This window comes from Dipodomys spectabilis, unplaced genomic scaffold, assembly GCF_019054845.1.
Source record: "Dipodomys spectabilis isolate Male_0828 unplaced genomic scaffold, ASM1905484v1 ptg000359l, whole genome shotgun sequence".
NCBI lineage: Eukaryota > Metazoa > Chordata > Mammalia > Rodentia > Heteromyidae > Dipodomys > Dipodomys spectabilis.
The window spans coordinates 1,545,433-1,617,521 of record NW_024871036.1 but is presented as its reverse complement, the minus strand read 5'-3'; the positions used below and the strand labels follow the sequence as shown (position 1 = coordinate 1,617,521).

General features: G+C 37.0%; 1 pseudogene; it reads right to left on the bottom strand.

Moving 5' to 3' along the window:
- Positions 1–49,587: 49,587 nt before the first annotated feature.
- Positions 49,588–49,700, bottom strand: LOC122095534 (annotated as a pseudogene).
- Between the last annotated feature and the right edge of the window lie 22,389 nt (positions 49,701–72,089).

Below are 72,089 nucleotides of genomic sequence, written 5' to 3'. Positions count from 1 at the left end.
AAATTTCAGCCTGAGCCAAGGAGACCCAGAGTTTCTCCTATTCCATCCTGTAATGTTTTCAGAGTGTCTACTTTGAGTTCAAGGTCTTTGATCCATTTGGAGTTGATTCTGGTGCAGGGTGATATTTAAGGATCTAGCTTTAGTTTTCTACATGTAAAATCTTGAAAAAGGAAATCAACACAGAACTTAAAAAATGGCAAAACCTCCCATGCTCCTGGATTGGAAAGATTAACATCGTGAAAATGGCAATACTTCCCAAGGCTATCTACAAATTCAATGCAATACCTATCAAAATTCCACCCTCATTCTTCAAGGAAATAGAATAGGCAATCCAAAAATTCATATGGAACAATAAAAGACCCCGAATAGCAAAAACGCTCCTCAACGGAAAGAACACTGCTGGAGGAATATCAATACCAAATTTCAAACTCTACTATAAAGCCATAGTAATCAAAACAGCTTGGTATTGGCATAAGAACAGACCTCAGGACCAATAAAATAGAATTGAAAACCCAGAAATGAACCTACAGACCTATAGCCATCTAATCTTCGATAAGGGAGCTAAAACAATAGAATGGAAGACAGACAGCCTCTTCAGTAAATGGTGCTGGCAAAGCTGGTTAACTACATGTAAATTTCTTAGTTTTATGGTCAATAGATTTTGAAGAGGATGCCACGACTTTTTGAAATAAAAATAGAATCTTAATTGGGTGTATTGGCACTATTGCCTCTCTAGATTTAAATTGATCTTAGACTACTACCTCAAACCTTATACAAAAATTTAAAATAAAAAATGATTATCAAACTAAATGTGAGATGTAAAAACCTATAAACATAAATGTACAAATTCATCACATTGGATCAGTAAAGTTTTCTAAAAATTTGACATGTAAAGCATTAGAGGTTAAAGATAATCAAGAATTAACTGGTTAATATCAACTGATAACCTTTCATAATTTTATGAAAGTAATGAAAACATATACAACAGACAGAGGACACATATTTGTTAATGCTACAATGTTAATGCTACAACAATCCTGAGTCTTAAGTACATTCAAATCTTCTAATTCTATATAAAATTTTTCCTGAACAGGATATTTCTTAAAGAACATATGTGAATTAGTAGTTAATAGGAGGAGCATATGAAATAAGCTCCTCTTTAGTATCTAAGAAAAAAGAAAAAGAAAACTCACTAGTATGACCATAATTAAAAAGATGACATAAAATATACTAATGTATTTGTGGAGAAATTGATATACTCCACATAGCACAATGATTTGTATAATACTGCAATCATTTTAGCAAGCAAGTTTTCAAGTCTTGATAAGGTTAAAGAGAATTGTATGTTATTCAGCCATTACACTTCTATGTATGTATTAAAGAGAAGTAAAAAAAAATTGGACAGGGAATGTAGTCCATTGACAGTGCACTGGAATAATATGTGTGAGACCCTGGAAATAATTCCCCAAAACAAATTTGAAAAGACACACTATAGAGGATATATGCTGGACAAATTCCTGTAACTGAATTTTATATCTATTTTAATGACTGTTCTAAAATTTACAGCATTTCTATTTGAAAAAATGTAAGTTTGTGAAACTTAGGCTTGGAAAACCTATGATTGTACAATTCACTTCCAAAGCACTTAAATGTATACAATAAAAGGAGATAATATATTGCATGTGAATTTCATGTCGGCAAAAAAATTGTTAATAATACTTCACACAAATTGCAGAATACCTGAAAAGATGTTTTCGGTGTTGGCTAAAAATTCTTTGTGAACTACAGCTTTTAAAATGAAGATATGATTTTTGTTTATTTTGAGTTTTTTTGGTCCTTTTTTGAGTTTATGCAGAGATAACTCAATCAAAAAGTGTATGTGATAATTGGAATATCTAGGAATTGTGCATCACTCATAAGTAATTGATAACCTTTTCTGGAAGAAACTTATAGCAAATGACAAAAGACCCAAATCTATGCATCTGTATTTTATGAAACCTATATGCTACTTGCTCAATCCAAATGCTTTTCTCTACTTTGCTTGGAAAAAAGTATTCTCAAGATAAGAGCGAACAGCAGTGAAAAGAAACAAAATACACAATCATGTTGATTTATTTGTGAAAATAACAAATGAAATAAAACAATTCCACTTAAGCAACTCCAATATTAGTATCTCTGAAGATGTTCCTGAATGCCAACATCCATTGATTTTTTTGGAGTTTTAATTTCTACGAACATATGAAAACTAGAACACAAAAACAAATATAGTCTTAGAGCAAACCAGCCTTGGAATAATTTTCTTAATTGTTTTGAAATTACAAAAGAATTGATACCATTGAGGAAATGATCCTTTCCTATGGAAATCATTTAAAAATGTTTATCATTTATTATAATTCAAATACCAAATAAGAGTAATTTTATATAATCGTTACAAATATCATTTTATTACTACCATAAAGTAGAATAAAAGACCAGTCCAAATATATTATCATTATTCTTAATTTCTATTCATTACCTAGAAATCTCAATCTAAATAGTCATGTCTTTAACATAGACGTAAATATTCTATAATTTTTACTTAACATTTTTCAGGGGCATGTATTCATGTTTCTAAGAAATGTTCACAGCAGTTAAAAGATGCTTTTGTGAAATTAATGTGATATATTTTGTTGTTGTTTGCAAGGTCTGAGCATTGTCTCTAAGCCTTTTTATGCTCAAAGCCAGCACTATACAACTTGAGGCACAGAGCTAATTCATGTTTTTAGTGGTTAATTGGAGATAGGAATGTAACAAGTACTTTTCTGTCGGGGCTAGTTTCGAACACAATTCTAAGATCTAATTACAAAGAATAGCTCGAATTATAAGCTTGATTCACTGGCACTTGGTTTGATGTATTTATTTAATTTTAATTATGTCTTAAGATTTTTGTTTCACTATAATGTACATCGTTCTACACAAAAATTTAGATATATGTATATATTTCTGATGACAATCTCCAAAAATGTATGTCTTTCTACACATTATGTATATATATAATATATATTTCTGAAGACAGATTCCCTATACAACTTTATGCTACTATTTTTGACCTTTTTTAATTTCAAAGATATGCCGTCAATTTTCCTAAAGTTTCCTAGAATAAAATAACTAATATTTAAATAGAATATAAAGTTTATTATTTTCAAGGGAATTTTCGATATACCCATGATATTGTAGTAGCATTTACAGTATATTGATAGAAATAATTCTGGTCAAACTCTTAAATATTTGTGTGTAGTGATGAGGAGAGAGGAAATTAATTCATACTGGTTAGGAATTTGCAATACTTCAAAAATCTATTCTACAATTTTTTATAAGCATATAGTCAAGCTACCTGTTATGGTTTAGTGTTTTTATTTCTTTATTTGTTCTAAATTTTAATATGGATGCATGAACAGTGGTAACATTAAAATCATTAATCAACAGACAAATAATTGCAAAATCATAGATACATATCAGACTTTCAATAGTTAGCACTTACTATGTTATTAATAATTTTGGTGAAGATGATGATGACCACAGTGTACCCTGATAATTACAATGTTGTGATTGAAAAGGAAAAAACTTTACACATTTTTGAAGCTAGATTTCCCACATTGAATACATGGTAATAAACAGCGTTGGATTACATACAGTAAGAATAACAAGAAGAGAGTTCCTATATCAAGAAATACAACCACATTAAACAGGTAGAGACAATAAAAACCCTAATGTTATTCCTGCAGTCTCTCTAATGTATACTCGCTTTTCTTGGTGGTATTATTTTCCTATAAATAAAATCGTTAATTTCCACATTTTGTTGCACTAAGATGTAGTTTTCAACTTAGTGTGATTAGTTCAAAGAACATTCTCATATAGATACTATACAATCACCCTGTTTTCCAATGATATATTAAGAGTATGTTCTTCAATACAGCTGTAAACACATGACACAATTTACATAATACCACTTACATATCTGTAGTTACCTTAAAAAGACATAGACCTTAGAGTCAGGAGGTGAAATTTATTTTTATTTCTGCAGGAAACAATTTGTGACTTTATACCAACAAACTGAATTTGACTCTTTCTTTATTTGTAAGGTAAGTTGGAAAATGTAAGGACTCTGGAGTTCAAGCCGCATTACCAAGAAAAGTATAAAGGGAAAAAAAGGCAGTAATGAAATATTTTAAAGCTAATGTACACAAAAATTGTCTAGAAATAAAATTATAACAGCACCTGGACTGGCAAAAAAAGATTAAAATTAAATTGCCTTCAATCAATCATTTAGACAATCTATACTAAGGGCAGGATATTGGAGCTCACATCACTAACTCGAATTTGAGAAGATGACAGTTCAGAACCAGTGTGCAAGGAACGTGATAACATTCTAATATCATCCTAAGCCTGGCATGCTGCAATGCATTTGTGATCAAGTTACTTGGCAGACAGAGGTGAGGAACTTAGCCTCTGTTCAGCCCTCAGCAAAATTGATAACCTATGAGCAAATAACTAAATTGAAAAAAGATTGTTCTAATGGTAGAATACTTGTTCAGCCAACAAAATATCTAAATTCATACTCACTTCCTAAAAGAGGAAAAAAGGGAAGAAAGAAGGAGAAAGAAGAAAAGAGAGTAGAGAAGGAGGAGGAGAGAAGGGAAGGAAGGAAGCAAGCAAGCAAGGTAGGGAGGAATGAAAGAAGGAAAGAAGGGTGGAAGAACGAATGGAAGGGAGAAAGAGAGGTATAAATAAAAACCTTAGCATGTGTTAGATCTTAATAATGACCCTAAATCATTTTAGCTATAAATGCCATCATTTAATTCCCTGGGAAGAGACATTTTATATCAAGCCCTATTGTTTGTACTTGGAATCCCCGAAAGGCCACCAGAGACCATGACCAATGCAAACAGCAAAAGAGTCGTATATTTGCAAGCTCAAGCTTGGTCCTTTGCACATCAGGTAACCGGTGACGCTAAGAGTCCCCGAGCACAAAATCAGCACAGCTTTTATAGTATTGAACAAACAAGTTTAGGGAACTTCCACACAAGCAGTTACATGATTGGTTTGAGTCCACCCTAACCACATTGCCCTTTTTCTGAACTATTGGTATGTTCTTTTCCTGGAACACTTGGGCAACTGTTCTGCTTTCTTAAGTTTGGGCAAGCTTGGTGGCAACCTGTGTTTTTTTTTCTCTCTTGGGGTTACTCTGAGGGCAGTCTAGCACAAGATGGTTGGGGGTAATCTCAAATTGGAGTTACTGTGGCTCTTCATTCTCTCCTCTTCTAGAGCATCAGGGACCAATCATGGTCCCCTAATTGGCACAGTCTTCTATATTTTTTTGATATTGGGATCTCAGAACTAATAGATGGACCGTGCTGATCTACAAGGTCTACAAGGTCTAATTGTGAGTAACAAAAATTAACAGTACCAAAGGTCATACATTTTCTTCCAGCAATCCTGACTCCCTATACCACAGCTAACTTACCTTTATACCAGTTGTACTCGTAAGCTCCAATTTTAAGACATACTTACACCATTTGCTACATACTTAAACTTTCTGAGGTTTGTCTTCTTTACAAACTTTTTAAGACAATCCTTACATTTTTAATCCTTTCTTATCTAGAGGATACCAATTTTCCCCAATTTCTTCCTAAGGCTTTCTTTTCTACACTCCTATTCTTTACAATTCCTTGAGCTCCTTTGTGGCTAGAGTTTAAAACTACACATTTTTCCTTTGATTTGTGGAACCAAGTTATCTCAGAAAGCCTCACGGCACCAGTGGGATGAAAAGCTTGTGAGATTTTAAGGCTAAGATTAGGGCTGGGTCTCATTCCTCCTCTTACCTCCATTGATTTAAAAAAATTCTCTCCTTTATCTTTAAAACACACCCAGGGGGAAGAAGATAATTACCATACCAGAGCCAAACTAGGCTGTGACCATGAAGTACCTAACGCAAGGCAGTGATTTCCTTGGCCCAAATATCCACTGTGGGAGTAGAGAGGTTACTGGATATCACCAAAAGAATGTCCCACAAGATCTTACTTTCAACCAGGAAGCATTCTCAGGTGATGGAATCAGGCAGGAGTTCAGTCTACTTTTACCAGGGTGGAGATGGTCTGGGTGATGATATAGGGTGAAGATGTAGATTTCCTCCAGGTGACTGTCAAGCTGTCGTTGAACTTTACTCATTAATGTGTGCAGCACCAGCACCAGCAGGGACTCTCTGTGGCTTCAAGGGACTGTCACACCTCGTTCTGGGCTACAAATTCCTACAAAGACTGGTTAAGGATTCATTGCATAGGCTTGGCAAGCTATGACCCAACTAGTTTTTTAAGACAATTTACAGAGTAGCCCAGGACAATTAACCAAGATGACAATTTTTTAAACTAGATCGTATTTTTAATAAGATTAGGATTTTCTAGGCAGATATAGAGGGTTCAGGCCTGTACTATTATTTCCCATGCCTTTTCCTTCTATCTATTCTGTCTATTTTGTCACATTAAAAAAAAAAAGATACTCTGGTCCCTTGTTCTTAAATGGGGATGATGGACGAAGATTCATCTTTTGTCACTTCTTCAAGCTGACTCAGGTGTGTTGATCCTACCTAACCAGGAAACTATAATCTTAGCCTATTTTACAAAGAGGTTACCAGGGTTAGATGTCATTAAGAACAACATTTTAACTTTTGACAAACGCACAGACCATTATTCTGGCTACAGCAGTGCTGCTTATTTAGCCTTCTGCTTTGCAAAAGGATCTTTCAGGATGGCTTAGGAATGTGATCTCTTGTAATCTTAACAATGTCTGAGTTACCTATGCAGGCCTTCAGACAGATAGCAATAGAAAAAAAAAACTCTCAGGTATACAAACTTTTCCTGAGCAAATAAAATTTATGTAGCTGGTGTCAGCTCAAAAGTTACTGCCAATTAGAGCTTTTGGCACATACAGGGGTTGGGATCTAAACTATCCTCCACATTTTACAACCTTAGCCTTTTAGTACTATCACAGATGACTGACAAGTTCCTGTCCCTTACAAGGTAGATAGTGATAGACATTAGGCATGCTTACAAAATATCTTTCTATGACCTCCTGGCTTTGACCAATTTTTGAAAGGCCACACACAAATGACTCTAGCTAGGATCTGACATTATTTCTGCCATCCAAGCATTGGCTTAAGGTCTCTGGATGCTCCTCCATTGCTTTCATCCAAGAGTGTCTTCTCCACACTGGGAAAAATGCCTCATTGCCATTTCCCTTAGTTGTTTGCTGGACTTGAACGCGGGGCCTGAGTGCTGTCCCTCAGCTCTACAGCTCAAGGCTAGCACTCTGCCACATTGAATCCTAAAGCAGGTCTGCTTGCTCTTTCAGCCTTCTGGTGGCTGAGTAGAGGTGACAGTCTCACACGGTCCTTTTTCTGCCCAGGCTAGATTCAAACCAGTTACAGATCAATGAGTCTCATAAAAGGACACTTTACTCCAATTAAAAGCAACAAGGTGGTCAACATAGAAGTAGTTTTAAGCATATTCTTACCTGAAACATATTAAGAGCCAAAGTTACATCTGACAAACTGACAAGAATCCTCACTCCTTTTTGTGGGCCTGATGAGAACTGTTACAAAAAAACCATGAGAGCAAACTGAAATAGGAATTAAGCAATTATTTTGGTAATCCTAATTTTTCCTTTTTGCACTTTGAGGCAAATGTTTAGAACAATTATACTTTTAAACTTTATATACAGAAGCCCATTCCTAATTTATAAGCCTCCTATTAATGTCTGTTTTAATATTCTATACATTAGTTTTTAGTTGCATTTTGAAAAAATCCCTTGAACTTTCAAACTAAGTGTGTCACTAATATCCTCTTGGCTGCTTGTTTTGAAAAAGATACACATAAAAACTTTTAAACTCAAATAACATTTTTTCTTAATGCAAAAATTACAATCACCATCACTGTACCAAGAAGCTACACTTAACACCTTTATGCCTTAAAAAACACATACACAATGGCAGAATATCATTGAGAGCAAATCACATTATACAAATAAAATTTTAAACCTCTTTTTAAGGCCTTCTTAATTTTAATTTTAACACATCCAAGGGGCAGTTTTAGCAATGCTAATAAGATCTTTACATCACTCGTTTTTACCATCATGTTTCCAGTGTCTATGTGAAGGGAAAAGGGACAGAATAAAGATGGGCCACTTGGCCCTTCCTGTGGAATGGGCGCACACACAATTTGACTCTTTAGGGTTAGATGAACTGCTATTGAGCCAGTTTGCCCTCTTTCACCATGGGTGGACTTCTCCTATGGCCTGTTCCACCATGCATGACCAGCTGAACTGCACTTCTGCCTGTTCACTGTTCACTCCTAAAGAGAGGTTTTTTTTTTGTTAGCTTCTAAGTTTCTCCTTCTTGTTAATTCAGATATCTTGAGTACAGTATAAACAGCCTTATGCATTCTAAAATACCAGATTTTCTATTTTTCAAGTTAAAGTATCCTTAAAAAGCTATTTAAAACCATGTGAAAATTCTTTAAAAATGTTTTGGTAATGTCCAAACCTCATAACCTTTTGAATTTTAAACTTAATCTCATCCACTTGTTACATCATGCTGACAATTTCTATCATGAATATGTTCACAAACACATACAAAACACAATCAGATCTTTAAGCAACCAAAAATCAAAATCAGTTGTACATACATTTTCTAAAGTTTTCAAACAAAAATTTAGGACAATATTTCTTTGAAACTAAGCAATATTGTAGAGCTTCATTTTCTCAGGGCTTTAGCAAGTCATTTCACCAATTGATCTTTTGACTCACTTCTGTTGGAGGAAGGCTCGGGGGTGGGGGGTCACCTGAAACTAAACTGTCCTGATTTTTATCCAATTTTATTTTTATTTATTTTTTCTTTTTAATGTGTTTTTAATTGTAACAGTACTGTACAGAGGGGTTAAAATTACATGGGCAAAACAATGAGTACATTTCTTATAAAGCATTGTAGCCTCCTCCTTTGATTCCCCTTACCATCCTATCCCGGCCCTCCAACCCAATCCTCCTCCCCCTCCCCCCCTTACCACCAAAGTTGTAAAGTTCGTTTTTGACATAATGACTTGTATATCTAGTTGTTGAAATAGGTCCACCTTTATCCCTATTTAAACGATTTGTTTATTCCCTTCCCCTCCACAAATTATACCGACATCAAATACAGTGAAAGCAAGGGTTATACCGTGGGGGAGGGACATACAAAGCACCAAAGAAATAATCATATAAATGTATTAGAAACAATCACATGAAAGAAAAATACATTTGAATATGTATTCAAATTATCTGAATTTTTCTGCTTGACACAGACATATACTAGTTAGTGCAAATAAGGAAACCATGGGACCTATATTCTTTTGGACCTGGCTTACTTCACTTAACAAAATTTTTTTCCAAGTCTTTCATTTTCCTAACAAATGGGGCAATGTCATTCTTTCTAATGGAGGCTTAGAATTCCATTGTGTGTATATACCACATTTTCTTGATCCATTCATCTACTGAGGGGCATCTGGGGTGGTTCCATATCTTAATAATGGTAAATAATGCTACATTAAACGTAGTTATGCTGGTAGCTTTAGTATGGTCTTGTTTGTGAACATTTGGGTAAATGCCCAAAAGTGGGATTGCTGGGTCATAGGGGAGCTCAAGCTGATTCAAAACTTTGGCAAAGTAGCAGGGTATAAAATTACCCCTCAAAACTCAATGGCTTTTCTGTATTCCAATAATAAGAAAAGTGTGGCTGAAATTAGGAAAGCAACTCCATTCGGAATAGCTCCACAAAAAAATAAAATACCTCGGAATTAACTAAACCAAGGAAGTGAAAGACCTCTATGATGAAAACTTTAAAAACCTGAAAAAGGAATTCAAAACAGAACTAAGAAAGTGGAAAAATTGCCATGTTCCTGGATTGGACAGATCAACATCCTGAAAATAGCAATACTTCCCAAGGCTATCTACAAATTCAATGCTATATCTATCAAAATTCCAACCTTATTCTTCAAGGAAATAGAAGAGGCAATCAAAAAACTTCATATGGAACAATAAAAGACTCCGAATAGCTAAAACAATTCTCAACAGAAAGAACAGTGCTGGAGGAATATCAACTTCCAAACTCTACTACAAAGCCATAGTAATTAAAACAGCTTGGTATTGTCACAAGAACAGACGTCAGGACCAATGGAATTGAACCAAAACCCAGAAATGAACCCACAGACCTATGGCCATGTAATCTTCGATAAGGTAGCTAAAAAAATAGACAGGCTTTTCAGTAAATGGTGCTGCCAAAATTGGTTAACTACTTGTAGAAAACTAAACTTAGATCTTTATATATCACCCTGCACCAGAATCAAATCCAAATGGATCAAAGACCTCGGAGTCAAAGCAGACACTCTTAAATCATTACAGGATTGAGTAGGAGAAACCCTAAGTCTCCTTGGCACAGGCCGAAATTTTCTTAATAGAGACATAGAACATAACAAATCAAAGAAAGGTTGGACACATGGGATTGCATGAAATTGCAGAGCTTCTGTATGGCAAAGGACATAGCTAGCAAGATCAATAGAAAGCCCATTGATTGGGAGAGGATCTTCACTAGCCATACAATGGACAAGGGTTTCATATCTAAAATATACCTGGAACTCAAAAAATCAAATTCCCCAACAACAAATCTTCAAAGAAACAACTTCCCAATAAATAATTGTGCTAAAGGCTTAAAGAGAAACTTCTCTGAAGAGGAAAGAAGGATGGCCAAAAGACACAGGAAGAATTGCTCAACCTCCCTAGCCATAAAAGATATGCAAATCAAAACAACATTGAGATATTGCCTCACCCCAGTAAGAATGGCTGTAATCAAGAACTCTAATAACAACAGTTGCTGGAGGGGATGTGGACAGAAGGGAACCTTATTGCATTGTTGGTGGATATGTAACCTTGTTCATCCACTTTCATCCAATTTTAGACAAGAGCACTTTCCATTGTCGGGACTCGCTGAAAAGTCAAAACAGGCACACATCCTTCCATGTGACTGAGCTCAGCTGGAGACTGGAACTTTTATTTCCCCAGAGATTTTCAAATAAATAACAAAAACACAGAAGCCCAAAACCCACATTTAAAAGTAGTACAAATTCTAAAACAGAACTAGAGAAGACAATAACCAAAGGTTGAGTTTATACCTACCAGAACTCTGTGCCGTTCTCACTCAGCAAGCTGAATCCAGAGTCTGCTGAGTGAGCCTACCACTCCCACCCAGAACTTCCCTATCTCCAGAAACATACAACAGAGAACAATCAGGTCTCAGTGAATGAGGTGACATCTCATCAACATTTGTTGACACAGGGACCTTCCAAGGGGGAAGAGAAGTTCAAGTCATTTTGGGGCTAGGGAAATCAGTCCCTCGAGGCCATCTCCTCAGACTGGCAGATTCTACCCCATACCCCGATCTCCCTGAGCCAAGGCCTAAGGCTAAGATAAACCCCAAATGACAAACAGAACACTCAACACAAAGACACAACTTACAAAGGCCCACTGCAGCTTTGTAAATTGCCAACCAAAAAGTGCCAGTCTACAGACTTAGAGTTTCCCAAAAATGTCCGTCCTAAACAGCAATCTACCCTGAGAGGTCTGGGGACGTCTACTCACAGACTCCATTGGCAGTCTTATAGCGTGTCTACTAACACAACTTGCCAACCAGAGTGTAGACCCCTCGGGAAACCAGAATTACAGATACAGAAACTGCTGGCAAGCAAATATACAGAACGGCATTGCCTTGACTTAAGAGCTGGGTTTTTTGGGATTCTGTGGTGGGGCGTCTAGAGGATCTTATGAGGGAGGTTCCAGATGAGCCCCCAGAAATGTTGTATGGACTTCGGACCCCCAAAGATCACTGGAGACCATGACCAATTCGAACAGCAAAAGAGTTGTTTATTTGCAAGCTTAAGCTTGGTCCCCCGCACACCGGGTAACTGGTGATTCTGAGTCTCCGAGCACAAAATCAGCACAACTTTTATAGAATTAAACAAATAAGTTTAAGGAATTTCCACACAAGTTACATGATTATTTTGAATCCACAATAACCGCTCTGCCCTTTTTCTGAACTATTAGTATGTTCTGTTCCTGGAACACTTGGGCAATTGCTCTGCTTTCTTAATGGTGGGCAGGGCTGGTGGGAGCCTGTGTTTTTTTTTTCTCTCTTGGGGTTACTCTGAGGGCAGCCTAGCAAAAGATAGTGGGGTTAATCTCGAATTGGAGTTACTTTAGCTCTTCAGCCTGAATAAACCATATCATACCACATACAAAGCTTGGTAAAACACAGGTCTGGTTTACACTGTTGGACCAATAGGAAGGTATGTCTAGTGCTGTTGCAGGTGTGTCTTAAGGTGTGTGGAGTTTTTCATCCTGATGATCTTGAAATGATGAAATAGACTAACTACAGAATTACCTGGGCAGATACCTGCTGAGACCTATATTAAGTCACAGCTAAACAAAGAGCAATATTTACAATGAAATATATTGAACAAGACAACGCAACCAAATTATTTTTTTCTTGAATCAGTGTATTTTTTACACTATATATTACATGTACAAGTTCCTCATTTCCTTCTGTCTCATTATGTTCTTTCTTTGTTTTGGTTTTGTTTTCAGAACCATGGTATAACAGGCCATTTCTTATATTTTTGTGTTCTAGTCTTCAGAAAGTCTGCAGTTAAATAGGCTTACGTTCCTTTTGTTAGAAAATAAAAAGCATATTGGGTGGGGTCTTCATCATAATATTGTTATGATCTCAAATACGTTTTTATTTCTGACAGTTCACCTGTATAATCTCACTTCAAACTTTTCCAAAGGGCACTTTAGTGGAAGGAGGAAATTCAAAGTGGATTCTGGTAGAAAATTTCTGTTACTAAAATCTCTGGTACAGAGTAAAGTAAGCAACTCCAAAATTATTCATTAGAGAGATGAGTTGTAACTCATCTTTTTACACACTAATACTCTTTCCTCAACGAAACCAGAGGATTTAAAATAAGTATTTTTTGAAGTTAATGGGCACAAATGTGCACGAATTTTCTAGAAATAAAATGATCACTTATGAAACCTTACTGGTACTTCAAAGAATGCTTTCCAATAAGAGGAATCACCTTCACACATGTTCACACAATATGTATCTGCCGTGTAACAGAACCCCAAACTAGACTAAGGCATCTAAGAACTATCTAATTGTTGTTGCCTTTTTGCAATACTGCTTTCTTATCATATTGATTAGTATGAATTCTATGGCCAGTATAAAATCACATATGTAAAAAAGTTACTAGATGGGACCTTCATGGATGAAGGTGGTATTGGGTTTCTGGTGGAGTCCTGGCAGGTGGACGGGTTTTCAGTGGAGGAAGGACTGGTCACTGGGGAGGAGGCTGGGGCAGAGTTTTGAGAAGAAAGAACAAGGCTACAAAGGAGGAAGTTAGTTAGAGGAGGGGTGCAGTTAGAGCACTGTGAGCCCTTGTGGGATATGTAGGGTGAGGTTTCCCATAAGGCAGGGCAGGAAATGGAGGCAAGAGGCTGAGAGAAGGTAGGGATTCTGGTGCAGGAATGCGGAGATATGAGGGTGAGGCTTTTCAGGGTGTGGCTTTGAGAGGGCAGGGTAATACTAGGAAGACATGGGATAGTAAGGGGTGGGGTTTCTGGTGGAGAATGGCAGGCCTTTGGGAAATGTATTAGGGTGGAGGTGGGGTTTCTGGTAGAGCAAAATGTAGTCACAATGTATGGAGGTGTTTTTCAGAACCATGGCTTTGTGAGAGCAGTGATAGGATCCAGTGCACTAGACTAGTTAGGATGCGGTTCCTGGTGTAGTCAGTCACCACTTCGAAAAGAACAGTAAGGTTGGGTTGGTATTTTAGTCTTGCAAGACAGGACATGGACTTTGGACAGGGTTTCAGGTATGCCAAAGCAATCTTCCGAAAGGGACTATGGAGAGACAGGGATTTACAGTTGTGCCTGGTGAGGCTCCCAGAAGGTGGCTAACTGGTGCAGTGGTTTCCAGTGGAGCAATGTGGGTGTCGAGAGATGGGACAATGTGGTGGGGGTTTTCTAGGCTTCTAGAAGGAGGCCACCTGGAGCAGTGGTTTCCAGTGGAGCAATGTGGGTGTCCAGAAATGGCATAGTGTGCTGGGGTTTATCTAGTGGGGTTTTGCAGGAACAGGGCAGGGTTTGGAGCCATTGGGTTAGTTGGAGGAGGGGCTTTGAGAATGAGTGGAAAGGCTGCAATGGTGTAGGATAATTATGGGAAGGGTATTTGGTGTAGTAGGGTGTGGATCTGAGGGAGGAGCCAATAAGGGGTGGGTTTATCTGTGGAGCAAGGCATGGCATTGAGAGAGAAGATGTGGAAGGTAGAGAGGCTTGTGTTGGAGCAGGTTGGCTTTCCAGGCAGGAGATGGGCTGTGCAAGAAGGTTCTGGCCAAGTAAGGCAGGGCTTCAAGGGCAGTTATAGGGAGGTGAAGGGTTTTTGGTATAGCAGGATAGGCTTTGTGGGAAGAGGTAGGTTCAGGGCTGTGTTTGAAAGGTTAGGCCACTTAGAAGTAGGCTAGTTATGGGCGAAGTTTCTGATGAAACCAGGAGGGGCTTGAGGGAGAAGGCTGGTTGGAGTTGGGGTATGAAAGGGATGGGAGGAGCTTGGAAGTACTAGAATATGGGAGCAATGGGACTATGAGGGACTAGACTAGTTAGGGGCAGGGTATCTGGTGGATGAGGTGGGGTTTGGGGGGAGGACCCTGATGTAGGCTGGGTTCTTGGTGCAGTAAGGCGGGACGTGGAAGGAGATATGGATGTGGCCTTGTTTTTGGTGGTTCAGAGCAGGGATTCCAGGAAAGGGTGGAGTGGAAGAGGGATTTCCCTATAGCAGAGGAGGGCTTTCAGGAAGGAGTCTGGTTGCAGTCAGGACTTTGAAAGTTTATAGCAGGTCTACCAGGGGGTATGTTACTTAAGGTTAGGCTTTTTAAGGAGGAAGCTCCCTGGAAGTGGGTTTCCAGTGGATCCAGTCAAGTTTTATGGGAAGGGAGAAAAGGAAATGGTCAATACTTAGTGAAGAGTGGGGCTTTCAAAATAAACAGTTACCACTAATAAATACCATATAAGAACACCATTTTCTGTCAGTGTAGACTTATATAGCTTTTATGTATGCGAGAGATACTGGAGAAAATAACCTAGTAATAAGTCCTTCCTAGTGAAATTTTTCTTTATTCCAGTTGAGTGAAAATAAAACCACAGGTCAAATCAAGCTCAGAGGCACAGAGTAGACTAAGACAAATGAAGGACTAGAATTGATTCCCAAGGACCAACATTAAGGACCACAAATAAAAGTTTAAAATGTCTCACTTGGTCATAATTGACAATATTGTCTTAAAATTGTGAATGAATAGAACTTTTACTTTGACAACTTTAGAAATCCTAAAACTAAGTAAATAGTAATGTTTTAGCTTTGTACAATATTGGAAAGTATACTAAAATAATTAGGAAAATATAAAATTGTACACAGAATGTTCGTCCTCCAGTATCAATTCTAATCTAAAAGAATTTAAAACCAGAAAATTGTCATGTAGTGTGTTTGCAGCATGTTTTCGTTTCTGTCATCAAAATGGTGACTTAACAATGTGTCTTTATCACTGGATGCATCGATGTTAAAACATATCTAAGAATGTGAAACACAATTATACAGACCCTGAAAAAACTCAGAAGGATATATGAAATAATGTTGGAATAAAATTAATGACTAACTACAGTAGGAATTGCTCTTCACTAGGTAGGCCTATAAATACATTCCAGAAGAAAAGGCTACATTGAAAAATAAACAGTGAAATGGAAGCAGGAAGGCAGACCATGAAGTAAATATTATCGAATGAACAACATCTATTGAAGCTTGATTGCAACCTTCTTTTACCTAAGTTAGTTACTGACCTATGTTCTTCTCTAATGCCAAATAACAAAGTCATGAAAATGCAGTAATCATTTTCAAGACATTAGACTTTACAGAAAGAATTCAGTGAATGTATTGCTAGAAAGTAAAGATAGATGTCTGAGCAAAAGAGTGAAAAAAATATCCCCAATCTCTGGACCTCTGCTGTGAGAAGGGTACAAGATGAAGCACAAGGAGAATGGACAGAAATACAGTAGTGTATAACAGTAGTTCCCAAGATGCAAACAGAGGAGAAAATCAACAAGATCATCACAGGACTTAGCATGGGAGAGTAGAGACAAGAACAGTGAAAATGCAAGGAGAATTACAAAGGATGCCCTTGCATATTTGGCAGAAGACTGCATGGCATTGAGGTCTAAACTATGTGGAGGTATTATAGGAAACTACCTGTACTCATATGGTGCCACAAGAAGTGAATAACTTATGATTTACAAAAAATTGAATAATCATAAAGGTCTTGATTCAGTAGTGTAGAGTTAAACCTTGATAAATTCTGTTTTGAAACACTTAACAAACTTTAATACCAAGACAAGAAGATTCAAATTGTATATAAGTGACTTGACTGTTTGCAACAATAGAGTTCAAAAAATCAAATCACATAATGTGGATGCAAAAGCATAACATTATTAAGGTAATCTTTAAACAACACATATTTTATGGGAATAGTCCTGATTATAAATGATTCGTTTTCCTTACAGATATTGGATGTACAAAATCAACCAAAAACAAAAACAAAACAAAGCAAAAGACAATTGAGTATACCAGTGCCTCATCCCTATTCCTAGATAGTCATGAGCCTGAGATTGGAAGATAATGGTTCACAGATGGCTGGAGTACCAATCCATGAGACATTTATGTTCAATTATTCAATCAAAGCAGAGTGAAACCTTGGTTCAAATAGAACATACTCAGTCAGTCATGAGTGAATAAACCAAGCAAGAGTTTAAGGCTCTGAGTCAACTTTAATTACTGTGTGTGCGTGCATGCACGCTCACACATGCACACACGCACACACACACAAATGGAATGAGAGAGGAAGACGGAGAGAGAAAAAAAGGAATATTAAGAGTTTAAGGACTATCCTAAGCAATATTAATTAATAAAATGAGGGAAATCATGGAACCTATGTTTCTTGGAGTCTGGCTTCCTTCACATAATATGATTGTTTTCCAAATCTTTCCATTTTTTTATGAAAGGGGCTTTGCCATTCTTTCTGATAGAAGCATAAAATTCCATTGTGTATATACACCACATTTACTTGATCTATTCATCTATGGAGGGGCATTTTGATTGGTTCTAAAAGTGCTGCCAGAAACGTAATTGTAGATTTAGTGTATTTTAGCTTGAGATCATTTCAACAAATGCCCAGGAGTGGGATTGCTGGTTCCAGAACTATGTACATTTGACCTTACAAAATGATGCTAATTGAAATGAACTCCAAGACATGGAAAAAAGTCTTTTATTTTTCAGAAGTCAACCTTGATGTCCATAAAGTAGAGCATCTAGATCTTATTTTATTTAATTTGTCTTTTGCCATTGGTTTATCCCTGGCAATCTCTGTCTTGATTCTGGTACCTTCAATTTTGTATATACATTTATCTGATTTGGAGAAAGAAAGGGAAAAATTATAGTGATGAAACAAGTACAAAGAGTGACCCATTGCACCAATGATATTCAAAAGGCACTATATCGGAAGTGAACTTTACAACTTTGGGGTGGTGGGGGAGGTGTGGGGGATGGGAAGAGAGAGGAGAAGAAAAATGGAGTGGGTATCCATATTCAATAAGGAATGTATCTTACTCATGTAACTGTAACCACTCTGTACAGTATTTTTGAAATAAAATAAAATTTAAAAATTGAACCTATCCTAGAAAAAAATATAGTTTTCAAAATAATACATCTGTCACAGTACTTGTGAGGGATTCTGAAGTCAAGCTGTTAGACTTGGAAAAGGATAGATTGGGAAGCCATCGCAAACAATAATCAAAAGGCTGAGAGCTGTGCTCTGGAAAGGTCAAACAGTTAAGGGAAGACAGGGGTATGAGTTATTATCTCAAGAGTATTTAAGTTTGAGCTGTTGGACATTAAAAGATTAAGATTTGGAGACAAGATGGATGTCTGTGTTATGGATGTAATCACTATTGCTCCCTTTTGCTCCCTAACAATAAGGCATTCAATTATCACTATGTATACAAACAATACCTCATGTTAATAATTGTAACCACAAGCTAGATTTATGCCTTAGTTTGTGGACATACCTATAGCCACTGACCACCCCCCTTGCAAGTCCCTATCTTTATCCTTGAAATTCTTCAGCCACTGGTTGTCTCATTTCTCATTGCCTATTTGGGTGGGATTTGAGACTCCTTCCTCTCTTCACCCAGCCACAAGGCCCCAGGGGCCAAACTCTGAACCTCAGAGACACTCCCAGAACCCAGCTGCCTTTGGGGCTGCTGCTTCTTTAGCCATTGGCCTACTGCCTCCTTCTTCCCTTCACCAGCCTCTGCCAGTGCCTCCCGTAATCTCCCTACTACCCCATCCCCAACCCCAGCTCGGCCTCCCCCAAGGCCTCCCCTCCTCTCCACACAGCCCAACCCCAGCAGGGCCACTACTCTGGAGAAGACAACTGTGAGCCTGGCCCAAGAGAATCAAAGGTTCCACAACATGCAGCCGGCTTAGAAATGGAGGCAGCATAGGTCTCTGCTCAGTGTCTTTCACTTCACTTACACAAGTATTAGTTGTATTCATTTGATATTTAATTTTGGTTTTTGTAACTTCTAATTAAGCCTTTGAAGAATAGCTGGTAGAAATATAGTCCCAAAATTTGAATTGTCTCTTGTTTAATTCTTTCAAGATTCAGAGATGTTTAAATAGTTATAACCATCATGAACTCTCAATTCCATAGCAGAGTCTATTCAGAAAATAATTGCTTATGCATCTGTTATCAATTATTTTCAAGACTTGAAAGTTTTAATGTTTCAAATATTACAGGAAGATCTTTGATTCATGTTGAATGGATGTGAGTAGGTTGAGCTGCTGCATACATACTTGTGTGTTTGTGTGTTGGTGTGTGTGTGTGTGTGTGTGTGTGTGTGTGTGTGTGTGTGTAGAGGGGTGTATGTGTATGTGTATCATTGAAATCAAGGATAAGGATGTTGAACCCTGGTCTGAACTTGTCTCCTTTTTATGAGATATAATTTTGGTGTTTTTGGTTGTTTGTATGATCTGATTGCTTGCCTTTGCCTGATGTGCACATTCCAGCTCAATTTTTTAATTAAAACTTCTTATTATTTATTATTGAGCATATAGGGCTCTGATATTCCTTTGTCTTTAGTCTGCCATCTAGGATCTTTTTTTCCTCTTCAAAAATTAACATTCAATATAAATTTTACCTCCTGACTGATTTTTCCTTTAATTTGCAATTTGAAATATCTATTATAAGACCTTTGATATCTGTATTCATGAAAAAAAATAATTTTGAATTCTCTGTTTAATGTAATAACACCTGGACAGATATGTTTGCACCAAGATCTTAAAATTTATTTTGTAGTTTTATTTTAAAATATCTCCTCCCTGTTTATAGTGTCGGGAGACAAACAATTCCTAGTAACAATGATAACTGTTTTATTCGTTAAAATATCTGATAATTAATAATTTTGAATATGTCTAGTTTCAAATGAATGCATTTGCGCAATAAGTTTGCTTGATAGACCCATGCACAAAAATACCAGTCCTAGGGGCTGAGGACATGGTGGATCAGTGGTAGACAGCTTATCTTGAATGCACCAGACCCTAGTATTGATTCCACAGCACCACCTAAGCAGAAAAAGCTAGATGTGGTACTGTGGCTCAAGTGGTAGAGCACTAGTCTACAGCTGAAATGCTGAAGGACAGTGACCAGGCCCAGAGTTCACCACCAACAACAAATTAAATAAATAAATGAAACTCATATTCAAGTACATTAATTTCAATGGTTGATTATCATTTTAGGTAGGGGCAGGTTGCCAAGATACAGCACCTGACAAATACTGAAAACGAAAAGTAAAACATTAGCTCTGCCAACAACATGTAGAATTGCCACTCAAAGAGAAACCGGTACTAAGAATGAAATACTTTTTATAACATTTCTTAAGAGATTATGGCTTTATGTTAATTATCAAATAAATTGACCTTCCAAAACTCCATTGGTGGGCCTGAGTCTTAAGGGAACCTACAAAAACTGGAGGAGAAAATCATCAACCTGTATTTTTAAAATTGTTATTGTTAAGGGAGTGTACATACAGATAAACATATTGTAAGTCAGGTAATGAGTTCATTTCTTGTTTGACAATCCCATCCCTCGTTTCCCTGTCCACAGTGATATAGCTCATTGTGAATACAGTATCTACAGAGTAAAATTGCTGCCTTTGTTTCCCTGTTCTCCTTGAATATCTCTGACTCCCTCAATGCCCATAAATTGATAAACAAGAACAGAAAAATCCCTCTTGTTTCCAATTCCTGGAATACATTTCAATATAAACATCAGTAGTTTTGTGAGAGTGTCAGGCTCTGTACACACATCCCAAACACCTATACTTCCTGCACCCAGTCATAATTCCCACCCACTTCTAAGGTCCACACAGTAATTCTTTTCACTTTCCACACAGGAAGAAGCTGAAATTCAGAAAGATTAAGTAAATTACTGGAAATACAGGGCTGAGCATACTGGCTCACTCTTATACCTTACCTACTCCAGAGAGTAAGATCTGAAGATCATATTCTGAAACCAACCCAGGTTGACATATCCATTACATGTTTACCTCCAGTTAATCAGAAGAAATTGAGAATTGTGTGTTACAACTCGTAGAGCTAGAACATCACCAGACTTGAATTGGAAACCTAAAGGACAGCATCAATATTATGATTTTTAAGAACCAATTTTGTCTTATACATAATCTCAGACAACACCCACCCACACACACACATCTTAAAATAGATGTTAGTACTGAAATCCAAATAGTTTCTTTTTTAATTTTATAAGTTTTATTTTTTAGCTTTAGTGAGGTTTGACTTGATAGTTTCTACTGATGAGCCACAACTTAGAACTTTGTTATAATTATACCCCTGTCGGTATTAAGAAAAACATTCTCCTAGTTAAGTCTTCCTCTTTTTCCAGCAATGATAACTTTTCTCTTCTTGGTCTAGTTTCTTCTTTTGGGACTCAATCTCTTAGACTTTTCTGTCTTGCATTGTCTGTAAGTTCATTGATCCAGTAGATCTCAGCCATCCTAATAACCTAGACAGAACTTGCCTTGGGAAAAGTGTTCCAAGCTCACCATTCAGTGGATGTTGTTAGTACTCACCCATAATCACGTTCTCTTCAGAACTGCGAAGTTGTTAGGTCCAGGAATTCAGGAAAAGCACTCACTGTGTACTATTTCATACTTTTTAATTTAATGGCAGCTTCCACCTATTGTGTACTTTAAGCATGTGTGAAGAGAAAGATTGCCCCTAAGAGACAGAAGCACTGTACTAACTGTTGCTGTCAAAACATAGAAGGAGGGAAAAAAGTTCTGAAGGAACCATAGAGCCTAGAAACTGATTTCATAGAAACCCAAACTGCATTTTATCTTACCTTCAAAATAGAAAGTCGGAGACTGAAGTTACATGTAAGCTCCATTTATATTCCTGAGCATGGGGCTCCCTTCCTCTGACCATTTACAACAGGGACAGGTGGGAAGCTGTAACAGGAACACCTAGAGTTTGGGCCTGGGATTAAAAACTCCTTTTTGTGATCATAAACATTCCACCATTTCCTGAATTGGATCTGAGGGGCAGAAGGAATTAAGGTTAGGAATTCAGAAACTTATAATTACTTCTAAGTTTGCTATCTAAACTCATCCCTTCCCACCCCTCAGAATCCTATTTCCCAACTGTGTAGACACCCTTACACTCTGTTCTCCAGGAGCGTTTGAGTGTAGGGCATCTTCTGCTTCTTATATGTACTGCTTTATAAATGGAGATTTTCTCCTAGGCTCAAAATTATTTCATTGATTGGGACATTGTGCAATATGATAAACAGAGCGTTACCTGGAAGGAAGATCCTACGAGGCAAAGCATCTACTAGGACAATGAAACCCATGGTTTGGCATGGTTAATGTTTTAACTTGTGCACTGAACTAACAGGAGAAAATGACACAATAGGAAATCTGCCAATTTTGCCAAATAAAGAGATATGGTGAAGGTCAGAGAAAGGACATTGATTTCATCATAGTCATGACAAGACAAAACCTTAGCACACTATCAGAATACTAATCCATACTCACCTACTTTTTTATTCACCCATATCATTAGGTCTGAGTTGTATGCAGGTGTCCTCAGGACTTGCAGAACAGGAAGATCTCGGGGCTAACATTGGCCTGCCATTTTGGACATAAAATACCTAGTTGATGAGAGCCCTTAGTAATATCCACATATATGTGCATTTATCCTTCTATACTTGATAAGTATTCCCTCACTATATTATCTTTGGTTTGGTCACTTGCTGACATAGCAGCTGCCTGGTAGCTCCATTGTGAATTCACTTTATTCACCAGAAATGGAGAAGGAGAGACTGACCACAACACATTTGCATTTTTCTCAATGAGCAGTGAGTGGCAGGGGAGTATTTCAGAAGCTCCCCATGTTCTCAGTTAGCTAGTACCACCTAGATTCCAGCTCAAATCTTGATAAACAGATATAGAACATACATGTAACAGCTAGAGAGGTAGATGAGAAATTGGAAGGGGTTGGTGTGAAAGCCACAGGTTGATATGAAGCAGAATTCAAAGGATGTGGAGATGAAGCGAGCTATGTGGAAGGAAAAGGAGAGGCAGCTGAAGAAGAAGAGCAACTAGAGAGAGAAGATAGAGCACGTTTGAAGCCACCTGGACATCAAGGTAACCCATCTGAGGTACAACAGTCTGGTTGTGCAGAGCCACAGAGAGAAGCTGGAAGTACATCAGCAAGTGCTCTTGACCATTTCTAGGGAGCTCCCAGAATGACAGGGGAGCTTCCCAGAGCACTGCTGTTGAGCACATCTCAGATCCCTTGCTACCATGATAATTGACATGGGAGAGGAGCAGCAAGAGTTGTATGAAGTGATTGCAACTCACTATGTGGAGGTTGTTCTGCAGAATTGTGGAGTGTGGTCTCTCAGGATGCTTAGGGAAAAGATCCTACAGCTTGTGTCAAAGAATGCAATCTACTTGGAGTAGACATTTATAGATGGCACGTGCCTGAACACAACAAGCTGATAATGAGCTGCTAGAGGTGGTTTCCCTAAAGATCTAACAGCCAAAACTGGACAGGCAAACCCAGAGCTCTGCATCACATCAGGACACCATGCCAATTGTTTCTACCTTAGTATTGACTACCTAGTTTGCACACCCATGATCTTGTTACCCTGATTGTGCCCCACAATCCCTCACAACTTTTACTCTTTCACTTTGTCTATGTTTCCTTTTCCCTGCTAAACAGTTCTGGATGCCTGTATTAGCTACCCCAATCCGTGCAAAACTGTTGCTTATAACCAATTTCCTGACTCTGTAACTCAGCAATTATAGTCACAGTTACCCTTTACCTGGTATCCTAGTCTCTACTACTCTTTTCTGCTACCCATAATTCATAACACCATGGTTCAAGCCATCTGAAACCTGACACCCCTTTCTCTGATACCCCATTCCCAAACAAAGCAAGGAAATAGTGGGCACAGATAGTCGAGTTGGATACCTCTTTTGCAGGCACATTGGGACAACTTATTACTCAGGTATTTAACACGAGGCACTAACGTGGTGGAAAGAAAACAGCTTACTCAAAGGTGACTAAAATCCAAGGACATGACTTATAACTTATTGCTAGAAAAAGAAGGCCTTGCAGTGAAAGTTAATGAGAAAGAAAATTTTAGAAGAAATATTGGGGATGATGCAAAAGTTGAGCTTAGTCTCTTCTTCTAGTGGTCTGAATTATGTAATTACTTTGCATTTAAAAATTATATGAAGACACACATTTATGCAGTATTATATTAATTGATGGAATAGTTGCATAGTATCACGTTAATTATATTCAATATTTTATGCTCTATGATATGCTCATGAGTCTGCCTTTGGCAATATGAATTGAGCTCTCTGACAAAAATGGAATTTCATTGTCAAATACTACAAGGAGATTACAGATGCTAGTACCAAAATGAAAGGTTGAACCATAAAACTGAATAAAGCTACAAGTTTGAAGTGAGGGGGTCAGTGGTAAGGGCTATGATAAAAGAGAAATTATTCACCATGAAATCTTGGAAAAATAGAAGGTGTTTTCTTGAATTACTAGCTTTTAAAACATTCTTAGAAAGAAAAACATTGGATTTTTTTTTTTTTTTTGCTATTTGGAACCTCTTTAATGAATGTTTTAACAAAAAATTATCAAAACGACTTTGAAGATTCAATGATGTGAATTATCATATTAACATTATATTCAAAGTTGCCTTGAGATGCAGGAAGGCTGTATTCCTTCTATTAAATTAATGGAATAAGCGTCCTTTTGCATGATTGGACAGTCCATGACACTTGTTCCAAAACACAAAATATACAGGAGAGAAAAAAAGAAGGAGTACTTCTGGGAAAATGTCGGAGAAAAGCTGGAGGCTAAATAAGCTCTCGCATAGAAAGGAGTTTTAGTATTCCAGTGAACAGTCCTAGGCTGGAGAATTACAACAAGTGTGCAATCACAGTACAGAGAGTTTGGCCAGAGAGGGAAAATCCAGGCAAGGAGACAGATCTGAGCACTTGCAGGTAGCCATGTCTGTGGTGGTGGCAGCCCCCTCCATACCTATAAAACAGAGAATCCTGGACAAAGGTGCCAGACACAGCAAGCTAGCAGATTCTACTCAATACCAGCAAGAACTGACAAGGAGCAGATATCTTCATCCTTCAGATTGCAGACCAGAGACTACAAAGGAACCAAGACTCTGTTCCACGGAGGAGAAAGTCACTCAGCCCAGGCAGTGAAAATTCTGCCCCTAAAAGAGTGTCTTTCTTCACTGGGTAAACAGAGCCAGAGGCTGCCCCTTCCTATAGCAGCATAGATAATCTATTGAAATTCAGTAAACATAAACCTTGAGAATTGCTCCAGGCTGGGCACTGTGAATGTCTGAGAAGCTAGCCCCTCAGGGAAAAGCTACTGTTTGCTGAAAAGCCTCAACTCTACGGAGAACCTAGCCTCATTACAGCATCTCCAAACTAGAGGAAACAGCCATCTTCCTCTTTTGTGAAACTCAAAACAGATCTCCTCCCACTGAACTAGCCTGGGAAGAGGATCACAAAATTCTGGGTAAAGCAGAGCATTTTTCTGCCTGTCCAAACAAACTGATTTAAGAAACCAATCAAACCACAGGAAAACCAAACACCACAAGCAGACCAGAGATTCCACTAAGGGACTGGTTATGGACAAAAGGGACGTATAGGATCTTCCCGTTCACTCCCCCCCCCCAAAAAATCAAAGAACCCTATTTTTATACCTATTTTTAATTATTAATTTTTAAAAAAAATTGTATTCTATTAATGTTTTTTTCCTCTTATAATTTTTATTTTAGGTGAATATGCATGTGTATGTTCTTTTTTATTTTTATTTTATTTCTACTGAACTTTTGGTCCTTTTTCTTTCTTTCTCATTCTTTTCATTTTTTCTTCTCTTTCATTCTTTTTTTGGGTGACTTAATTGCTGTTCTGCTCATCTTCAGATATACCTGTCATCGATTATTAGACCTTATCCCTCTTTGTGTACACATATAAACCAGAAATTCATTACTTAATTCAAAACCATTTAGGCTTAAATTCCTTAATAACTGTATTATCTCTTTATTATATAATATTTTAAGTATTTTTATTTTTTAGTTTTTCATATCTCCTTTGTACTCCTCCCCTCCTCTCATCCTATCTGCGTTTTTCTCTCAATATTACTTCATTAAACTTGCATAATTTTTGTGCTTCACTTTTTAATTTAAATTTTTGTTTTTCCATTTTTTCTTCTCTTTTTTACTCTTCTCTTTCTCCTATCACTCTGTCCAATACATTTCCCTATTTAAGATTAGGACTCAGTTAATTTTACTCTCTTTTTACCTTTCCACATCTCTCTAATCCTATTTTTCCCCACATTTCTCCCTAAACCTAGTAATTTCTGGTTTGCCAAATTCTACCTTGCTGTTCTTAACCCATTAATACATAGTTGTTTGACATTCAATAGATTGTATCTGTTGAACAAGATTGTATCTGCAGACTTTTGACTGTACAATTACAGGCTTTGGTTGATGCTCGCCTTAAAATAGTGTTCTAGCAGAAAGCTGGTATTACTTTCATAATAAATAGAGGCATTCATGGAATCCATTAAAAGACAGCTGAAGGAAGTCAGGGAGACCAGAAAGGCAATGTTGAATGGAGCCAAAAGAAGGAATGGAAGTCTAAGGAAACCATAACCAGTCAACTAAGTCATTTGAGAATAAACACTGAACACCAAATTAAGGAAATAAGAAATTCATACAAGAACTAAAAGCTCCAACAAAGAATTTGAAGCTATCAAAGCCAAGCAATTAGAAGCAAAAGAACTAAAAAAACAAAAAAGAAATTCTTGACAATAGGTTAGACCATGCAGAAGATCGAAACTTGGGGATTGGAAACAGCTTAGATATTACAGAGAAAGAACATTCAACTATCCAAGACAAGTCCAAGAAATATGATAGATCTATTAAACATTTGGAAGACACCATCAGGAGGCCTAACCTGAAGATAACAGGTATAGAGGAGCACCTAGAAACAGAAGTTAATGGTCTAGGAAATTTGTTCACAGGATCCTAGAAGAAAACTTCTCAAACATTCAAAATGATAGGTCTATTCAAATACAAGAAGCTTTTAGAACCCCAAATAGACCAGACCAGAACAGGACGTCGTATCACCACCTTATAATCCCCACAGGATCAGTTCAGACCAAGGAAAAGATCTTCAAAGTTGTCAAGGAGAAAAGATCAATCACCTATAAGGGAAACCAATTAGAATCACCTCAGATTTCTCAGCAGAGACAATTAAAGCAAGAAGAGAGTGGATTGATGTAGACCATGCCCTAAAGACAAAAAACTATCAACCAAGCATACTGTACCAGCTATACTCTCCTTCATAACTGAAGGTCAAATAAAATACCTTCCATACAAAAGAAAAACTGAAACAATATATCTCTACCAAACCAGCCTTACAAAGATACTTAAAGATGTCCCACACAAAGAAAACCAACAGGACCACAATAAAGGCCATGAAACCACACCTGAATTGAGAGTCTATGAACCATAAGAAAAACCCATTTGGCGCAGCCCTCAAGAAGGTGAATTAAATGGCAGGATCTCCCAAATACCTCTCAGTCCAATCTCCCAACATTAACAGATTTAATTCTCCAATAAAGCAACATAGACTGTCTAGTTGGATTAAAAAGAAAGATCCTTCCATCTGCTCCCTTCAGGACTCACACCTTGCCTATAAAAACAAACACATTTTGAAAGTGAAAGGCTGGAACAATTCTACCAAGCAAACGGCCCCCAAAAAGAGGCAGGAGTTGCAATCTTCCTATCAGATAAAATAGATTTCAAATTAAAATTAGTGAGAAGAGATAAAGAAAGTTGCAACATACTAATTAAGGGATTTTTCCTTCAGGAGGATATTAAAATTCTAAATCTCTATTCACAAAACAATGGAGCACCCAAATTTATTCAAGAAACAATACTATGTCTCAAATCTCACCTAGATCCCAATATATTAATTGTTGGGGACGTTAACACACCACTCCCCCCCACTAGATAGATCAACTCAGCAAAAACTCAACAGAAAAACCACAGATATAAACAACTGCACAGATCACCTAGATTTAATATTTCACCCAGCAGTATCAGAGTACATGTTTTTCTCAGCAGCATATGGAACTTTTTCCAAAATAGACCACATTTTTAGGTCAAAAAGCACACTTGTCCAAATTCAAAAACATTGAAGTTATACCTTGCATTCTTTCAGACGACAAGGGAATAAAATTAGAACTCAACACCAAAACCACCAAAGAAAGTCCTGTAACACATGGAGGCTGAAGAACACACCGTTGAATCACCAGTGGGTCATGGAAGAGATCAGAAACAAAATTCAAATGTTCATAATATTCAACAAAAATTAACACACAAATTACCAGCTCCTCTGGGACACAGGAAAGGCAGTACTCAGAGGTAAGTTTATAGCTCTGAATACATACATCAACAAATTGGAGAGATCTGAAACCAACAATTTAATGAGACATCTGAGCCTCCTTGAAAAAGAGCAGCAGGATAAACCCCAATCCAGCAGATGGGAAGAAATAATTAAAATTAAATCAAAATTAAATGAATTAGAATCTATATAAACATAGAAAATATCAACAAAACAGGAGTGGTTCTTCAAAAATTAACAAATTGACAGATCTTTAGCAAATCCTGTTAGAAAGAGAAGAGAGGTGATGGAAAGGTGGCTCAGTGGTAGAGGGCTTACCTTGCATGCATGAGGCCCTGGGATTGATTCCTCAGCAGCACATAAGCAAAAAGAAAAAGCCAGAAGTGGCGCTGTGGCTCAAGTTGTAGAGAACTAGCCTTGAGCTGAAGAGCTGAAGGACAGCACCGAATCAAGTATTAGAATACCTAGCTACAGCAATAAGATAAGATGCAAATATAAAAGGGATCCAAATACGGAAAGAAGAAGTAAAACTCTTCCTCTTTGCAGGTGACATGATCTTATAATTAAAGAACCCCACAGACTCTAATCCCAAATTAGTCAAGCTGATTCAAATCTTTGGCAAAGTAGCAGGGTATAAAATTAACCCTCAAAAATCAATGGCTTTTCTGTGTGCCACCAATGAGAAAGGCATGGCTGAAATCAGGAAAGCAACAACATTCATAATAGCCCCACAAAAAATAAAATACCTAGGAACTAACTTAACCAAAGAAGTGAAGGATCTCGATGATGAAATTTTAAAAACCTGAAAAAAGAAATCAAAACAGGACTTAGAAAGTGGCAAAAACTCCCATACACCTGGATTTGAAAGATCAAAATCCTGAAAATGGCAATACTTCCCAAGGCTATCTACAAATTCAATGCAATACCTTTCAATATTCCATCCTCATTCTTCAAGGAAATAGAAAAGGCAATCCAAAAATTCATATGGAACAATAAAAGAAACCGAATAGTTCAAATGATCCTCAACAGAAAGAACAGTGCTGGAGGAATATCAATAACAGATTTCAAACTCTACTACAAAGCCATAGTAATCAAAACAGATTGGTACTGACAAAAAAACAGACCTCAGGACCAATGGAATAGAATTGAAAACCCAGAAATGATCCTACAGACATATAGCCATCTAATTTTTGATAAGGGAGCTAAAAAAGTAGAATGGAAGAAAGACAGCCTCTTCAGTAAATGGTGCTGTCAAAATTGGTCAACTACTTGCAGAAAATTAAGCTAGATCCTTTTGTATCACCATGCACCAGAATCAACTCCAAATGGATCAAAGACCTCAGAGTCAAACAGACACCCTGAAAACATTACAGGATGGAATAGGAGAATCCCTAGGACTCCTTGGCACAGGCCAAAATTCTCTTAATAGAGACCCAGAAACACAACAAAGAAATGTTGGACAAATAGGATTGCATGAAATTGCAGAGCTTCTGCATGGCAAAGGACATAGCTAGCAAGATCAATTGAAAGCCCACAGATTGGGAGAAGATCTTCACTAGCCATACAACAAACAAAGGTCTCATATCTAAAATATAACTGGAATTCAAAAATTAAATCCCACAACAACAAATCCTCAAAGAAACAACTGACCTGAAAATAAGTGAGCTAAAAACTTAAAGAGAAACTTCTCTGAAGAGGAAAGAAGGATGGCCCATAGACACATGAAGAAATCTTCAACCTCTCTAGCCATAAAAGTAGTGCAAAGCATACCAACATTGAGATACCACCTCATCCCAGTTACAATGGCTATAATCAAGAACTCTGATAACAGCAGATGATGGAGGAGATGTTGGCAGAAGGGAACTTTACTGCATTGTTGGTGGGGATGTAAAGTTGTTCAACCACTTTGGAAAGTAGTATGGAGGTTCCTCAGAAGACTCCACATAGAGCTCCCCTATAACCCAGCATTCCCACTTTTGGGCATTTATCCAAATGGTCACAAACAAGATCATAGTAAAGCTACCAGCACAACTCTGTTTATTGCAGCATTATTTACCATAGCTAAGATATCGAACCAACCCAGATGCCCCTCAGTAGTTGAATAGATCAAGTAAATGTGGTGTATATACACAATAGAATTCTATGCCTCCATCAGAAAAAAATGACATTGCCCCATTTGTTAGGAAATGGAAAGACCTGGAAAAATATTATATTAAGTGAAGTAAGCCAATCCCAAAGAAACATAGGTCCCATGGTTTCCTTTATTTGCAATAACCACTGTGTGTCTGAGACAAGCAGAAAAGATCAGACAAGTTGATGTTAGGCGAAATTAACCCCAAGATAAGAATTCAAATGATTTTTTTTCTTTATTGCGATTGTTCCTAACATATTTATAAGATGATTTCCTTGTTGCTTTGAATATCCCTCCCCCACGGTATAACCCCTGCTTTCACTGTATTTGATGTTGGTATAATTATTGGTGGGAATTGGAAAAAAAAAACAAATCGTTTAAATAGGGATACTGGTGGATGCATTGCAGCGATGAGATATACAAGTCATTATGTAGAAAAGGAACTTTCAACTTTGGCCAGTGAGAGTGGGAGGCAGGCAGGGGGGTGTCTGGAGAGCCAGGGGAGGGAGGAAGGAGAATGGATGGGAAGGGGAAAAAAAGGATGATGCACCAATGCTTGATGAGAAATGTACTCATTATCTTGCCCATGTAATTGTTACCTCTCTGAATGGTATTTTCACAATAAAATAAATAAATGGATTGCTACAGAATAGATTCTAAATGTAATATTTAATACTATTGGATTACTTGAAGACAAAGGTTTACAGAAAATTTTAAATTTCAGATAAATTTTAATATTCCAATAAACACGTTAAAGAAATATAATTTAAAAATTCACGGTTCAAGGCAAACCCTAACAGGAGAGTCTGAAAGACACTTATCTGGAAACAGGAAGGAACACTGTGGCTCAACTCGTAGGGGGCTCCTCTTGAGCTGAAGAACTCAGGAATATGTTTAAACCCAGGTCCTGAGATTAAACCTCATTACTGACAAAAAGAAAATAAAATTTAAAGAATTAAAGCATTAGGCCTGGGAAGGAGATTCAGTAGTAGAGTGCTTCTCTTGAATGCATGAGGTCCTGGGTGCAATTCCTCAGTACCACAGAAGTAGAAAAAAATTGGAAATGGTTCTGTGGCTCAAGTGGTAGAGCACTAGCCTTGAGCTGAAGAGCTCATAAGAGACAGTGCCCAGACCCAGAGTTCAGGCCCTCCAACCACCACCACCACCACCAACAAATTAAAGTATCAAACAACCTGAAGATGTTGTCTAGAATAATGAGTGTGGCATTATCCATTTACATGACTTAGTGACTTTAAACCTAGTTTACAGGGGAGGTGGTGGGCAATTTGTGTGTTCGCCAAAACCTGCAAGGAGGTTTCCCAAGGAGGAAGAAAGGAGGGAATGGGGGGGAGGAGTGAGGTGTTTGGTGAACTTGCCTTTTGGTTCAGTGGTTATTTTCTGGAGTCAAATTCAGAGAAATTCTGCTTGCAATCCTAGTTGCATGGGGAATGAGGAAGCCATGGCCTGGAAGTGGTTTTGTCCTGTCCTTGGCCTGGTTCCAACCACCATTGGATAATCCATGTCCCACTTCAGGACCAAGATGCCTTGAAGACTAATGATCCAAGGGCAGGTGGAACTAATCACAGCCAGAAAGGGCCAAAAATGCAATGCCGAGGGCAACACTGGAAATCTACACCAGGCAGAGATTTTTTAAAATATTTTGTATTGTAAAATACTATACAAAGCTTTTACAGTTACATGAGTAGGGTAATGAGTACATTTCCTATCGAGCATTGTTACCTCATCCTTTGTTTTTCCCCTACTACCCTTTCCCTCCCCAACTTTCCAACTCCTCCCTCCTTGACCCCTGCCCGACATTAAATTCATTTTCGACTCAGTGTCTTGTACATCTCATCATCATAATGAGTCAACCTGCATCCCCATTTAAGCATTCTGCTATATCCCTTCCACTCCCCAAATTACAAAATATGTATATAAGGTGCAGAACACTGGAATCAAATACAGTGAAAACATGGATTATACCATGGGGGATAAACCTACAAAAAATTACATAGTGCATTATAAGTATATTAAAAACAAAAACAAGAAAGAAAGAAAGAAAGAAAAAACTTTTGTCTCTGACTTGGGGTACATTTCGCTTAATATCATCTTATATGGTCATGTTACAAGAGCCTTTGGTCTTCTCTGCTTATCCTAGATATGTGCTAGTCCTTGCAAACAAGGGAAACCATGGGTTCTATGCTTTTAAAACTTATTTATATCTCCCACTTCTTTTTATCTCAGTGAAGGAAAATGTTAGAAAGTAGAAATTATATGTGGCACCTCTTTCTTGAAGTACCACGCAGAGGAATGGCACTTCCTATTGGGAGTCCTGGGATGAAAACCACACCAGCCCATGTAGACCCATCAGAGGTCTGTGTGGTGACTTTGAGGGGATTCAGGACACCGCCTTTCTGCTGTGCGTGTGCAGCACTTGTTGCGGCGGGCTGTAGCCAACAAGGTTCCATGAGTGACCAAACCAAGCAACCCAGCTTCAGGTGCCAAAGCCAAGAGGGAAGGCAAGGCTGACCCTAACTCCTGCCTTCCATCTGTGCAGCCTACAGTGACAAGGCCAGGGGCTGGGAAGATGGCTCAGTGGTAGAGCGCTTGCCTTGCATGCTTGAGGCCCTGGGTTTGATTCCTCAGCACCACATAAGCAAAAAAAAAAAAAAAAAAAAGACAAGGCCAGACCCATTGCCCTGCTTTGGAGCCCAATGAGGTTAGGGGATGAGCTCATTACATCCAAAAGGATCATCCCCAGAATGGCACTGAGAGCTGGGCCCATGTGGACCAGAAGGACAATGGAGGAGGCTACACAGCAAAGCCAAAGGGGCTTCGGGCCCCAAGTCCTGCAGCTGGTACACTACAAGTACAGGCTCCTCTGGCACTGAGGGTATAGCGATGGCCTTATACCCTGAGTCCACAGGGTCCACAGGGACCATAAAATGGAGGTCTGCAGAGATGCTGAAGGGGCTCCAGGTTGCTGAGCTGCTGCAGCTGTCTCAAGCCGGCGGGCAGAGCGCCAGCACATGGCTCCAGTTCCCAGGCCGTCTTACAGACTGATGAGGTGAACCAAGGCTGGGCTGCCTGGCCCCAAGTGGGCAGAGTGCACGCCCAGCCTTACTTCTCCCATGGATTGTGCAGTGCACAAACATGGTGTCCCCCCACCCCACACTCATGGGGGAAGGCAGTGACTCCAGAACAGAGTTTTCCTGGGATGGCCCACATACTCAGGACCACCACAGAATAGTACCAGCACAGCTGGAGGAGGATGGGGCAGCAGTGGTCTCAACTCCAACCCTATGCCTGCCAGCTTCTGGGTGAAATTGAGCAACAGAGACCAGGAAGTTAGGTGGGCAGGGTGGGCGGGGCTCATCCAGCAGTGCTGGAGAGCATGCAACACATCCTCACTGCACATCCACCAAGGGAAGGGGCCCCACTTCTCAACCGGTGACTTAAGGAGGCACCCATACCCACAGGGACTACAGAAATGGAGGTTCATGTTGTGATTCGAAAATTGCTCCAGGGCACAGGCTTGCTGCAGCACTGAATAATTGGCAAAAAAGAAATAAAAAGGAAAGACATCCACTAAAACTTTTCATCAATGATAACCTATTATAATTTAAAAAGAGTTACTTTCCTCTTGTCCTATATTTTTGCATAGGGCCTATGAATTAACCAGAAATCTCCAGAATTTCATCATGCACAGTAATACAAATAAATATAGCTATACAAATAAATATGTGCTACTTCCTACATTGTAGCTAGTAGGTTTTGATTATGCTTTCGGTAGCAGCCACAGTAACACTAATCCAAGGATTGCTGGGGATCAGAAGATTAAGTCCAGAAAGGAAAATCCATGAGATCTGTATCTCAAATTAACTACTAAAAAGACAGATGAAAACCTATGGCTAGGTGGTTTAGTGTCATCCTTGCACAGAATAAGCTGACAGCAGAACCCAGGCCTGAGTTGAAGACCTGTGGTTAGTTCACACACACACACACACACACACACACACACACACACACACACACATTTCCTAGTTAGAGCAAGTAGAATATCTGTTTTCCCAGTAACAAATCTGAGTAACTATCCTATATGTTTGGATATTTTTGAAAGCTGTAGCATCAACTTACCTAATTTTAATAAATGACACCCTATTCATTATTATTTAATCCTGGTTGCAAGACACATTTTCATGTAGAAAACTGTTTGTTCCTAAAATCCTGTTTTGGTTTGTAAGAATGAGATAATTGTGCCTTTAATTCATTAGTTGATAAATTAGAAAAGTAACCCTAACCCTAGAATCAATTGCATTTGGATTCAAAAAGCCACACAAATACATTAGATTTTATTCATCCTTTGTTTCAACTCATCTTTCTTAAAATAGTTCGTGCCATTTTACTCCATATAGGGCCATAACCTGAACCCTAACTGGAACTTTTAGATTAACCCTCACACTAATCATACCCTAATCTTAATATTATTAGCAGTTTCCCCTTTCATAGCCATCCTAATTCTAACTTGACTTGTTATTCGAAGATTTACTTCCAGTTTCACCCTAAATTTTCCATTTGCCTAATGCTAAAACTAAGCCCAGCTGGAACTGAAACCTAACTTTCCACCTAATGAGAGTCCAAAATTAATGTTAAAAAATACTCTAATTTTTAATTATTCTAATGAATACTCCAATTTGCGCTCTGGAAATGGGGTTCAATTTGCACTAATTCCAACAAATTTCCTGACTCTACCTCTGAAGTGATCTTGTTCCCTAATATGAACCATTATATTAATTGTCCTCTAATTCTCTTATCAGGAAAAACACTGTGGTTTCCATTGATACTACCGTTTCCTAAATCACTGTATCCTAAAACAGTTTCAGATTACCTACCATCTAGTCCATTACTTAAAGCTAACTCAAACCTAAACCTGGCTGGAAAACTCTCATTAATCATTACAAGAATGATCACTGAGAAATAAATATAATGATAATGCTATAGTTACTATTCCATCTGACATTTTTGCTTCTATTTGTTAGTGAAATCTTAATTTTATACAAAAAACTTTCGTATTTATAACACTAATTATAATTAGAACAAAATACTGACCCTGATCTTAATCCAAATTATATATAAATACTAACATTCACACAAGTACACTAGTTTTCACTCATCCTAACTTGATTCAAATAAGCCTTCCAAACATAGATTTCAATTTTTTTCCAAAATCTTAGCCATTTTCTAACCCTAAACTTAATCTTAACTGGAACATTGAGAATAAACATAAGCCTAATTGCAAGGTGATTCTAATATTAATAGCAATACTCTAGTTAACATTCATTCTAATTCTTACAAGGTTTATTCTAAAATTTATCTTCAATTTGAGCTTTATTTTTTTTAATCTTTCACTCTAACCCTAACCATGGCTGGAATCCTAACCACAACCTTGACACTAATGCTATCCCAATTCTAAATTTTATGAAAAATGCTCATTTTCTGTTATTCTAACTGAAATTCCACTTGGAATTCTTGAAATAAATTGCAGGTTTTCCAAAACCCTATAGATTTTCTCACTCTTAATCCTGAATCTATCTTGTTCCATAAGAGGAATCATCATACCCATTGACTCAAATCCTGATCTAATGAAATACATTGTACTTCCATTATCCCAGCATTTCCTGAAGTCCTAGAACCTAAAATAAGTTCATATTTACTTAACATTTATCCCATTCCTTTTTTTTTCTTTTTGTTGGTCGTGGGGCTTGATCTCTGGGCCTAGACATAATCCCTGAATTCTAGGCATGGGCATGATCCCTGAGTTCTTTAGCTCAAGGTGTGCACTTAACTACTTGAGCCACATAACCACTTTCTGGTTTTCTGGTGAATAATTGGAGATAAAATTCGCACAGACTTTCCTGCCCAGGCTGGCTTTGAATTGCATCCTCAGAAATCAGCTTCCTGCGTAGCTAGGATAATAGGTGTGAGGCACCAGTTTAATCTATTTATTTACTCTATCCTCAACCCCATTTAACATGAAACCTAATCTTAATCACAATCTGAATTAACACCAAGTGGTTAATGTAAGGAAAATTGTCTCTATTTTATTCAATCACACATTTTTTTGCTTCTACTTCTTAGTGGAAAACTAAATTTTACCCTAAAGCTTATCTGTCTTTAATCCTGACAAGAACTAAAACAGTCACTCACATTTTAAACCAAATTATATCTGAATTTTTAAAGTAACACCGACACTGGTTTTCATTCATTCTTACTTTGATGTCATTCATTCTTCTTAAAATATGTTGCAGTTTTACACAATATCTTACATCTTTTTCTCATCCTAAGCCCAACTCTAATTGCAACACCTTTCCTAATCCTATACCTACATATGACTGGATTATAATGTTAATAGCAAGCCTCTATTTCACATTTTTCCTATCTCTTGCTCAGCATGAAGGTCTAAATTTTACTTGCATTTTGAACCTAAATATTTTTATCATTATTATTTTAATTGTGAAAATACCGTACAGAGGGGTTACAATTACATGGGCAATTTAATGAGTTCATTTCTTATCAAGCATTTTTGCCTCCTCCTTTGTTTCCCCTTCCCATCCCTTCCCATCTCCACCCGCTCCCCAGCCAAAGTTGAAAAGTTCATTTTTTGATATAACGTCTTGTACATCTCATTGTTGCAATGGGTCCATTATGCAGCAAAAATATCTCTAAGAAATATATTTTTCAATAAAATGTCTCAATCCTTAAGTAAAGTGCATTATAGTTTAATATAAAGTATATCTCAAAATAGAAATTCTGCAACTAATCTAATGTATGTTTTCCTGCACAAAATGCTGTGACTTCTAGTCTTGTTATTTGATTTTAATTATATTTTTTATTTGTGACATGATCCCTACTTACATTTATTACAAACTTCTGTAATTATACAAATCATGCCTGTACACACTAATTTGCGTAATTTAATATTCAATCAAAATTATTTTTTTCCTGTCTCGCACAGGGAAGGATTTGGGGCTGAAGTATATGGAATGGAATTTTGCAACGTGAGGATGGGATCATGAGCACTTTCTACTTGGCTGAACAGGAATTCTTGTTTCTACAGTACATTCTTACCATTTAATCAGACAAGGAATGCCACAACATTTGAAGTTCATATGAAGGAATTACATTCCTAAAACATGTGGCAACCCAGCTCTAAAGTTCAATCTTATCACTAGTTTTTTGTGCTTGTGGGCTGATATCTTTCTCTCTCATATGTTTCATATTATTAAGCATATTAGTAATTCAGCTGTCAGTAGATGGCAGGAGACTCCTGAAAATCACAGCTATTCCTGTGTAATATTCAGAAGAGAGGAAAAAATTATACTGATCTCCAATTCCTCCCTTTGGCCTTCAATATATGAATTAATTGTCAAAACAATCATGTAAGATGTTAGTTCATTTTTCCCTTTTTAAATAGAGATTAAGCAAGTGTTTTTCACAGTAAAAAGTGATGACAGTTGTATCAGAGCTCTGATATGAGTACCTGCTCCCTAAGAAGTGATGCTCTATGGAATGTAAATATGGAAGCCACTCTCTCTCTCTCTCTCTCTCTCTCTCTCTCTCTGCCTCACTCCTCTCTCCTCTCTCTCTTTCTCTCTCTCTCTCTCTCTCTCTCTCTCTCTCTCTCTCTCTCTCTCTCTCTCTCTCTCTCTCTCACACACACACACACACAACACACACACACAGAGCTGCCACCCAGACACATCAGAGATCAATTCCATTCCTTTGTAATTATAGTTGATTGACTGGACCTGTATGTTTCCCTGAGATCAAGTCCCTTGTTCTTAGTATCCTGTGTTTCTTTGTAAGCTTCAGGCCGATTAACAGTAGTCTGAATACAATATCCTCAAACTTTACATTCAAGTCAAACTCCATGAATTCATACTACTGTTCCAAAATACTAAAATGTATTGGTTCTAGAAACCAAAAAAAATACACCTTGTTATTTTAGTAGGAATTGACATCATGGAAGCAGAAGAATATTGATCAGGAACTGAGGTAAGAGAATCTGAGTATGTGGGAAAATGTAGAATACTGTATGTATGTTAGAGATACAGAATCATCTTCTATAGGCTCATTTATTGAATACTTCTCATCCTTTATTGAGAGGTCAATTTATATATACAGTTTTCCAGTTACTTTGCTTACCTATCACTTCTGATCACAAATCCTTTTGTGAATGTTTATACTATCTTTGAATAATTCACACGATTTGCATGTACTTAAATCTTGAGACAGTCTGCTACTACATCTTTCATTCTATGTGACGAACCCTTATGTTTTGTTTCTCTGTTTGCTGAATAAATATATTCCTGGAAACTGGATATTCAGAGCAAATTTGAGTGTAATTTTTATTTTGTAAATTTCAAATATAATATAAACTGTTTTATTTATTTTTATTTTTTTATTTTTTGTGAACATACTGTACAGAGGGGTTACAATTACATGGGCAAGATAATAAGCACATTTCTTATCAAGCATTGTAGCCTCCTCCTTTGTTAACCCTTCACATCCCTTCCCAGCCTCCTCCCTGCCTCCCCCAACCCTCCCCCCCCTCCCCCGGCACCAAAGTTGTAAAGTTCGTTTTTGACATGACAACTTGTACTTCTCATTGTTGCAACGGGTCCACCTGTATCCTTAAACGACTTATTTTCCCCCATCTCCTCCACAAATTATACCGACTTCAAATAGAGTGAAAGCAGGGGTTATACTGTGGGGAATGGACATCAAAAGCTACAAAGAAATAATCTTATAAATGAGTTAGAAACAAATGCATGAAAGAAAAAAATTTAAATACATACTAAGGGTTCATTTTCCTAACATCACATTATCTGACCTTTTCTGTTTGACTCATACATATACTAGATATTGCAAATAAGGGGAACAATGGGACCTATGTTTCTTTGGGCTTGGCTTACTTCAATTAATATAATTTTTTCCAAGCCTTTCCATTTCCTAAGAAATGGGGCAATGTATATATCAAATATAATATAAACTTTGTATTGACTAATCATATTCTAAAAATGAGTGATATTCATGAACACAATATTTTGGTGCCTTTAAGTAAATTGATTCTTGATGTGGTGGTTCTTGTGCCTGATTCAGTTAAACATGATCTTATTCATTTATGAACATGTGCATTGCACTTTTAAATTTTTACATATAAAATAGTCCCCAAGAATTTTGTTTAAAGTGATAATCGGGAAAGTGTCTTCCTATTCCAATCTTTATGTGTACTTCAGTAAAAGTACTACAAAAACATGATGTTTACTGGAGCAATATAAAAGATGAGAGCTTATTTCTAAGGGGAATGGATTTATTGATTAAAACATAGAAAAGAGTAAAAAAAGGTTTCTTGCTTAAGACTGCATAAATTACATATGAATGTAGCTCAAGATGAGACTCAAAGATAAATTCATATTTATATTACTGAGATTTATATCACAATATAAGCAATATAGGTATTTAAGGAGTTGGTCATTGAAAGCACTAGATATTTAATGGATAAAGAATGGAATAGAAAATAGCAGAGGAAAACAATTCAACTTGCAGCTATTATGATTTTATAATGCAAATATGAATGAAATGGAGCTTTTGCTTTCCTGAAAAAGAAAGTTTAGCCAGTAATTTCAATCTAAGTCTTCAGTTGTCAAGAGTCTAAAGTCTTTTCCTCCAATATATCGAAGAGTACTATACTCATCCTCAGAAATGTAAATCAGTAATTAATTAACTTTGGTTAATATTAATTTACATGTGTAGTAAATAAGTTAAAATATTTGCTCTCTTTCCCTCAATTAACACACATTCCATACTTTACTGTCTCTTAATACAAGCCTGAAATCACTACTTCAAAGTAACACAAACAGAAAAACAAAAATAACCTGATACAACAATCAGAAATCCTAAATTATGTGAAAAAGTCCACAATATAAAAAATAAATCTGTGGAAGATAAAATAGAGATAAAATAGATATTTAGAGTCCTAGCAAGGACTCCTCTTCTAGAGGGTCACACCAAGTCAGCTATAATATAAAATTCAAAAGAAGATTTTATACTGTCTTCACAAGAAAACAGAAATCTATGAAAAGGTGCCCAGCCAGGCAGGTGACTCCTGTGACTGTGTTGGCCAACATATTCAAAAGTACATTTGCAGTGTGAAAATAAAAGGGTAACATGGAAAAAAGCAAGAACAGAAATGTACATTAAAGAAAGCCACATCCATACAGAGAGACAATTCACCATACCACTGGACAGTCCGAACTGTCACTGGAACCACAAGTATGAAAATCACAACATCTCACCACACTGGTCTCTACTCCTACACTTAATTGTCGAAACAAAAACTTAATTCCAGAAAAGCAAATCACAACAGAAGACCAAACCAACACCTCAAATCAACCAAGAACATAGAGATTCACCTATTAAGATCATAGATCCCCCAAAAAGAAAACCTCCAAATGGACAGAACCAATCAGAAAAATACAAGAAAAGTGATGTCAAGGTAGTATAATTCACACAGTAAATAACTAGGCATTAGAACAGACAATCAAGGATCTAGAAGATAGTTACCAAAATACATTACATATACGACTGAAAAATGTGATTATTGGAAAGATAGAAAACCTCTACAAGAAAATTTGTGAACAAGATGAGACCAACCAATCATTAGAAAAATAATTCACGGAGACTACAAACAGAAAGATAAATAAATTCTGAGAATACAAAGGAGTCCAGGAATAAAATGGATGCCTAGTTAAAAGATATAAGAGAATTCACAGCTAAGAAAACAGCCCTTGCAACTCCCCCAACCAAAGAAAAAATGTACAGAAAGTACATACAAGACCTAAAACAAAGCATTAATAAAGGGATAGAACCCCTAAAAATGACCAATTAGAAGACAGAGAAATAAAAAACAAAGTAGAATGTCTCTACAGTAAAAAGATGACATAGAAGATAATCTCAAAGGGTCAAAGACAGAATAGGCCTAATAGGAAAGAGGAGATAGTCATTTAGAAAAACTCCAAGAAATAAGAAATGATCTTGCCAGAACTTCAAGACTCAGTTAGTAGATCAAATTTCAGGGAAATAGGTGTCAAGAAGGAGAAGAGCAAGAAAATAAATGAATGGGAAGCATATTACAGAATTCTAGCAGAGAACATGCCAAACATTCAACGAGATAGGCTCATGCAGAGAAGAGAAGTATTTAGAAACCAAACAGATTTCTAGAACTGAACAATCCACCACCAGATCATAATCAATTAGAGGATCATTAACGATCAAGGGAAGGATTCTTAAAGCTGCCATAGAGAAAAGTTTAATTATTTATAAAGGATATACAGTCAGAATAAATACAGATTTCTTAGCTGATATGGTAAAAAGGAGAGCCTGGCATTATATATGACAAACATTAAAGGTAAACAACTACCAACCATGAATATGGTCCCAAGCCAAACTCTCCTTTACATTTAAAGGATATATAAACATATTTCATGACAAAGAAAATTTGAAACAACGTTTTTCCACCAAATCAGCAGGATTGAAGTTAATCAAATATATCCTACATAGAGAAGATCAAGAAGAAGAGGAAGAGGAACTCCTTATATAAAATGCTCCCTACTACAGAACAAGGTAACTATATTAAGAGTAGATGAGGCACAGCTCCTAACAGCAGGTGTGTATAACATAGCAGGATTTATCAGATATTTCTCAGTCTTAACTCTCAATATCAATGGACTTAAATTTCCAAATAGAAGACATAGATTAGAGATTAGTATCAAAAACAAGACGCATCCAAATAGTATCTAAAAGAGACACATTTTATTGACAAAAACAAACACATACTCAAACTAAAAGGATGAAAGGAAAATTTTCTAGCAAATGGAGACCATAAACAGTCCACAGCAGAATTACTAACATAAGGTAAAATAGAACTCAAATTAAAATTAGTGGGAAGAGACATTATATATTGATAAAAGCAACTCTCCATTAGGAGGATATAACAAGTCTAAATATCAATGCCCTGAATAGTGCAGCATCCCACTTCATCAACCAAATACTACTTAACCTAAAAAGACATCTCAACACCTCATTCCCTTCCATGGATTGGTTATGCAGGAAAAAAATCAACCAAGAAACTGCAGACCTAAATCACTACATTGACCACCTATCCCTTACAGACATCTACAGGATATACATTCAATGTCAGACTATACATTCTTCGCAGCAGCTCATGGAAGATTCTTCAAAATAGAACATATCCTATGTCACATAGAAATTCTGTTCAAATTGAAAGAAAAATTAATTGAATTCCAATTTCTTGTCTGACCATAACAGAATAAACTTAGTATTAAACAGCTAAAGCAAAAAAATTGTCAAACCAATGAAGACTGAACAAAAAGTTGCTGAATGACCAGTGCAACACTGAAGGGATTATAATGGAAATCTGAAAGTTTCTACAATTTAACAAAAATGAACACACAAAATACCAGCTACTCTGATATTTGTAGTACTTACACGAAAATTTATAGCTCTGTGTGCCTACATCAAGTAATTGGGGAAATCTCAAATGAATATTTTACTTATGTAGCTCAAGCTCCTTGAAAACAGGAAGAAGCCCAAACCCAAAACAATAGACAGAAACAAATAAAAAATTAAATCAGAAATAACTAAGTAAAGACAAAATAAAACATAGAATGAATCAGCAAATCAGCTGGTTTTTTAAATAAATTAACAGACTTGACAGACCCTTACTAAATCTGACTAAGATCTGTCTTGTTCTTACATGCATAGGCTTTCTATGATTTATTTGTTCTACAAGGAATTCTACTTTCTAATCTATGATTTATTTGTTCTACAAGGAACTCTACTTTCTAATCTTTGTGTGATCAACTTTAGTGTCTCTGTTCAGTCTTTCTGACCCTCTCTCTGGAGTCTCATTTCAGTCTGCCTCATAAAAAATATATTATTTATCAGCTAAATGACTTTCAGCTTCTGTTTCTTGCCTGACTTCATGTAGGCTGTGATAGCAGACATGACTGGCTGTGCTTACTGGATTTTTTGTTTGTTTGTTTGTTTTGTGTGGTTTTTTTTTTTTTTGGGTTTAGAGGTCTAGGATTACTATTCAAGATAGTAGCTTCTCTGGGTCCCAGTGATCCCCTGACCTAGAGTCAATAGGTTTTTCTCCTAAAGATACAAAGAAACAGCTGACTAAATTCCTGTTAATTGTCTCAAAATGAGGCAATGTGGCATCCTTGCAAAGCCATCAATAATCCTCTGTAACCACTTATAGAAATGGTCTATCAAGATGGCTTTTCAAGGTTGAGCGTGAAAAATGTTCATTTCCAATTCAGCACCATGAAGCAGATCACATCCCATGGAGCAGACTTTTGGAAGGAAGGTCCCCTTCCTTCCTTCTCTTATGATACATCAAACCATAATATTCTGCAGTTGTGGCCAGCCTGGAGCACATTTTCCCAAGAATATTCTGTAGTGTAAAAGAGGACCAACTGTGAAAATAAAGGTGAAAATACTTGTCTACTACAGACTGATTTATCTTTCTTTTATCTGTTGTTATTTTCATTACTTTAAACACATGGATGAATTATATTGGGATTAGACAAGTGGCAAAGGATTACTGGAATAAACATTCAGTTTACTTTCATATATCCTATATAATGCACTTAACCCTTTATGGAAAATTAAATCTGACTGTAGAAACAATGTCAGAAATATAAAATAAGCCTCAATATGAATAATCTGGCACATATACACCATCATCTACTCAGAAATCCAGTCTCTCTTTAAATATTTATTTGGTACAAAATAATAAAAATTTAATTAATGAATGTGACTTTTAAGTATTATCTGAAATACTCCTCGTGTATATGATTGTATATGTTTTAGATGTCACTTAGACAGGAATTAAAAATGCATGTAAAATTCAAATTTCCACAATTTAAGCTAGATTAGAGGAGTAATACCCTCCTGTATTGTGTGGTGTGAATTTTACTACAATGCTGAACCCTTCCACCTAATACCAGGAGTCATGTGCAATAATTTATTTTTTCATGTTAAGAAGAGTGCTAAGTGTAGGATACATTTTGAATTATTACATTAATTTATTAATATTAGCTTCACTATTTCTTTTCTATATCTGCAGAAAATAAAATTATATATTAAACATTGAATATGAAGTAATCAATAATAAGTAAACTATTATTAAAATGACATACTATTAAACTGTGATTTGAATTATAGTTCTAACAAATTGTGATGTAAACAACATTTAATAGAATTATGGGTAATGTTTTTTATTTTTTATTTATTTTTTGGGGGGGGGTCCGGTTGTGGGGCCTGAACTCTGGGCCTGGGCGCTGTCCCTCAGCTCTTCAGCTCAAGGCTAGCGTTCTACCACTTGAGCCACAGCGCCACTTCCGGCTTTTTTCTTTTTGCTTATGTGGTGCTGAGGAATTGAACCCAGGGCCTCATGCATGCAACGCAAGCACTCTACCACTGAGCCACCTTCCCAGCCCTATGTTTTTTAAACTTACCACCTTGTTATTGTTTTCTAATTGTGTCATTTGTTATACTTGATCCAAGTCACCCCTTCACCTCAATTGCTTAGTTTTCTATTTTATCTCTATTGGTTTGCTAATTATGCATTTTGTTTTCCCTTTTTAGTGGCTGACATGAGGCTGAAAATCTGTATGCTAGTTTATTACTTCTTACGTTAAAGTCAAATTGTTGCTCTCCATAGCTGTTCTACTTTTCTTTGTATAGTACAGAATTTCCCCTAGTCCCACTGACTGTATTGCTGCTCTCATATATTTTATTTTATTTTTTATTTAAATTTTATTGTCAAGGTAATGTACAGAGGGGTTAGAGTTACATAATTAAGGTAAGGAATTAATTTCTTTTCTAACTTGTTACCCCTTTACCCATTTTTCTCCCTCTTCCCTCCCAATGCACCTCCCAAGATCCATTTCCAACCTATTGTTTTGTGAGTATCACTGTTGCATAGGTTCCCCCTTTGTCCTTTGTCTCACTATTTTGTTTTTTTTCCTTCCCCTTCCCCAGTTCAGATCAACATATTTACAATACCCAGGGAATCAAAATCAAATACAGTGACTACAGGGGATAAACCATAGGTGGGGAAAACACAAAAGGATGAAAATAAATCATGTAGTACATTAAGAACAACAACAACAAAGAACATGTCTTGGAGTTCATTTCACTTAGAATCACCCTATATGGTCATATGTACATAGCTATTGAGTTATTCTACTCATCTACTAAGATTATCCTTGATGTACAAAATAACGCTCCTATGCCCCAGTAATCCCACTTCTGGGCATTTAACCAGATGATCACAAACAAGGCCACACTAAAGCTACCAGCGCAATTATGTTTATCACAGTAATATTTACCATAGCTAAGATGTGGAATCAACTCTGAAGCCCCTCAGTAGATGAATGGATCAAGAAAATGAGACACACACACTTACATACACACATAGACACACGTATCATGCTTCCATCAGAAAGAAAGATACCACCTCATTTGTAAGGAAATGGAAGGTCTTGGAAAAAATCATATTAAGTGAAATAAACCAGACTTAAAGAAACATAGTTCCCATGGTTTCCCTTATTTGTAATAATTAGTTTACATCAAGGATAATCTCATGTATTTTAATTTGACAGTTTGTTCTATGTTGAGTATGCAACATTATTACAATATTGTTTGTTATCATTTCTGCAAACAGACAGGTATATTGAAAGAATTACATTCATCTTTTCAATTACTAAAAGAAGAACAACTAAAAGAGCAGCCCCTACTAGGAAGAACAACTCCTACTTACTTAGCTTCATTCCTATGTAAGGCCACTGTTGTCCCCTGTATCCTCATGTTGTACATTTCAACTCTATACCTCATACTGTATATCAAGTATCTTCTACATTGTGAACTAAATGCCCCAGAATTTCCACTTTGCTTTACTTTAAAAAAAATCTGTCTTAATATTTGAGTTTTTGTGTGTGTGTGTGTGTGTGTGTGTGTGTGTGTGTGTTTACAAAGATCAGAACACAACATTTTTATTCATTTCGAATACATCTTTCAGGTCATTGTAAGTTGTGGCTAATGGGAGCAGTCTCTTGTTATTTTAATGATGAAACAGAAAAAGATATTTGTGCATGTACCACAGTTGCTTTATTAGTCTGTAGTTGAACACTAAACATTGACGTATATCTTGGCTGCTCTTGTGAATAACAATGAACTACAGATATATTTATGAGGTACGCAGAGAGAAATAATCACATGATTGGTGGATCAGATGATATCTCAACTTTGGATTTTTTTAGAAACTTCATACTACTTTCTACAACGAGAATACTAAACTGTTTTTTGACCAATAGTGTAGAAAATTTCCTTTTCTCCACACTCTCACCAACATTATTACCGTTTATTCAAAGGTAATAAAGGGCAGGTTTTTACTATCTGCAGTACCCTAGACTGGCCTTAGAATTAAATCCAACCACTTAAATGCTTGGAATTACAAGCCTTTACCACCATAACTGGATCCATTGATTTTTTGATGAGTTATAATAGTCATAAAGTTGTTTCATAGTAATTTTGAATTATATTTCTCTAATGACTTCGGCTCAAAAAGCATTAAGGCAGCATAGAAGTTGTATTAAACACAACTTTGTAAACCCACAGGCAATTTTCAGGGCTTATGGAGAACATGTCTATTCAGAACTTTTGTCCATTTTTAATCGAGGTTCTGGTTAATCTCATCTTTAATCTCGCTAAATCAGATCAATAATAAATTCAAGGTAGTAGAAAATAAAAAAAATGAAGCAACTCTTAACATTTTTCAGTTTTCAATAACATGGTATTGCTTACATCATTTTCTGTTAAAAATTGACACTATATAACTCCATTTAGTTAGACCTGTTACAGGGCTGTAGTTTATTTATTTTACATTGATTGTTCTTTCCAAAGCCTGTTTGTCTAATTTCCCTTGGTTTCTTTCAGTCTCAAGTAGCTCAGATTTCAAACTGAAGAACAAATGGAAGGAAGCAAACAACAACAACAAAAAACTACAGTTCCTCTCATCCGATGATGCCTGTATAAGAATGAGGAAAGAGTTCATCCTTTTAAGGAGCTATGATAGGACAACAAAAAAGAATTTATTCTTCTATGACTTCTTTATCTTTGCGATGTAACTTAAATGTTGTAAAACACAAAATACTGCTCAGATACTTTTATGTTTTATCAGTTTTGCACATTTTCATATGGATTTCACCTCAGTCTACAATATTCCTTCATCATTCTGTCCCTGATATTTTTGCACTATCAAGACATAACATAACCAGTTTGATTTACAGCATGAGAAGTTATCCACCTGGCTTCCTTGGAAGCAGAGCATGATCAATAGATATTACTTCTAGTTACTCACTACATGTAATGGTTTCTGTACTACTTATGACGTTCTATTTAGTATTTATAAAAGATTGCTGGCTAAACTCAAAGCTCATTCCTAGAAGTTTATTTTAAGTATTTCACAAGTTTTATTCCCTTAATTGTTAAGATAACATTTGCTATAATGTTAATGTTATTACCATTTTAGTGTTGGGAAAAATTGTAATTAAATGCAGTAAGTGCACGGCCTAAAGACACACACAGTGGGGAAAGAAATGAGTCAAAGTTTCTGAAAGTCTTTCAGCAATACACAAAAGGTAGATAAAATCTCTCCATTCTATTACACTCTCAATTCAATATTCATATTGTCCAAGAAATAATAGCATAGTAAATATTGCCCATGGTGATTGTTTTCTATCACATTTGTCCTCAATACAGATTGTGTTGGTGACACTGGGTTATCATGCACAGAACTGAGCTTATACATTGAGGTCCAAAGAGAGGCAAATTTCTTCTGTCCCACAATTCCAGTATCCTCTTTAAAAAGTACTAAAACTTTTAAATATCATCACCTACTGTCTTATAAGTATCCAAAAAGAAAAAAAATCATAAATAATTACTCCAAAATGCTTTAAAATTGGAGATGCTAAAACATGCCCTCTGAAGTAAATTTTCTTCTACTTTTAACGTTATTCTGAAAGCTTTTGCTGGTTTGTCACACCTGTAATCCTAACTACTCTGGATATCTACTCAGGAGCCTGAGATCTGTGGATAGTAGTTGGAAGCCAATCAGGGCAAAATAAATTCAGGAGATTATTTTTCAAAAATTTTAATGAACTAGCATAGGGCCAAGAATGGAGATGTAGCTCATTTAGTAGCTCATCAATCTAGAGAAAAAAGGCCCAGCAAGACCTTGAAGCCCTGATTTCAAACACTGAGCACGTCAACACACATTCAAGTACTTGAGCACATGCGTGCATTCACCCACATTTGTATTCAAAATGCCTTCATATCGGAGTTTTGCATGAATTCCTTTGCTAACGATATTATATGAGTAAAATAAAGGAAATAAACTCTTCCATCTCAGAACATTTTTATACGTTCTTATTTTAAAAATACTGTACATAGGGGTAACACTTACATGAGCAAGGTAATGAGTACATTCCCTAACAAGCATTGTTACCTCCTCCTTTATTGTTCCCCTACATCCCTTCCCTCCCACCTCCACAAGTCCATTAACCTCCTCCTTTTCCCCACCTCAATTGTAAAGTTCACTTTACAACATAGTGTCTTGTGAATCTTATTGTTACAATGGGTATACCTGTATCCCTATTTAATCATTTTGTTTTTTTTTTTCCTTCCCCTCACCAAATTAGAGGAGAGTATATACAAGATGTAGGCGCACCAACTTCAAATACAGTGAAAACAGGTGTTATAGCATGGGGGACGAACATACAAAGAAACAAAAAAAAAAAACAAAACACTGCACGTTACAAGTACATGAGAAACAATAGCAAGAAAAAAAAAACCACTTGTGTCCCTAACATGTGTTTCATTTCCCTTAACATAATCTTATCTGGTCATATACACATAACTTTTGGCCTTTTCTGCTTATCCTAGACATACATTAGTTATTGAAAATTAGAGAAACCATGGGACCTAAGTTTCTATGGACTTGGCTTACTTCAATTAATAATTTTTTTTCCAAGTCTTTCCATTTCCTAAAAAATTGGGCGATGGAATGCTTCAGGAATTTGCCTGTCATCCTTGCCCAGTGGCCATGCTAATCTTCTCTGTATCATTCCAATGTTAGTGTATGTGATGCAGAATTGTGCACAGAACATTTTTATATATAAATTGTAATTGATTTTCTTTAACTAGACAATTCAACAAAAAGTAAGTTTGAAAGAATTTTAGTGAAATTTTAGAACCATGTACTTCTTACATAAGTACACATTTAAGAATAAAGTCAAGATTGACATGTCAAAAACAAAATAATTCCAGATATTTGTTGTTCAAGAGATGTGTAGGAGGAGGAATTCAATTATTCTATACAAGGGACCTGCCATAATGAACACTACAGCAAGTGTTAAGGTTTGTTAAAAGTTTTAATGTTTTCAATATATTTAATTTTGGGAATTTGCTTATATATGCCAAAAACTGGGACTGTTTGGCAGGTCATAATACTTTTCTATAAAGTATTTAAGATTTATGGTAGCAGATAAGTACTACTAAGTATGTACATTTCAGATTTTATAGAAAGTTTAGTAATGAGAAGTTGCAAAGTCTTTGTGTAAAGGAGCAGAATAAAGAGTTGACTATGTTAACTACACAGTTTCTGTTAAAACTGTAGGCCTTCCTTACTTCATATGTTAATGAGGAACAAATGATGATATAAGCCATATACAAATTATGAGATGAACTATAAATAGTTATCTTAGTGGGTGTCTTTAAACACTACTCATAGCCTATAAAATTCTTGTGGAACATCATAATCTTAGCCAGTGTTAAATGTAAAGAAATATGACAATAATAAAATCTAATTTGTAGTACACTTCAAATACTAAAAACACTGGTAATTGTTTTGTTTTTTATTTTATTATTCATTAATATTTCATAATTGGTTTTCTTTATTTTTAGCATTGTTTTCCTTGTTGTAATATAATACAACTTTTTGTAAGTTGTCATTAGGAAGTACTTTGAGAAGGTTACTGGGATGGCCACACCATTTTTTATAGGTGTATGTGAATTTATAAAGAGGAAACTTAGAACAAAATATGTATTTAAAAAATGATCAAGTGGAGTCTGATTCAAGAGTGTTAATGTATGTCCTCACCTAAAATATTAGCCCTAGGCTCAAGGAGAGTTATTACAGAGTTGAGGGCACAAAAGTGAGAGACTGTTTTGTTTTGTTTTTTATTTTTATTTTGTTGGTCATGGGGTTTGAACTCTGGGGCCTGGTGCTGTCCCTCAGCTCAAAGTTAGTGATACCACTTGAGCCACAGCACCACTTCCATCTTTTTCTGCTTATGTGATGCTGAGAAATCAAACCCAAGGCCTCATGCATGCAAGGCAGGCACTCTACCATTGAGCCACTTCCCAGTACCTGAGAGACTGGGTTTTATAAAATCATCTAAACAACATTTGCTTTCTGCTTTGGGTTATATAATGAAATATATGAGTATCTTTTTTATGTTTTTGTGCATTGTCATACTTCTAAATTTATACTAATTTCACCACTTTATCCTTGTCAAAGTCATGAAATATCTCTGAGAGTTTGCTTCTGTGAAGATTGTTTTTGCATTTATAATTTCTTCTGAGTCATTTTTTTAAACAAAATCACTATATATTTCATGTTGATGGGTATTTACACAGAGACAGGAATATAGAGGATTTAGTTTACCAAATGAACATTAAAATTAGTGCTCAAAAATAAAAATCAGCCTTAACACATATTTTCGTATCTTTCCCTACAATGTATGAGGGAGGCATTTTAGCTCCAATTTTCTTGGGATTCCTAGGTTTACAATTCTTAAATCACAGAGACATGCTGTAATGGGAGTAAGATTTTTTGGTACACTTTGCCCTTCAGTCTGTGTTTCTTGTTCCTCCCTTTTCTCAACTCCATTATTAGAGATTTTTCTCAGAGATGACTCCATCTCCAACTTTTCACTCTTCCTAGCTGGACAAATGAATTTGCAGATCAAGACTCTTAGACAGAAAGAATTTAAGAGCTTGAATCTAAGACACTTCTCTCATACACCATCCCTACAAAGACACAAGTACCAAAACAGGATACATAGTTTCATTTTTTTCTACCAAGGCCAATGCATGAGGTTGCTTGCTTCTGAGGGTGCATGTTTGTGGCTCTTACTTATGTTGCAGATTAACTTTATACCTAGTTCCATTATCAGCTACCAAGGATGGCATGTTTAGGCCATCCAGGAGGTTGGCTCAACAGGGGGGCTGGATGTGTGTCCTATGAGGGGTTCCTAAGATCCCTCATGAATGGCAAGAAGATCTGTGTTGGAAAAACCGGGGGCAATTAAGGTATTCTACAAACACCATCTCAGCAAGGCAAAGTTTACTCCTGCAGAAGGCATGCTGCCGCATGTCGAAGTTGAATAAGCACACTGGATAGGCAGCCCACCACTGGTTCCCATGAATTTGAGCTTTGGTATCATCTTTTATGATGGCTCAAACTTTTGACTCCTTTCAAACTAGTCAAAAGCTTTAATAATCAACCAAATCTGAACACCTGGCCATATGAAAAATAAACAACTTTTACCCAGTTGTTGTTCTACTACTATTGCCATGCCTCTAGCCCCTAGCACTTCTCTAAAATAGCATTGGTAAGGTTTTGACTACCTTTACAAGGGCAATGCTTATATCAGTCAAGCACTTCAAGATTTAACTTCTACAATTCTCCCATCTGATTTTGTTTCTTTTCTTCCAAACAATAATCATTGACTTTCCTATTCAGCAGTATCCAATAAGATATTTTGATTTAAAAAAGGGTTTGATTAAGGCAGTTTTACAGTCAGTCACAGAAAAAAAAACCTGTTATAGAAGAGATAAAGCACACATTACTATGAAAACAATTACTAAAGAGGTAAATATTGACACATGACTCATTGTTGAAATGCTTGTTCTATCATCAAACTTGTAAAAGAGTCTGCCACCACACACAGACACACAACCTTTTTTATAAGTGACTGGGAGCTGGTCTTGGGTTTGATCTCATGCTGTGGGCATTGTCCCAGAGCAGTTTTACTCAAGGCTACCACTTTAGCCACAACTCCAGTAGTATCTTTTTTTGCACCTTCATTGGAAATAAAAGTCTCATCTTTCCTGTCTGGGTGGGCTTCAAACACATATCCTCAGGATTCAGCCACCTTAGCATTTAGGATTATACTCACTATCATCTCAGTTTTTAGGTAATTTGTTTCCAGTATTCAATCCTTGTAAGTTTTTCTGTATCATTGGCCTCCAACCACCACACAGATTACCTTTGAAGTATATTTATTCTTTTATTTTTATATATTTATTTTAAAAATACTATACAGAGGGTTAGTTACATGAGCAAAGTAAAGCATACATTTTCTATCAAGCATTGTTACCTCCTCCTTTATATGTCCCCTACCATCCCTAACCTCTTAGCTTCAAAACTACCCTATACACTCCCCCCGAACCCCGCCTAAATTGTAAAGTTTGTTTTTCAACAGTGTCTTGTGCATCTCATTGTTACAATGGGTCAACCTGTATTCCCATTTAAGTATTCTGTTTTTTCCCTTTCCTCCCCAAACTAGAGAAGTGTATATACAAGATGGAGGGCACCAACATCAAAAACATTGGAAACAGGGGTTATGCTGTTTTTTTGGGGGACAGCATACAAAGAAACAAAAATCACATGGAACATTATAAATATGTTAGAAACAATAACAAGAAATGACAAAAAACACTTGTGCCCCTATGGTGGGGTTCATTTCACTTTTCACCATCTTAGCTGTTCAAGTACTATATTTAGACCAAATTTTTCCCATTCAATCCTACCAGTGACTCCTAGTTACTTTTACATGGTGGCATTTCCAGTAAACAAATCCAGCTGATCAATAAAAGCACCTATTGGAATAATTCGATTATGGAGATCATAGATTGTGGAGATCAACAGAATAAAACTAATTTAAGCTGCTGTTTCTGGTTTCTAGCTTGAAGCTCTTTAAGCTCCTAAGTAAATATGAAATTTGTAAATATGTAGTTTGTATTTGCAAATATGAAGTTTGAATGACCCACTAGCTAAGAAGTCTCTTCTTACTTAATTTAAGGTGTTTGAGAATGGTCAGGTATGGATTGGCCAATGGAACCAAAGCACAGATTCCACTCCAGTTGGCCAGTAACATCTCCAATAGTGGTCTCCTGGAATACCACCAGACATTTTCCCTGGCTATGATTTGTACTTACTGCTCATCTTCACTACATCCAGATAAGTTTCCCAGGAATGTTCAATTTTCCCCAAGTAGTTGACCTAGAAAGAATGGAGCTGATCAGTTTCAAGGGTTTTTGAAACAGACTCTTGCTTCTGAGAAGAGAAACAAGGTGTTCCAAGTTGTCTCGGATCACATTTTGCTGACCTATCATGAATTTCATGCACATGGGGTCTGGGCTCTATGACAGCACAAATAGAACCTCTTGTGTGGCCTCCCTGCAACACAGTAATTGCAGTACTCCGTATGTGGACAGAATCACCCTAGTATTTCCTCACTTATTCAGTCTCAATTTGAATCTGGGTAAACTCAAAATTGGAAGACATACACAAAGTGTCTGCTCCAAGATTGAATTTGCAATCGTATCATAAGATTAAGTAGAGGGTCCATTGAGGCCCTGGAACTAAGCATGATCACTTTAAGGGCATTAAGAGTGTTTGGATTTCCCCAAGTAGGATGTTTTCACAAGTCAAACATTAGACATTTATCTGGACATTATGAAACTGAATCATATTTTGACCAATTTTTTCATTAACACCCTCATTACTAGATGGCAATGCCCCTGCCCACTAAAAGGGAAACTTGCATTCTTGTTAGATAGAAACGCCCAAAACTCCTTCCCTCTTGGTAGGAAACCCTTCCTCCCTCTTGGTAGAAAACGCTTTAGGTGTAGCTTGCCTTTTTTTTGTTTGTTTGTTTGTTTTGTTTTTTGGTCGGTCTTGGAACTGAACTCTTTGCATGGGTGTTGTCCCTCAGCTCTTCAGCTCAAGGCTAGTCCTCTACCACTTGAGCCACAACACCACTTCCAGTTTTCTGAGTGGTTTATTGGTGATAAGAGTATCACAGAATTTACCTGCCTTGCCTAGCTTTGAATGACCATCCTCAGATCTTAGCCTTCAGAGTAGCTAGGATTACATGTGTGAGCCACCGGTGCCCATATTATTTTTTCTTTTTTCTTTTCTTTGTTCTTGGATTTGTCGGTTGTGAGGCCTGAAATTTGGGCCGGGACACTATCCCTCAGCTCTTCAGCTTAAGGATAGCTCTCTACCACTTGAGCCACAGTGCTTTTTCTGCTTACATGGTGCTGAGGTTTTGAACCCAGGGGTTCATGCATGCAAGACAAGCACTCTACTGCTAAACCACCTTCCCAGCTCTTCATCTGAGTTTTTAGTTAACTCACTTGCCAATGTTCAAACCTTCTAAGGTCTTTGTGCAGGGGCTGGGAAGGTGGTTCAGTGGTAGAGTGCTTGCCTTGCATGCCTGAGGCCCTGGGTTCGATTCCTCAGCACCAAATAAGCAAAAAAGAAAAAAGCTGAAGAACTGAGGGACAGTGCCCAGGCCCAGAGTTTAGTCTCCATGACCGGACTCCCCCTTCTCCCCCACCAAATAAGGTCTTTGTGCAGCTTTGGTCTCCAATCACCACAGAAGCTCTTCCCTTGTCAGATAATGTTTCTAGAGCTAATTTTCCCATGCCATTCTACTAGAGCATTTAGTTTATGGGTTACAATTTTTATTTAGTATAATTAACAAACCTCTTTTTATTTTATTCTACTCTATATTTTATTTTTGCCAGTCCTGGGGCTCCCTGAGCTTCTTTTGCTCAAGGCTTACACTCTACCAGTTGAACCACAGTGCTATTTCCAGCCTTTTCTGTTTATGTGATTCTGAGGAATAAAACCCAGGGCTTCATGCATGCTGGACAAACAAAGCCATATTCCCGACCCCCAAAATATTTTATTTATACTAATCATAAGAATAAAATTTATTCATAAGGTGCTGTCTGGTTTCAGGCTTTGAACTTTTTGGAAACTTTGGAGGGGGGGGATCCTGAAAACCACCTAAGTAATTAGGAAATACGAATGACCCTCTAGGGAAGGGGGTCTCTCCTAACTAGTATAAAATGTTTGAGAATGGACAGGTGGATGAAATGCTATGGTGAAAGGGATGGTCAATTGAACCAAAGTACAGGTTCTACTCTAGTTTTCCAGGAAGGTCTACAACACTGGTCCTCCACAATACCATTAGACATCTCCCCTGGCTATATTTACTGATTACTGCTCATCTCTTCAAGGTCTGGATTTCAGTGCATCTTGATAAGTTTCCCAGATATGCCAATCATCCCGCCCGATACCTACAGAAGCAAGGGGTATAGTTGGCTTGGGAAAAGAGGGTTTTTGTCTTAGATCCATACTCTTGTGAACAGCAACAGTAGGGTCTTACAAGTTTCTCCAGGCCATGTTTGACTGACAGATCATGCACTCCATGCTCTTAGGGATCTGAGGTTCATCATAGTAGGAAGTGGACCACGTGTTTTTCTGGTTTCTGTGCCACAGAATCTTAATGGTGGTCAGAATATTTAACCCATTTCACTCAAGCATTATTTTCTTGGTCATAAGACTTGAGCTGAAGGGATCAGGGGCAGCACCCAGGCCCAGAGTTCAAGGCAAAAACCCTACTACTTGAGCCACAGCACCACTTCCAGTTGCTGGTAGTTAATTGGAGATAAGAGTGTCAAGGAATTTCCTGCCTGGGCTGGTTTTTAACTCTAATTCTCAGATCCTGAGTAGCTACGATTGCAGGTGCAAGCCACTGGCACCTGGCTTTTGACTTGAATTTTAAGTCTACCCAGAGAGTCTGCTTCTGAAACTAAGGTTCAATGCCATACATCCTTGGATCAGCTAGATGATCAATCCAGGCTTCAGAGTCAAAGTGGGCAGCTGAGCGAGTTTAGTGAGTAGGACTTTTTTGAGTTCCCCTTTCAGGATATAATATTTAAAACACACACATGCGAGCACATATTCATAACAAGTTTTTGCTTGGACAAGTGCACATTATGGAACTCCATAATGAAAATCATCCATTCTTTAATAGTGTTCTCAGACCTTTGTCAACATTCTCTCAATGGATTATCAGAAGCACGTCCTTAGATCATTTTCCTTGGGTTCCTTAGGCCTAGAATTCTTATTCCCCATTTTAGCAGATCTCTTGTGATTTCAGTTTTTGGTGCACTTAAACCTCCCTATTGTAAGTTTCTTGTGCACCCTTCTCATATTTGATGCTCCCGTTACTGGAGATTTCTCAACAATGGATTCCTCCAGCTCCCCCATTTTTATTCTTGGGCCAGAGAATGAAAACACATATTGAGACTCAAGTTCTCTTTGTGCCTAAGACACACTCAGCCCATAAAAATCCCCAACCAACCAGGTAGTATGCTCTAATCCAATTTTTCCTCTCATGGCTTATGCATGAGATTACTTTTTATTGAGGTGTTTCCTTGGGCCCTTTCCTGAAATTGCTGATAAACTTTCCATCCTTTATCACAACAGATGGTGTTTAACCCAATCTTGAGCTATCTCAACAAGTCAGGATGTGTCTCCTCCTGAGGGTCTCCCTACATCCCCCTTGCATAACATGGATCCTGGATTAGTCCCCACATTGTTGGGAATACTCCCCTACTGTAATCCAATATCCCAAGAAAGACCACCAAGTTGAAAGGAACTTAGCATGGCAAAGTTTAGTTCTGTTAAAGGGCATGTTATTGACAGGAAGCAACCACTCTGAGTAGGAAGTCTGCCCAGGTTATACCCCTAATGAGTTACTACTTCTGGTATTGATCACAAGTTGTGTTCACAATCTTGCTCTATTGGCTCTTTTGAAGCTCAGCTGATTATTTTGAAAGGGGTTAATAGTTTCAGAGCAATTCACTAGACCAGGACAACCAGGCCATAAATTGTTAGAAAATTCTTACTCAGCTTGTGCTTTATGAGTTAAACTATTCCTCAAGTCCTTAGAACTATTTTAGTAACAAGAAATACTTTAGTTATATAGCTTTTTGGAAGATAATTATGCTTAGTCAATGCTTTCCCTCAATCAATCATTTTCAGAGAAAATGATTATTCTAACTCCTACACAGTCTATTCCCAGAAAGAATTTATTATAAGCAGCTTCCTTTTTGGAATGGAAACTTATGAGCTTCCAGGTGAAAACACCTTATTTGCATATTGTCTTGATTCCCTTAGGCAAATTCGCCTCAGCAAGTGATTATGAAACCAACAGCTATGTGTGGCTGCTTCATTATAAAGAACCTGTCTTGTTCTTGTGCTCCTACTGCTAATAGAAAGAGGAAAGTCTGCTTTCTGGAAGCACATATCTGTGGACTTAAGCACGCTTACTGAACGCTGAGCACAGAGCACAGATTGAGCTGCAGCATTTCAGAGCCATAGATGAATCAGTCAGATACCAGCTGCTGGGCTGACCACAGGGCACAATTCTGATGCCACATTTCTGAGGCAAAGCAGTTCTAAGCTGCCAAGACACTATGGTAAGAAGAATCCTGAGGGGGAATTCTTGGTGGGAAGGAGAATGTGAAAGTTTGGATTTAGGTTTTAGAAAATGCAAGCCACTTTCTGAATTGCTTGAGGCAGTGAGCAGATCATCATATTTTCTAGCCCTCTAGATGCAGAGTATGAGAACACTTCCCACATCTCACACTCTATCCATCCTGCCTAGCAGTCTTCAATTCCTTCTTACAGGAGTTAAGCAATTTTTAAGAAAGCAAAATTCAGCGAACTTGATCTAGCTTGTGAAGAAAACATAGCCTCTGGCTTTAGAATAGATCAATTTCTATCTCAGAATAAGAGGAAGAAAATAAACCACATTATAGAGAATTAACACTTTGCTGCATTAACTTTTCATTTATTAGATTCATACAAGAAAAAAGAAGAAATCTGAGAATTTCTGGAGCCTTTGCTAGCCTAATATCAGGTTCTTGTTGTTTTTTATTTGTTTGTTTGTTTTGTTTTTTTTCCTAATACTTTAGAGATTCTAGTTAGAAGAATTGAGAAAATGCAAACATTAGCCTGGTTCAGATTAATCTGAAAACACAGCACCTAAGTTATCAAATTCTAAATCTAGTCTCAAAGCTGAAGGTCAAGTCTTCCCTCCCCGCAACATCTTCAGAATAGCAGTATTGTCTGTATATCAGGTTTGTTTTCTTTAAAGAATTAGAGAGCAGAACAGTTTTTAAAGCAGTTTTTCTTCAAAGCGAAAAGAGAGCAGTGCAACAGTCTCTTCCTCAAAACAAAAACAGAGCAGTGAAACAGATTCCCTAGCGAAAAGAGAGACATAGTGTCTCATAATTGGTTTCCTAGTCTCAGAGCATGAGTATGGAATTTTTCCTTATTGGATGCCCCTTCTCAGAGCACAAGCACAGAAAACACTTTTGATTGGATGGGAAGTAGAGAGACACTCCCCAGACCATAGTCAGAAAAAGCCATGTGTTAGCACCTAAAGCTTCATGGGAAAAGGGTGTGTATTTTTTGCTGCATCATTCATCCCCACCATGTTGGAACCAGTTCCAACCATTACTTTTTATCCATAACTACCCAGATGAAGTGGTTTAACTCCCTTTGAGTGGCACATAACCACTTGTTACTCACTGGGCACTGTACATTGTGATGTCCCATCAACACTATGTTGACAGAGAAATTGGATGTCTAAATTGCTGTTTTGAAGAAGCAAAGCCCTCTGACTTAAACTTGCACACTTAACTTAAAATTTATTGTCTTTTTTCAACTATATTAGCATTACCTACTTAAATAAGTGGATTTTTCATTTTGATATATCCACATAGGCATACAATGTACCATGATTATGCTTAACCCCTTCATAATTCTCTCCCAGGTTTTATTAATCATTTTGAGCATACAACATAGTAGTAATAAGTACATTTACAATATTGTACAATCTCAATGTCCACATTCTTTACATCCTCCAAGATTCAAATTCTTTATTTATTAAAACAATTTTCCACTCTCCTCTGCTTCAAGTTACACATCAAGTAAGTTTTGCTTCCTGTCTCTATTAATTAGACTGTTCTATGTAACTACTCTTATAAGTTGAATCATGTAATATTTGATCTTTTTTTGACTGGCTTATTTCACTTAGCAGTATTCCAAAGGTTCAATCATAATATAGGATATGTCACAACATAATTCTTTTTTTGGGGGGGGTCCGGTCGTGGGGCCTGAACTCTGGGCCTGGGCACTGTCCCTCAGCTTTTCAGCTCAAGGCTAGCACTCTACCACTTGAGCCACAGCGCCACTTCTGGCTTTTTTCTTTTTGCTTATGTGGTGCTGAGGAATCGAACCCAGAACCTCATGCATGCAAGGCAAGCGCTCTACCACTGAGCCACCTTCCCAGCCCCATAATTCTTTTTGAAGTTGAAATAATATACCACTGTATGTATAAACCACATTTGCTTTAGCTATTCATTTGTTGATGGCCACTGGATTGCCTCCATATTTGAGTATTATACAAAATGAATATGAGTGTGCAAGATCTCTTCCAGACCTTGCTTTTAGTTGTTTAGAGTATATTCCCAGAAATGGAGTCACTGGATCACAAGAAAACTCTCTTTACTTTCTTTTTTTTTTTTAATTTTTTTGTCATGGGGCTTGAACTCAGGGACAAGTCACTGTCCCTGAACTTTTCCTCAAGACTAGAGTTCTACAACTTTAAACCACAGATCCACTTCCAGTTTTCTGCCCAGGCTGGCTATGAACTGTGATCCTTGCATTTCAGCCTCCTGTCCTGAGTGCTTAGGATTACAGGTATGAATAATCCTGTTTTTAATTGTTTGAAAAGATGCCATTCTATTTCCCATAGAACGGTTCCAATTTTACCACACTTTTGTCAATATTGTTACTTTATTTTTTTGTATTATCCTACCTAATTCATATGAAGTGGTAATTTTTTTCATTATTTTGACTTACACTTTCGTGGTGATTAGTGATGTTCAACACCTTCTTCATTGGCGTGTTAACACTTTGTCTTCTCTGGAGAAACATCTGATTTATTTGCACATTGTAAAATCAGGTTGTGTGTCATTGCAATGATGTTTTTTATATATTCTTGATATGAACCACTTATCAAATATATACTTGCAATAACTTTATCCCATGCTTTTTTGGACACTATTGATTGCAATCTTTGGTGCATCCTGATTTATGTTTTCCTACAATGAATGACCCTTCATTGATGTCAGTTTCTAGTATATCTTCTGTTCCTGTAACTACGAACCATCATATTGATTTGTACTCCTGCTATGGTAACAGTGAAGTAAAGCTATATAATTATGCTCTGGTCACCTATCTCCTGCCACTTTTAGAACTCTCTCCCTTAGCTTTTCGTAAAGGTCGTGGGGCATATCCACAACTTATTTGATCCTTAAAAACCTGTAGAAAGTTACAAACCTTAAATTTAGTTAGTTTTCAGGGAAATACATGACTTCCAATTTCTTTTTTTTTCCTTTTTGTACATTTTTGATTGTAAGAATACTGTACAAAGGGGTTACAGTTACATGACAAGGTAATGAGTACATTTCCTATCAAGCAATTTTGCCTCCTCTGGGCAAATAAGATGAAAATTGAGAGCTTCGTAATATAGAAGCACACCAAAAGTCTAGGTATATATTTTTCTTCATACGAGTATTTAGAATTGTGTGAATCTATAGATTTAACCTACTTGCAAGTTAATAATGAACTTGTCCCACTTTAATGGATGCTAGACGATTTATGATGCTCTTGGGTCAGAGACAAAAAGGACTTAATTTTTACAGTAGTAGTGAAAGCCAGTGAGATATGTGTGTATGTGTATATTTATATATTTCAAGTGTATCTCCCATCCCTCAGTGCCACTGAGTGAAATAAAGATAGCCATGTGAAGCCTATACAAACAATGGTTTCTGAGTTTGAGCAACTGCGATCTTTATAATGAGCAATAGGCATGCCTGAACTTTACTCTGGAGGATGACAATAGCTTAGAAAAATATTGCAAATATACTATGGAATATAGAGCAGCTAGTATTCACTTGAAGATATGCAAACACTTGTGACTGCCATGGAATTTTTCTTTTTCTTTTGTTTCTTGAATGTTCCTAGCTAAAAGACCAACACATATTTCTCCTAATAAACGCATACATCCCCTTGAAAATGAGGCATGACAATTTGTTGAGAATACTTATTATTTTTCTAACCCTAAGCCCTCAATCTTATTTAGAGTACAATTCAACAAAAGAAATAGATGGAATTCAAATTTAACACATCTAGAAGCTTTTTTCTTAGAGCCATTTCTTAATGTAGGTGTGGAAGAAATTAAGGAAAAAAATACCTTCACAAATATATATTATGAAGATATTCTATGTATCTTAACAGTAGTAAAGGATTACATTTCTGTTTTTTAGTGTGTGAATATTTACAGAGTATGTACAAAGTGCAAACATTTATGCCAGGGCCTATCATAGAATAGAATGTAGCAATTTTTCTCTATATTGTTTGTATATTTATAGAATTTACCTGTCTGACTTCTCTCCCATTTTGATAAACAGAGCACCTGTTTGATTGAAATACAATCATTATTTTTCTACCTTCAGGATTCCACACACTTTGTTGTCTACTAAATATAGAAAAGATTCATGCATAACCCTCATCTTCAAGGAGCAATTCTCAGTATCCCAAGTAGCTTGTGTTTATCTCCCACCCCTTTCCTCCCAGCTGTCAATCTAGCTGAGTGATGGCTGAATTCTATAAGACAAGAAAGTTCAGATAATTCACAGGCATTCAGTTAGTATCTAATGGAAACTTCTTCACTTGGATTATATTTTATCATCATCTTTGTGAGAACTTCAGCTTCCTTATTTGGAAACTGAGCTGTTCAGTTAACAGTGAGTAGATGAATCTTATTATTTAAAATTTCATTTAACTGAAATTGGAAGAATTAATTTTTCAGACATTCTACATTTGAGATTCATTAGCCACATATAGCCAGTGGCTAGTCTGTTAGACAATGCATATATAGAATATTTCCATTAACACAGATGTTTCTGCTAGAACTGTTTTAGAGCATGTTTTAGCTTGTTAAGGCATGGTCCATGTTCACAAACTATATATGCTCCATAGGTCGTACTCAGACAGAAGATCCAACAAGAAAGGCTAGACACCCATGAAGTTAAGATATAGGTATAAATTGTTCTACATAGGCACACTTATTTGTGAGGAGGAAGGGGATCAAATAGTCAACATCCGCAGAATCAACACTCTCAACTCCAGGAAAGAATAAGTGAAAATTAACAGTTCTTTCCAGCTTTGCTTCTGTGATTGAAATTGACTGTGGTATTCTCAATGGTGATTTTGTTGGAAAATATAAATGTGTAAATATCACATTAGCTCAGTGAAGAATTAGGGTTTGTGCTTTGTAAATGTAATTTGGTATTTATATGTGACATTTCAATTTCTCCTGGTATCAATACACTAAAAATATCTTTATATGGTTACCGAGTTGTTTCTTTCATTAATTTTGTTGTTCTTACAGCAGGCATTTTAGAAATTAGTGGAAAAGTTAAGACTTTCTTGTGTTTTGCAATTCCATCATTTCTCAGTAATAAAAAATGAGAATCCAAGAACTATATGAAGAAATTGTATCTCCAATCACCCGTTCACGTTCATTAATTACTGGAGCAAAGGGAACTGGCTTCCCAGAATCTCACCTTCAGAATTCAAGAATGAGGTGGGAATAAGACAAGGAAAGAGAGACATAGTAATTTGCACTGAAGTTACTGTGCTGTCACAAGGAACAATCGTTTTGAATCCCACAGTTAGCTTTTATTGTGGTTTTTATTAGTGTGACAAAGAGGACTGACTTTCCCAGATTTACAGTTTGAAGTGTGTGGGACACATTCCTTTATCTATGGAATCTTCCTTAAAATTGTGTATTATTCACTTTGGATCTCAGTGCCTTTTCTACAAATGGAGACGTTGGTTCTTCATTTGTCTTTAAATGATTAAATTATGTGGATTTGGGAGGTTGTGTGATTTGCTGTAGAAGGAAGGTGTTATGGGTAGGACCCTTTGGTCCATGATGACATTTCTTTGTAGAATTCTTATTAGGGTCCTTACTCATGGACTCATGGGTAAGTAATTCTCCCCATATTCCAGTATACTCCAGTAGAGTGGAGCAATGCATTAGAAATTTAAAACATGCCTATAACTCTTTTAAAATATACTTTCAAATATAACGATATAAATAAAAGCTTTTGTTTTGTTTTTATTTTTTATTTTAATATTATTGTCAAGATGATGTACAGAGGGATTACAGTTACATAATTAAGGTAGTGATAACATTTCTTATCTAACTTGTGACCCTATCCTTCATTTTTCTTCCTCTTTCCTTCACTCTCTCAATCCCTCCCACGTTGTACAGATCATTTCCAACGTATTGTTACATTTGATTTCCTTTAATTAAATGTTTGTGATGTTCCCGTCCTGGAACTCCACAATGTAAACTCTGAAACACCACGGTTAGACCTCTCTGCCATGCATATATGCATATGCATATTTTCCTACAATTTGTTGTCATATATTTGTTTGATTATTCATTTGTTTATTGCCCAAACTGGAGCTTGAATCCAGGGCCTACGCATTGTTCTCTGTTTTTTACTTTCCTCAGCGATAGCCACAGGCCCATTTCTGTCATTTTGGTGGTTAAATGGATTTTCCTCTGGGGGCTGGTTTTGAACCATGATACTCAAATCTCATCCTTGTGAGCAGGTTAGATTACAGGTGTGAGCCTACTTTATAAGTTGACTTTTCATCTCATTATATCATTCATATATTTCCTATCCTTAGAAATTTCATACTGTTCTAAGAACATCACTTATAATGATTACATGGAAGTCCAGTGCTTATAAATTCCAGAATTAATTAAACTGTCCCTATCACTGAAAATCTTTGTTGTCTCCAAAATATTAAACGCATCATTAAAGTTCTTTTGGATTTTTCATTCTAGTATTTATTTTTTATAAATAGATAGGTATCTGCTAGCTGTTAGAAAGAACCAAATACGAAATTTCTTGTTACATAATGAGCCATCTTAACTTGGCTCATCTAAAACAGTACGTTACTCCTCCCCATAAAGTTATTCTTTTCCCAGCATGCAGTTCTAGTTTTGTAATTTTACACACCTTACCCACTATAATGCTTTTGTCGAAAATCCTTCTTGCTATCATCCAGTTTTGTAAAAACATTTTCCATGGTATTTCATTAATAGGAAGGCATATTAACTAATACCAACTCAATGTCATCATTTCCACAGGTATTAGCATTTTAGCCTGGATCAGAACTTGATTCTAACAATATTTTATTTTAATGGAAGAATCAGAGTATCAATCAGAAAGCTGAGGATTCCCTTATGAACAAATTTTATCATTCATTTTTTGTTTTGGAATTTGAAGGTTAAAGATTACCAGCTCCCATATCCTCTGTTGTCACTGTATTTGATTCCAGTTCTCTACATCTTGTATATTAATTTTTCTAATTTGGGGAGGGGAAGGGAAACAACAAAATGCTGAAACAAGGATACAGGTTGACCAATTGTAACAATAAGAAGTACAATACACTATGTTGAAAACGAACTTCACAACTTCAGGGTAGGGGGAAGGAGGAGTTGGGGAAGTAAGGAGGGAAGGGAATATAGGGGAAAACAAAGGAGGGGGGTAACAACGCTCGACAGGAAATGTACTCATCACCGTACTGTAACTGTAACCCTGTAACTTTCTATACAGTTTTCTTTACAATAAAAAAATACTTTAAAAAAGATTACCAGCTCATACTTCCACGGTTAACTTGCTATGCACCTTAAATGCTTCATATGGCTCAAAATGGGAAACCAAAAAGAAAGCAACTTTCAATATATATATTTTTATTTTTGTAACAAAGAGATGCCAAATCCAGTGCCAAGTGCACAAGAACCCAGAGTAGAGTCATTAACATCTAGAATTCTGAGATGTTTTCTTTGGTTGGAAATCTCTTAATTATATTATGCACAATATGCAGAAATGTCCTGAAAAATATTCATGGAAAAAAACAGTTCTACAAGATCAGGAAAATTTGCACCAAGTCAAAAAGAGGAAAATAAGTCAAGAAAAATTCTATTCCTGTTTATATAAAAACTAGGATTGGACATGGGTCTACCAGTAGACTGAAGAAGAGAAACAATTATTTGAGTTGTTATTATAAATGTAATAATTTAATGATATACATGGTAAAATAGAACCTGATGATGAGCCATAAACTCTGCCTGGGGAGTTCAAGAAAATCCTTATTGCTACGTATCGTGATACATAGGAAGGGAGAAAACAAATATTCTGTAAAATGAAGATAATCATATGAAGTTCAGTACTCTCCAAATATTATGATCAAGAAACGTAAAGTAGGGCTGGGAAGGTTGCTCAGTGGTAAAGTGCTTGCCTTGCATGCCTGAGGCCCTGGGTTAGATTCCTCAGCACCACATAAGCAATAAAAAAAAGCCGGAAGTGGCGCTGTGGCTCAAGTGGTAGAGCGCTAGCCTTGAGCTGAAGAGCTGAGGGATAGCGCCCAGGCCTAGAGTTCAGGCCCCACTACCGGACCAAAAAAAAAAAAAAAAAAGAAACGTAAAGTATTAGGAACAAGGTAGCAGTGAATTAGAGAGTGAAGTTGGAGGGATTGAAATGACCATATTGCTTGGTATTATGGCACTTCCTTAATATGCACAGGGCCCTGGGTTCAATCCCCAGCGCTAAAAAGGAAGGAAGGAAAGAAACCATGAAAGAATTGCAAGGTGGGTCTGGCACCATCATAGAAGTTTTAGTCTCTAGCCCTGGATTTCATACTGTTAATTACACATTATTACTGCATGGGAGATTTTAAAAGTACAGTTGCCCAAGTCTCAGCAATTTTTATATGTGTGGGTACAGATGTATCAACTACAGCTGATAAGTCTTGGGGGGCACCAGTAAAGCAACCAGGATAGACATATCATGGTAGCACATATGAGTCTAGACCTTGAATAAAGGTCTGTGAGCCTTTATTTCTGCAGAAAATAAATGCACATGGTATGTTAGCCTAAGTATGGATATAGATTACTCTGAGTTTAAATGTACCAACATACCAGCTTTGCAACCTTTGGTAAATTACCTACCTCTTTTTAAGCCTCTGTTTCCTATTTTGGACATGGGAGCCAATGAGATTACAGTGCAAGAGTGTTCATAAAGTGTTTTCTGGCTATGTATTTTTAAATTTATTATAACTACCATTAGTATACTTGATTACATAGTGTGAATGTGCACCAGGTGCTGAGGAGCAAGGCCAAAGACTATGAAGTGTCCTGTCTTAGGTCTCTCAGGTACTTGATGTCATTCCTTACACTCCAAAATTTATGAAGTCAGAGTTGGACAATGGGCAGTTTTAAAACTTCTCTCTATGGAGCCTTAGCATTTTTCAGTATCAAAAGGTCTCTGGAAAGATGGAAAAATAAAATAGAGAAACCAAGGCTGGAAGGTAGCTCAGTGGTAGAGTGCTTGCCATGTATGCATGAGGCCCTTGGTTCGATTCCTTGGTTCCATTCCTCAGCAGAAAAAGCCAGAAGTGGAGCTGAAGCTCAAGTGGTAGAGTACTAGTCTACAGTTGTAAAGCTGAGGGACAGTGCACAGGGGCAGAGTTCAGGCCCCACAATCAACAAAAAACAAAACAAAACAAAACAAAATCACAGTCCATTTCAGATGGCTTACTGTTAGCCCTTTAGATCTATGATGATAAGTTACCCGTTACTGGATTGGTTTTAAACAACAAATTTATTTCTACATTCTGGAGCGTGGAGATACAAGATTGCAATGCCAGCATAGTCAGGATTTTTTTTTTCTGTGTAATGCACTGTATTAACTATCAGAAGTAAAATCTATTTGGTTTTATTTAAATCCCATTCATGAAGGCTTGCCTCCATGACTTAATTACCGTCCACATATAAACAAAGGCCCACTTCTGCCTCAAACTGTGATCGTCCTACTTTTGCCTCTCTTATCAACATGTGGCACCAGTTTGTTTTAGATATTGAGGTACCAGTATTCTAATTTTACCATACCAACAGCAAACCTTCTATAACTTCCAGTGTCTAGTTCTTAAGTAGTTAGAATTATAAGCATGTACCACTATATCAAGATGAGTTTTTCTAAAAAGGAATCTTCAGTAGCTCTGCTAACAAAGAGATATTCAATAACTTCTCTTTAATCTCCAATTCTAGGCCTCTGGAACTTCTTTCTCATTTACCTCCTCACTGAAGCTGGAAAGTTTGTGATAACTTCAGTTTGTTAATGCTTTCAAAATATTCCTTTTTAGACTACATTCTTCATGCTTCATGTCCCATAGCATAGTGATTTTCCTTACTAAAAATATTTGTCTCAGCCAGGAAAGGTGACTGATTCCTACAATCCTAGGTACTCAGGGGGCTGATATGTAAAACTTTAGTTGGAATCCAGCCAAATATTTTCTATCTAAAAGGAAACTGGGTGCCTCTTAATAACATAAAAATCATAATTCCATATTTGTTATAATAACATCTTACAAATTTAAAGTTATTAATTTGATAACCTTAATAGAAATAAAGAATTAAACATGGATTCTCTAAGGATATAAAAGTAATTCATTACAACCCTAACTTGTTTTTGGAGAGAGCTGAAATCTCCTTCAGAAAACATTAACCAGGTGCCATTGTTACATGCTCCTTTCTGTCATTATCAAAGATGCTTCAGAGGAAACAGACCTAAACAGATATGAGTCCTGGAACATATTATAAATGCCAGCACTGAATGATCACTCCATGGTAAGAAAGACAATCTTCACAAATTTTCACGCTCCTGAACAATCCATCCTATTGCTTTGCTCTGAGCCTGGATGAGTTTTCCCATTTGTCCTTCTGTGGAACTGCTTCTGGGGCACATGTGTGTCTTTTCCTTTATTCAGCCGATATGGAGTCTTATTTCCTCTTGCAAACATTCTGAGAAGATATTGCCAGGCCACAAAAAGTATAGATAAAATTTTCATCCCATATTCTCCCCTTACAGTTCTCCTGTCCTGAAAAACTGTTTGCTGAACAAAATGGAACAATGATTGCACAGTCATATAAACCAGAGTGAGCAGTATCACCCTAGTCATAACACCACAGAGGAACAAGTAGAGGAATCATTATCTGCATTTCACCAGTATCAATTGACCTACTGCTCCATTTGTTTAAGTGGGACAACTAATAGATGTTTTGCTAGCTGCCAGTGGCTCACACCAGCAATCCTAGCTACTCAGGAGACTGAAATCTGAAGATTGTGGTTCAAAGCGAGTCCAGGATAGAAAGTCTGAAAGATTCTTACCTCCAATTGACTACCAAAAAGCTGGAAGTGTTACTGTGGCTCAAGTGGTAGCAAAGCAGCTCAGGGGAAGCACACAGGCCCCAGAACTAGCACACACACAAACACAGATGCTTCTACTTTTCCTGGCCATGTTCTTTTTTATAATGCTTCTTTTGGTGAGGATTTTGTAAGTCAAATAATCTTGATGCCAATTAATAGCTATGCTGTCTTGGGCTTGTCGTCCACATCTTCATCTTCCTTGCCTGTACAATGAAGAAAATTCTTTACAAAACTGGTGCAGTAGGCTAATCCAGTCATAATGTAAGTGTGTGAATGTGTAACCAGGTATATTGAATGGATGGGTTGGGAGAGAGAGAGGAATGATTAAATTGGTGACATCAATCAAGATGTACTCACAAAATGACATATTAAATTTAAACTCCTCAAAATAAAAAATAAAAACACCTTTTTACACGACTTATGTATAATTTCTTAAGTAGAAAAAGTGTAACCAATCCATCAGTGCAATCCACACCGCTTAGGTATAGATTGCAAGTAGCTGTTTTTTGTTTTTGTTTTTTTTAAGAATACAGAACAGAGAAGAGTGGAACATATCATTTCCTGACGATCAACTCTACCCCAAAGTTACCATCAATATTGATGTTGACATACACCCTTGATTTCATGCACTGAGAGCATATTTCCCCTCCATCCCTCAATCCTGGGTTTGAACTCAGGGCCAAGATTCTCTCCCAGAGCTTCTCTCACCCACACTCCCTCAAAGCTAGTGCTCCAACATTTGAGCCACAGCTCCAATTCTGGCTCTTTCTGGTTAATTGGAGATGAGTCTCATGGGTTGTCCTGCCCAGGCTGACTTCGAATCATAATGCTCAGATCTCAGGCAGAGAATATAGGTGTGAGCCACCAGTGCTCAGCTTGAGAACATACTTTTGCACTGTAATTCTCCTTCCTGAAACCTCACAGCCACAATCTTAGGAGAAAAGTTTCAGAGAGCCCCCAATTGAAGAACATTCTACAGAATGCCCTGTCCCATACTCCTGAAAAAGGAGAAATGCCATCCCTTTCCCTTTGGTGAAAACAATAGATGTTAGATCATTATGACAATAATAATAGATATTATAATGCTCACAATATGTATTCCCATCCCCATTGATACCAGGCTTTGTTGTATAACTTACTTTGACCAAGGACATGTGAAAAATGATGACATGTGTATTTTCTGAGCTTTAGTCCTGTGGTTTACTTTCTTTTCTTCCACTGGGAACCTCCAGCAGTCAGTGAATTCAGAATGTACACCATGCTGAGTGGCAGTGGACCTGGAAAAGGATTGGTAGCATGAGAGAAACTAATCAAAGTTGTAACTATTGTGGTTGGTTTCCCACAGTGAAATTGAGCTCACACCCAGGTCCCAGTTCTAGGTAATCTAGGCCTCTTTCTCTCCACTCCCTCACTACCCCTTCTCATTTTCTGAATATTTTCTCTTCTACCAGATTCTCCTCAGGTGACACCAGATCCTGAGTCTCCTTATCCAAGAAACTGTTTTTAGGGTTAAACATTGCAGCTTCCTATATTACATTATTTTTAGGTGTTTCATCACTTTTGTCTTTCTCTGGGGTTTTCAGCCAGAAGCACCCAAGTGTGATAGATCCCGAGATAAATCGTTCTGCTGGGATTGGGAAGGTGGCTCAGTGGTAAAGTGATTGTTTTGCATGCATGAGGCCCTAGATTCAATTCCTCAGCACCACATAAGCAGAAAAAACCAGACGTGGCGCTACAGCTCAAGTGGTAAAGTGTTAGCCTTGAGCTGAAGAGCTGAGGACAGTGGACATGCTCAGAAGTCAGGCCCCACAACCGACCCAAAAAAGTCCCTCTGACACATCTCCCTTTGCTTGCTTTCACTCCCCTCAGTTGCTATATAAGAGGCCAGAATAAGATGAAGCTCCAGAAACCTTTGGACGGAAAAAGAAACCAACGCATGGGAAGTGAGGGGCGTTTTAGAAGAGATTGGGAGCTGAACACAGGCAGGAAGGCTCATGCTTCAGCCTCAGCTGTCTTTTGAATCATTGCCCAGTTAACAGCTGTGAGTCTTTGCTCCAAAATCAATGTGGCGAATTCTGCATTTCTTATTGACTCATACACATACACAGACCTAGTTAAGCATCCAGAATGACTTAAAATATAGATTTCCTAAATCAGAAAAATCTGTACCAGAGAAAATGGGCAGAAAGGACTTCATTTAATCAGGTTAAATTCATTTTTACATGCTTACAATTTAACTGAAAGAACATCAAATTCACCCAGCCTTCAACAAATCAAAATATCCAAGCAACTACATTAAACAGGAAGTAAATATTCACAGCACAAATCAGAATTTCTGATGGAGCTGGTACTCTCAGAAAATAAGGAATTCGGGTTCAGGACACATGGAAGACATTTCACTTCAGCATCAAGATTAAATTCATTATCACAGGCTGCAAAAGTTGCTTACTCGGGTTGGGAAGGAGGCTCAGTGGTAGAGAGCTTGCTATGCCTGAGGTCCTGGGTTCGATTTCTCAACACCACATAAGCAAAAAGAAAAAAGCCGGAGAAGTGGCACTGTGGCTCAAGTGGTAGAGCACTAACCTTGAGGTGAAGAGCTAAGAGACAGCGCCCAGGCCCAGAGTTCAGGCCCCACGATGGGATCCCACCCCCCAAAAAAGTTGCTTACTCTCAGCATGTAAGCACATATCATTTTTTTTCTGATTCTTAATAAACAATAGATGGAAGAGTTTGATTTCCCTTCTCAATTTCAATCTTCAAATTCACATTTTCTTCTAAGGAAGTCATTTATCTTACTCACCTGAAAATACCGAATATGTCTTCAAAGGAGGGTCTTCTGGGCATCAGGGAGCAAAATAGGAGTGAAACAGGCTACAGAAAGCTTAATTTGTTCAAGAATAAAGATGTTTGTAATTCCATGGAAAGCCTTGATGTCACAGCTAAGCTAGTTTGAAAGGGCTTGTCCTTTCCACAA